Source organism: Sorex araneus, chromosome 6 (assembly GCF_027595985.1).
Source record: "Sorex araneus isolate mSorAra2 chromosome 6, mSorAra2.pri, whole genome shotgun sequence".
NCBI lineage: Eukaryota > Metazoa > Chordata > Mammalia > Eulipotyphla > Soricidae > Sorex > Sorex araneus.
The window spans coordinates 83,930,923-83,991,870 of record NC_073307.1 but is presented as its reverse complement, the minus strand read 5'-3'; the positions used below and the strand labels follow the sequence as shown (position 1 = coordinate 83,991,870).

General features: G+C 42.9%; 2 protein-coding genes across 3 annotated transcripts in view; both read right to left on the bottom strand.

Annotated features, from left to right (window-relative positions):
* Positions 1–620: 620 nt before the first annotated feature.
* On the bottom strand, positions 621–45,049 carry RPAP3 (RNA polymerase II associated protein 3). Of its 2 annotated transcripts, none has more exons than XM_004610437.2 (17): positions 44,956–45,049; positions 41,403–41,583; positions 39,228–39,368; positions 31,801–31,923; positions 30,914–31,041; positions 28,077–28,198; positions 26,491–26,561; positions 24,826–24,948; positions 20,473–20,600; positions 14,784–14,905; positions 12,775–12,845; positions 12,581–12,682; positions 8,450–8,685; positions 5,232–5,418; positions 4,159–4,256; positions 3,129–3,229; positions 621–919 (listed from the first exon to the last, which is right to left on the bottom strand). In XM_004610437.2, exons 2-17 carry the CDS (start codon positions 41,553–41,555, stop codon positions 834–836), a joined length of 1,992 nt encoding a protein of 663 aa, XP_004610494.1. In that variant the 5' UTR covers positions 41,556–41,583; positions 44,956–45,049; the 3' UTR covers positions 621–833. The 2 variants fall into 2 exon arrangements, with proteins under 2 accessions (XP_004610494.1, XP_054999109.1); XM_055143134.1 differs by lacking the exon at positions 44,956–45,049 and adding an exon at positions 43,840–44,917.
* A 12,711-nt stretch (positions 45,050–57,760) lies between these two features.
* The window catches only part of ENDOU (endonuclease, poly(U) specific), a 17,842-nt gene continuing 14,654 nt past the window's right edge, over positions 57,761–60,948 (bottom strand). Inside the window, exons 9-10 of the mRNA XM_055142756.1 lie at positions 60,486–60,628; positions 57,761–58,181 (exon numbers count right to left, since the gene is read on the bottom strand). Coding sequence (XP_054998731.1) covers positions 58,061–58,181; positions 60,486–60,628 — 264 coding nt within the window. The 3' untranslated portion in view covers positions 57,761–58,060. The remainder of the gene's footprint in view (positions 58,182–60,485; positions 60,629–60,948) is intronic.

Sequence of the window (60,948 nt, the reverse complement as noted above, 5' to 3'; positions counted from 1 at the left end):
ACGGAAGTTGAAAGAAGACATCACTAGACTTTTTAAATAGGCTGAAGAGTCAGTCCTCTTTCAACTTAAATACTGAAAGCAAATATCCTGCAGCTAATAGATTTTATGTTAGTAAAGTGGTACAATATTAAAGAGTTTTATAAACAATCTGGTTATCTATTTAATTGCCTCTCTATTCATATGCTAATAAATAGCTCTGTCCCATGGCTATAAAACTCATTAAAATGCAGAAATAATGTGACACTTATGGGATATAAAGAGTGTATCTAAATCTAGACTTAAAAAATTTATTTTTTTACAGTGCTAAGAATCAGATTCAGGCTTTAAATATGCAAGGCAAATGTTCTGCCACTGAGTTACGTCTCCAGTCACAGATTTAGTATTTTATTTATTTATTTACTTATTTATTTTGCTTTTTGGGCCACACCCGGCAATGCACAGGGGTTACTCCTGGCTCTGCACTCAGGAATTATTCCTGACGGTGCTCAGGGGACCATATGGGATGCTGGGAATTGAACCCTGGTCAGGCACATGCAAGGCAAATGCCCTACTTGCTGTGCTATGCTCTAGCCCCCACAGACTTAATATTTTAAAATGATACAAACTACTATCTTTACAAATACATTTTATTACTGAGTTTTATTTTCAGAATAAGACTTAAATATTTCACTCAAGTACACTTCAATTTTCAATTACAACTCACTCTACAGTTAATTATATCCAGTCCTTTTCTGTATGATACCATTTTCTTAAAAAGCCACACACACTATTTTCAGTAGAAAAAAATTTTCTTATTACAATCAAAGGTAACTAACTTCAGTAAAAGTGGAAAGTCAACCACCATATCTTTTCTTGAGTTCTTCAAGAGACGTATTCTTCAATCCTGATTTATCTATGTGATTGAACAATACACGTGCAACTGGAAAAGGAAAAAAAAAATCATGTTAAATCACCATTTTATAAATATAGCTGGAACAAAAATTAAAAAGGATACTCTGAAATGTGAAACAAAAACTTTTTACATTTTAAAGCAATAATCATTAGTATTATAATTCTAATTCAAATACTTTTAAAAGACAACCCAAGAATAAGAAATCGTACAGCACTCCAACGGTATTCTTTTTGCTAGAATATTTCGCTTTCTATCTACATCTTTAATGACAATATAAATTAACTCAATATAGAAAATTTTAAAAGTATGCCTTATCTGAGAAACTGTAGGATAACAGCCTCAGGTTTCTTGGGTTACTCCTACGACAGCGCTCCCATTCCTCTGTGTTTATTTGTAGCTTCTTTCTTAATTTTCTGTTGACTTGTATATATTGTTTTTCTCTTCTCCTTGAGTCCTTTGCATAGTTTATTCAGAGCCATGTCCTTTCGTATGGACACAGGAAGACAGCAAATGCTATGCTTTTGTAACCTGGGAGTCATTTGACTCTACGTGATATTTTCCTCCTGGGCATCTGTTCTCTCGACCTAAGCCTCAGCTGCCCTTACTTCCTAGCACCACCAAAAGCAGGGTCCCGACGAGGGACGAACCCAGGGCAAGCGGTGAGTTGTGTGCTACCCTGGCATCAAGAAGGGCCTGGCCAAAGTGCCTAATGCTTAACTATAAGTTAAGAGCTTGGTCATGGACAAATGCTGTCATGATCCAAACAGTGATAACTAGATTCGGACCCTGCTAGGGTTAGGAGTGATTAATCTGGTCTGAGTGCTGTAGTCTGAGTCTGTGGCAAGATGTTGCCAGGAGAGCTGCCTTGCAAGCCTCAATGTATCTCTTGCTATGTCCATACAAAAATAACTAGTATTAAGATGTTAATAAGTGTTTGGACTAAGGAAAGGATAAAAACACTTTAAGAGTCAGAAAGGGCTTTGGAACGCCCCTAGGTTGTGTTCCCTTTGAACCTGACAGCCCTCAGGAAGGACTTTTGTTGTTGTTGTTAATTTTTTAAATTTTACTGAATCACCGTGAGATAGTTACAAGCTTTCATGTTTGGGTTACAATCTCAGAATGATCAAACACCAATCCCTCCACCAGTGCACATTCCCCACCACCAGTATCCCCACCCCTTTCCCACCCTCCCCCTGCCTCTAAGGCAGACAATATTCCCCATACTCTCTCTCTACTTCGGGGCATTATGGCTTGCAACACAGACACGGAGAGGTCATCATGTTTGTTCCATTATCTACTTTTGGCATGCATCTCCCATCCCAACTGGTTCCTCCAGCCATCATTTTCTTAGTGATCCCCTCTCTATTCCATCTGCCTTTTCCCCTCCGCTCATGAAGCAGGTTTCCAGCTATGGGGCAATTCTCCTGGCCCTTGTATCTACTGTCCTTGGGTGTCAGCCTCATGTGATGCTACCCCACACTCCACAAATGAGTGCAGTTCCTCTATGTCTGTCCTTCTCTTTCTGACTCCTTTCACTTAGCATGATACTCTCCATGTTTATCCATTTATAAGCAAATTTCATGACTTCATCTCTCCTAACAGCTGCATAGTATTCCACTGTGTAGATGTACCAAAGTTTCTTTAACCAGTCATCTGTTTTAGGGCACTCGGGTTGTTTCCATATTTTGGCTATTGTAGCAATATATTTTCAAATAGAGAGACCAGACTATGGAGACAGATGGCTGATGTTTAAATCCAGGCTCCAGAGTCCTAAGTTCCTGGTCAAGTTCCTCTCTGTGCCCTGGTTTCCCACTTTGCAACAGAAGACTCATAATCAATCCTACAAGTCATAATAACATTGTCAACAGGACTAAAACACTTAACTTTGGGGCCAGAGAGATAGTACAGTGGGCAGAGTACTTGCCTTGCAAGCAGCTTCAATCCCTGGCATTCCACATGGTCCCCAGAGTCCGCCAGGGATAATTTCTGAGTGCAGCACAGGGATTAAGTCCTGAGCCCCATCAGGTGTTGGCCCCCCACACCACAAAAAAATTTTTTTAAATAATTAAAAAAGGTCTTAACTCTACTTAAACTATGATTTAATCTGATTATAATTAAATTTAATTGTATGTATCTTGCACGCAGTAAATATTAAATATATACCGTCGTTTGTTCAATAAGGAGACATCAAGATAAACAAATAAAGAAAGATAAAAGATTTCTTCAAAGAACTTACTTTTTTTCTCAGGTTCTGACATAAACATCACAGCCATATCAAATCGTCGTAATTCAGAAAGTCTTTGCAAAATTTCAAAGATGAGCGATGGTTTTTCTTTCCTAAAATACACCAAATATAAAAAGCAATGAGTAACTTAAAGTAATTCTTTTTACTAACACATGAATTCTGTTTACTAACACAATCTTTCTAGAAAATATATATAAAATCTTCCCTTGTAATTTTTCAAAAAAATAACAACTGGAGACTATCTGTATTTTAAATGCCCAAACAGAAAGACTTATCAAGTCAACTGAAGAAATTATCACTGTCACTGTCACTGTCATCCCATTGCTCATCGATTTGCTCGAGCAAGCACCAATAATGTCTCCATTGTGAGTCTTGTTGTTACTGCTTTCGGCATATCAAATACGCCACGGGTAGCTTGCCAAGCTCTGCCGTGCAGGCAAGATACTCCTGGTAGCTTGCCGGGCTCTCCGAGAGGGGCAAAGGAATAAAACCCGGGTTGGCTGTGTGCAAGGCAAACACCCTACTCGCTGTGCTATCGCTCCAGCCCTAGGAGAAATTATAATATTCTTTTTTTTGTTTTGGCCCACCTTGTGAGTGCTCAGGACTTACTCCTGACTCTGCTCGGGGATTATTCCTGACAGGGCATGGGGAACAATATGTGGTGCTGGGGACTGAATCTGGGTTGGCCATGCACAAGGCAGAGAAGTGCCTTACTACCGCTGGTACTATTGCTTAGGCCCAAGAAACAGTATCATTAAATATGAGACTTGACACAGATATTCTGCTAAAACTTGTCACTTCTATCATATTATTAGCCTTCCCACTAAAATAACTTTTAAGATCACTTTTCCCCAAAACTAATAATTTCCCTTTTTATGGCCAAAACACACCATCTCTATACAATTTCTGCAACAGTAAAACTAATTGGAGAGTTAATCTGGCTATATAAGCAGTTCTGTGACAAATCACCAGAAAAAATATACATTACAATAGGAAGTTAACTTTAAAAAATTCAACTTACTCAATGTAAAAGTCATGAAGAATTTTAATGATCTGGTTGAATACATCTGGATCCAGATTTTTCTGAAACAACTTAGGATATAGGGATGGTTCAATTTGCTTGGGAAAAAAATACAAAGATAAAATAAAATTATGGAAACATTCAGGGACCACAAATTGTATAACTGCTTAGGTTACAAGCAAATATAGCAAAGAATAACTACCATAAATACCATAGCAAAAGTACTTAGTGAATAATAATGAGGTTAACACTGAACATAATTATGACAGAATAAAAGTAATTAAAGGTACTTAAATCTCTGTTCAAGTCAGTAAAAAATTTCATAAACAGGGACTAGAGAGATAGCACAGCAAGTAGGGTGCTTGCCATGCATGAGGCTGACCCACACTTAATCCCATAGGGTCCCCAGAGTAATTCCCACCAGAAGTAATTCCTAAATGCAGAGTCAGGAGTAATCCTTGAACACTGCTGAATGTGATCAAAAAAGAAAAAAATTCATAAGCAGAAATATATATATATATACTACCCTAAAAGAGACAAGAAACTTGAAAGTTCAAGAAGCAATAAGAGATTAAAAAATAAAATTACATGATTATAGATTAAAAAGCAATAGCATACTTCATAATTTCAGAATCTAAAAATATTTTCCTTCCAAAAAAATCCATTATTTAGCAATCCACTAATCCATTATTTAGCAAATTTCTTATGATTTCATTATTTTTCTAGAAGCAACCAGAAGCTTGCTTTTAGGCCAAATATTGCAAGTATTGCTTAAAACATAGATAGTACGCAATGTATTTTAGCTTTTTTTCCCCAGTTGGAAGGGTAATAAATTTATGATACCAAAATGTATATTATTTTCATGGAATTTCTAAAGAATCTACTTTCAAAGATTTCCCTGGATGCAAGTATTTACAATGGTCCTGTCAGGATAATTAATATATCCTATTAGGCAAAGGGTAAGAACGGTTTCTCTATAAATATATTACACAAAAAAATCATCCCTACTATTATACAGTAACAAAAAGGTCTCTGAACTTTTACTTACAATGCAACTACTAGCCCCTCCTTACCTTCAAATACTGATACAACATATCTGGAGAAGTTTTCAACTGTCTGAAATCAGACTCAAGTTGGAAAGAGTTTGCAGGAACTGGAGGAAGAACAGCTGTGACGCACGGAGCCAGGCCTCTGTCCGGCTCTGTAGAGATCTTCTCACTGAATGCCTGACACGCATTCGGCCTCAAGCTGACTTGAGGTCTGAAATATTGCAGAAGCACCAGTCAACAGTTAGAAGAGAACCATATAAAAAGTTAAGAGTTTACATAAGGAACAAATCATTTTAATTTTTATGACTACTAGTATTTATATATTGTGTTGTTCTGGGACCAAACCCAGTCATGTTCAGGGGTTACTCCTGGTCCTGTGCTCAGGATCACTCCTGATAGGTTCGGGGAACCATGTAGGATTCCACAAACCGAACCACGGTGGACCACATGCAAGACAAGTACCCTGTACTATTTCTCTGGCCCCAATATTATTTTCTTAAAAATGACTAAATTATTCTAGCTGAAGTATATATATTTTTAGCAAGACAGATTAAGCCTCGGAAAATTCTCGCACGCAGAATAAATGATCTATTCTTGTATGTTCAGTCTTATTAAGCTGGACACCACTTAAGCATGTCATTTTTATACACGTCATTACAATATTCCACATACATAAAACTCAGCCCTTCAGAAACCTGAACTAACAATTTTAAGAAAGACAATCCAAGAGGGAAAGAATGTTTTTCCTTCTTAAAAATAGAATAAAAACTATTTAAATGTTAACCCACAATCTATCAACTCATACATATCACTATAAACCAAAGTACTACTCTGTAGGGCATTTGCCTTGCGTGAGGCTGACCTGGGTTCAATTCCCAGCATCCCATATGACCCACAGAGCCCCACCAGGAGTGATCCATGAGTGCAGAGCCAGGAGTAAGCCCTGAGAACCACCCGATGAGGCTCAAAGCCAAAAAAATAAATAAATAAAAGTAGCATTAAAATTTGAAGTAAAAAAGAAACATCTGGGGGGCTGGAGCAATAGCACAGCGGGGAGGGCGTTTACCTTGCACTCGGCTGACCCGAGTTCAATTCCCAGCATCCCATATGGTCCCCTGAGGACTGCCAGGAATAATTCCTGAGTGCAGAGCCAGGAGGAATCCCTAAGCATCTCCTCCGGTGTGGCCCAAAAAGCCAAAAAAAAAAAAAAAATCTAAGAGAATTACCAAATGTCAATTCAAATCTGTCACTGTCATCCCGTTGCTCATCGATTTGCTCAAGCAAGCACCAGTAACGTCTCCAGTGTGAGACTTGCTGTTACTGTTTTTGGCAAATCGAATATGCCACGGGGAGCTTGCCAGGCTCTGTCGTGCAGGCGGGATACTCTCGGTAGCTTGCCAAGATGAAAATAAAATGACCTGAAACTATAATGATCAGCATGAGCAAGTCAATTCAAATATATATAAAATTTCACTAACTAAATAAACTTAATCTATGTATTTTATATTCTATCATAAAAAATATTAATCTTTTAGAGTAAGAGAAAATTTAAAAGGAAACCCTGGGGTCAGAGATACAGGTCAGTGGGCCGAGCTGGCTGATGGAAGCTCAGGTTCCCTATGCACCCGGGAGAAACCCCCAAGCACAGAGGCAGATGCAGGTCCCTGAGCTCTGCTGGGTGTGACCCCATAACCAAATCTTTTGCTTTTTTTTTTTTTGGTCACACCCGGCAATGCTCAGGGGTTACTCCTGGCTCTGTGCTCAGGAATTACTCCTGGCAGTGCTCGGGGTACCATATGGGATGCTGGGAATCGAACCTGGGTCGGCCGTGAGCAAGGCAAACGCCCTACCCGCTGTACTATCGCTCCAGCCTCCAAATCTTTTTCTTCAATTAGAAAAATATAATAATAAAAAAGTCTAGCAAATAAGGTTAGGCAATCTTTTTAAAAATTACATTGACAGTAGCCAAAGCAATAATACAGGGGGATGGGCATTTGCCTTGCACGCGGTCAAGCCAAGTTCAATCCCCAGCATCCCATATGGTCCCCCTAGCACCGCCAGGAGTAATTCCTGAGTGCAGAGCCAGGAGTGAGTAAGTCCTGTACAACATTGGGTGTGACTCCCCCCCCCCCCCCGACCCAAAAGAAAAGAAAAAAAAAATTACATTGACAATACTGGAGCAATAGTATGGGGCACAGGGCACTTCTGGCTAAATTAGCTAAATCAAATGTGATGACCCTGCACATGGCAGACCCAGGTTTGATCCCCAGAGCCCCATATGACCCCTGAGCTTCTCCAGGAGCGATTCCTGAGCACTGAACCAGGATTAAGCCCTGAGCACTGCAAGGTGTGCCCTCTGCCTCCCTGCCAAAAAAATGTACACTGACAAGGGCTGGAGAGCTAGTACAGCAAGTAGGGCATTTGCTTTGTATTATGTCCAAACCAGGTTTGATCCCTGACACCCCATATGGTCCCCACGTCTGCCAGGAGTCAGAGCCGAACAGAGTCAGCTATGACCCAAACCAACCCCCCCAAAAAAAAAATAAAAATAAAAACGAATTACAATGACAAATACAAATCTGAAGTCTCATCAGGGCAAACAAACAGCCCAGTTCCACAACTGGTCTTGGAGAGATGCCGCAGCTGAGCTGGCCCACACAGGCCCAGTTTCCCACACAGATCTCGGGAGCCTTCTTCAGATGGGGGGACCGAGGCCTCACCCTGTGGAACACCCAAATGCTCCACCCACACCCAACCTCCACCAGCGTCAGAACAGCCCAGCTGAGACGCCACACTGCTCCTGGAAGCACATGGCAGTGCACACCTCCAAATTCCACAATACCACAGGAGCACAGAAACTAGAGGGGAAAACTGCCCACTAAGCTCAGCAAGTGAAATAGTAACACAGAAAACCCAACTAGCACCAACCTGCTCAGTCTTCCTCATTGCCTTTAGTAACACCATCATGAGATATACAACAAGTAATATAAAGTAAGTTATCTTGTGCACGCTCAGGGCAGGCAAGTGGGGGGGACTAGAACCCAGGAAGATCACACTGGTGGTGGGATTTGTGTTGGACCACTGAATACCTGAAGCGACTGTATTATGAACAACTTTGTAAATGATGATGCTAAAATAAAATTTCAAACATTAAATAAAAAAGGAAGTCTCATCAGTAACATCAATTTTCTAGTGGAATTATTACCACATATATGACTCTAAAGAGAGAAATTTCTACTCACTGAATGGCTGACGTCTCACTGATTTCTTCTATTTTTAATACTTTTGCTTTTGGAACATCACTTGTGGGCAAAAGATCCTCTTGGCTTGAATTCTTCTTATTTGTTGTGCCTGTGGTTGCTATGACATTTGCTAGATTAATAGGATTACTCTCTGGAGGAGCCGCAGTACTATCTGGCTCATCAATAGTCTGTATCAAATTACCAGTTTCTTCTATAATAATCTTCCTGAGTGGTTTCTAAAACAATTAAAATAATTTTTAAAATCAACATATAAAGGTTTTCTATTTATGGGTTATAAATGAAAAGGCTCTAGTGTTCTTAAAGCCAGTATTTCAGTTCTAGTTAAATTAAATTTGATGGCTAGACAACTTAGAAATCATACTCTAAGGACACAGAGAGGTAGAGCTAAGTAGCAGAGCACTGGCCTTGCATGTGTGAGGCCCTAAGTTTGATCTCCCAGCACTGAAAGTAAAAACAAAAAACACACCAAGAATAAAGGAATGCACAGCACTACCATATGTATGATGAGAGGAAGGTGTCTATATAAAATACACACACATATATATATACCTTCCTTTAGTAGACTTCCTTTGGTATATATATAAGAGCATATATTTGTAAAGACAAACATATGTTATGGAATAAAAGACAATGTCTTTTACTATACTGTAACTACTACTACAGAAAGGAAAGCACAAACACTAGCAAACATGAAAGGGAATTAGCACTGGCATGAGGTGCGCCTCCACAGAAGTGCACAGGTGGGCAATGTGGAGGGGTCTACAGGGCATGAAAGGTGAGAAGGCCCGTGCAGAGAAATAACAGGCAAAGCCTAAATGCTTCAGAACAGACTGAAAAGGGTCTTATGTGTGAGGTCACATTTGGACTTCTCTAAAGGTAACAAACGCGTATATACCCAACCACTTAAGGGCTGATTGGCAGCATATATCAGACCAAGTAAAACCAGTAGACTGTATTGAATAAAAAAAAATCTTTTTTTTGCTTTTTTGGTCACCCCCAGAGATGCACAGGGGTTACTCCTGGCTCTAGCACTCAGGAATTCCTCCTGGCGGTGCTCGTGGGACCATATGGGATGTTGGTAATCGAACCCGGGCTGGCCGTGTGCAGCCCTACCCCCTGTGCTATTGCTCCAGCCCCTCTACTGTATGAATACTAAAACTGAAGCACAGTCTCTAAATACATAACAGCTAAATAAAAACAAGTCCGATTTTAAAGTTGACAAGACTTAGCCATAGTGCATTTATTTTATTAACTAGCATTCATTATATCAATCATTAGGGGAATAAACATTTTCAATTCTTAATTCTATGTGATACTCTTCTACGTTTAATAAATACTCATTTGGGGCCCACTGAGGCAACACAGGGATTTAAGCCATGTTATTTACTTAAAGCATGGAGCACTTCCAGTAATAATTCCTTAGTGCAGAGCCAGGAGTAATTCCTGAGCCTTGCCAGGATCAAAAACAAAACAATAAATAAACAAAGCATTTCAGAAGCTGGGGTTGACACCTGAGCACTGATGGGTGTGGCCCCCAAACAGAGAAATAGCTAAGTAGCAGAGATCAAGGAAACGTCCACTACCAGGGAACGCTAGGGCCAGCTGCCCAACATCGATGCTCTCCTTCCTTCACTCTCCAGATCTGCCAGATGCACTCTGTGGCTGCCAACCTTCACAGCACACGTCGCCCAGGCCTAGCCCCTCACGAGAGTCAAGTTCTCATACAGGTCTCCACCCGCCGGCCCCGAGGCTCTTTCCTTACCACTTTTCCCAGTAACAAGATGGCTTCAAAAATACGTGACAGAAGCAGAAATTAACACTCACTTCACCTCAACTGCCTTAACATTAGCACACACAATTTCCTCCCATCTCAACTAATTAATGAATCACTCTCGACTAATGTAGAAAAAGTAATTTGGAATTAGGCAACTAATTCAGGATTTCAAAGTTTATAAAATGTAGCTCAAATTAAATCTCTAACTGCATCTCCTGTTTTTTTAAAATAAGGTCCAGATTTTTGCTCTAGAGAACTGTTACAGGAGAGACAGTACAAGGGTTACAGTGCTCACTTCCACACCGCCAGCCCCAGCTCAACCCCTGAGCACCACCAGGAGTGATCCCTGAGTCAAGTGTGGCTCAAAATCAAAATAAGTAAATAAATAAAAACAAATTTTCTTCCTTCTCAATGATTGTCTGTACTGGATAACTTGTAGAATGGTTTACCACACAGTTCTCATTTCATAGAAATGTTGTATTTTGATAACCTGCCATAAGGATTTAAGTTTGTTATTTTCACAATGAACATAAATTGGCTTTTACAGTAGAGGACAGAGAACCAGATTTGTAACAGTTGCTTATGGTACACTGGTAACAGAGTATTACATGCATAGGTATTTGCCAAATGGCAATATCTTTGGACAGAAAAATCTAACATAGTTAGATTTCACAAAACAAAATTTTGTAAAGAAACACTTCAAAAATGTAAGTTTAAATCAGACTTAATATAATCATCTTTAATTTCTAAAAAACACAGCAAATGAGTATACATACATGGAAATGAATATAACTTATGATAACAAAACAAATATTATCATTTTAAAAAATCCAAGAATTGGGAGCCAGAAAGATAGTACAGTGGATACGGTGCTTGCCTTGAACACAGCCAACCCAGGTTCAATCCCTGGCATCCCATATGGCCCCCAAGCCTGCAGAGCCATAAGCACTGCTTGGGTGTAGACCGAAAAACAAACAAAAATCCAAGAGTAAACAACAAGAAGACTGAGAAGTGGCTGGAGTGATAGTACAGAGGGAAGGTGTTTGCCCTGCATGCAGCTGACCTCGAGCACCAGCAGGAGTGACTCCTGAGTGCAGAGTCAGGAATTAGCCTGAGCACCACGGGGTGTCCCTCCCTCACCCCCAGGCCCATAACAAGGGGCACTAAAAGGTACCAAATTAAGGAAACTTCTGCTATCAAATCTACAATTATACTTCGTAAAAACACTTTCTTCCGTTGTAAAACTCTGATGAGTACATCTGCTCTGACTTCTGTATAAAATTGTAATTCATCAATCACCATCAATGCATAAAACCTCTCAGTCCCCTCTGGGGCAGGACGGGGCCGTGAGTTGTGAGGGGCACACAGATCAGGCACGGTCATGAGCTGTGAAGGACACACAGGTCTTGACAGCTAATGCCATCAAGTTTGGCCTGAATCAGTGATTTTTTTAAGTAATGGCTTCATAATTACTTAATCTGTCTTGTTGTTTTTCCTATGTGCTTTATAGTTCAAAACTTACATATAATACATAAAAGTTAGGAGTTAACAGTCACATACATATATAAGTGCTTCAAATTAATACAAATTCAGGGGGCTGGAGCAATAGCACAGCGGGTAGGGCATTTGCCTTGCACGCGGCCGACCCGGGTTCAATTCCCAGCATCCCATAGGGTCCCCTGAGCACCGCCAGGGGTGATCCCTGAGTGCAGAGCCAGGAGTAACCTCTGTGCATTGCCGGGTGTGACCCAAAAAGCAAAAAAATAAATAAAAATTTAAAAATAATACAACTTTAAAGTTCTGCACAAAACAAACCACTAAATTCATGCCAGCTCCTCTATGCAGTTAAACACTGAAAAAAAACCCCACAAATAAATAAACATACCTGCCTCTATTGGACTTAGTGTGTCAAAAAAAGGGAACTCTATTATAAACTTAATTTTCTTCAATTATTCTAAAATAATAATTCTAAAAATTTTGAAGATCCTAAGAATAGTCCTAGAGCTTTCAACATTACTTTTAAGAATGAATAAATATGAATAAACTCTTAAAAGTAATGCTGAAAGCTCTAGGATTATTTTTAGCTATACACTATATAGGAGCAATAAAGCATAGTAGGTAGGGCATTCGCCGACCTGGGTTCAATCCCCAGCATCCCACATGGTCCCCTGAGCACCACCAGGAGTGCAGAGCCAGGAGTAACTCCTGTGCATCGCCAGGTGTGACCCAAAAAGAGCCAAAAAAAAAAAAGTTTATTCATTCAGCAGTTTCCAATTTTATTAATACCAATATTGAAACAAAAGCAAAATGAAACGAAAAAAAAGTTCTTTACTTACAGCTGATCCAAGATGAGATGGATTATCAATTGGTTTTATCACATTTTGCCTTTGTGTTGAATCAAGAAAGACATTGTCCCAGTGTCCTTTCTCAATTAATTCCTTAGAGACAAATTTGCAGTCATGATTACCCATAATATGTATCAAGTAAGTGTGTTTCATAAAATAAAACCAATCTGAGGGGAAAACCTTACCTTTTTAATTTTGGAAAGTTCAGTTAGAGCTTGCTTATTTCCAGGTTCCAAAAGTAAAACAGTTTCAAAATCTAAAGTAAATTTTTGAATATAATAATTAGAGAAAATATTTTCTGGAGAACATCCCTTAAACTCCATGTTTACAGTTGCATGTAACTTAACTAGAAGGCTGCTCTGAGAAATGCCTCATGCGGTGACTCTGGTATTGTGTGGTTACATATACTATCACTGTACAATCATTTGTGTAATCAACATAATTACACAAACTAAATAATATAGTTTAAGATTATGTGACACAGCTTAGGAGCCACCATCCACTCATCACGAAGATGCTACTAGGCAATACATGACACTATTTAATTAGTAATGCCATGTTTATCTCGTAAAATATTCAAAATGCTCGGTAATAAAAACTAACATTTACTGAATGCTAGTCTAGCTGCTTTTTTTTTTTTTTCTTTTTGGGTCACACCCGGCGATGCACAGGGGTCACTCCCGGCTCATGCACTCAGAAATCACCCCTGGCGGTGCTCAGGGGACCATATGGGATGCTGGGATTCGAACCCGGGTCGGCCGCATGCAAGGCAAACAAACGCCCTACCCGCTGTGCTATCGTAGTCTAGCTGCTTTATATGGATTATTATGTAATCCTAATTATAATTACACTTTAGAGGTTAGCTAATTGAGGCATAGAGGTTATGACTTTTTAAAACTCCCACGAATTACAAAGTAACTCATCAAATGTAAGATAGAATCTATGAAAATTCTATATAATAGAATATTACTCAGTCTTAAAAAAAATTAAATTCTGATCTATGGTTATATGGATGAAAACTGAAGACACTATGCTTAGTAAAGAAGTCAGGCAGGCACAAATGAACAAATGTATAATTTTCTCTCTCTTTCTCTCTTTTTCTCTCTCTCTCTCCCTCCATATACATATGATACCAAGAACAGTCAAATTCCTACAGACAGAAAAACAGTAATTTTCAGGGCTAAGAGGAGAAAAGAGAGAATTACTGCTTAGATTGGGTTTTGGTTTTTTTCTTTTTCCACTTTTTCCACTTGTAAACCCTGTCCATCTGAGAAGTTTTTACATGACCACAGGTATATAAATCAAACATTTACTGATAATAAATCACAAAGAAATTTGCTTTAAAATTTCATTTTAAAAACTGCCTGCAACTCCTACAAGAGGTCACAACCAACAGTTTAAGAAACGAGGGCTTAGATATGGGAAGAGTCTTCAAATGGTATGATGAAAGCGTTCAGGGTGGGGAGAGTTGTTACAGCTGCTCAATAATCACTAATCTTAAAAATTTGCTCAATAGCGCAAATGTATCTAATACCACTGAACTGTATACTTAGAAATGGCCAAAATGGTCAATTCTGTGTTATGTAATTTAATCACAAAAAAAATATGGATTCCAAGTGAATCCAGGCTTAGAGAGGACATGCCACATTTACTGGCATATATCAGAAAAAAAGGGCTAAAATTCACATATTTAGGCATTTATGTCAAGAACTTAGAAAGACAGCAAGTTAAACCTAAAGACAGATGAAAAAAAGAAGCAGAAATAAGAAAATATAAACAACAAAAGCAAGCTGAATCTGACAGATATGGACAATCTAATTTCTAAAAGTGGATCCTTACTATCTCTAAGAATAAAAAAGAAACATTATTACTGACTTCACATTATTTTCTATCTCTCACTACTATTTCCATTCTTTTCAGTCCTACCATTTCCTTGCTTTCTCACCTAAAATCAGATTTTTTCACTAATTTTAATTTATTTTAGTCAGACACAACTGCATACTATTAGTTTCTATGAAAGCTGTATTCCTTTAAATCTATAAACATATGCATGTCCTAAACTGAAAGAAAGGGTACTTTTCTAGGTTCAAGTTCTTTATCTTTGAACTGTGGGAAAGTTCTGCAAATGCCTTTTTCTTAACTTGGGGGTTCCAAGTTAAGAAACTTGGATATAAAATTGTTATAAAAGTCATACCTTCCTTGGCTTCAATTAACTTGCCCAAAAATGTTCTTGCAGTTCCTCTTCTGGCAAAAGCTTTAGAATATGAGCCATCTAAAAAAATAGCTTGTGTGCAGTCTTTTTCAGCTTCTTCATACCTATTAAAAATCACCAGCAGGGGAAACAGTGCTCATTAAATAAACATGTAAACTGAAGCAAAGCAATATAAAACATTTTAATGTAAAAATAAATGCATACAGTTTCAATTACCAAATTCCAAATCTGTGAGTGAAGGAAAGACTACCTTTTAATCTTTTTTTTTTTTTTTTGGTGGGAGGGTCTTTGGGAGGGTGGGGAGCTGGACCACACCTAGTTTGACTCCAAGCCAACTGATGATGCTGCTCAAGGGAACATGTGTGGTGCCTGGGATCAAACTGCGGGGGGAGTAAGCAGCACCTTAACCCCTGCATTATCTTCTCCAGCCCGTGCTTTTCAAATTTTTCAGTCTCATCAAATCTTAAAATAATATGGCCAGGGAGGAGGATAATGATGAAACAAGAAGGACAGAAGACTACCAAAGCCAGCAGTCTACTTAATGGCTCCCAATACTCAATACAATGTTTACATATTACATCAACCATGGTTAATTGGCACCTATTTTTTAATAAAACAATTATTTACTTATAGAATGCATTACTTAAGGAAAAGCAGTCTGTAAAACTTTTGAATTTTGGGTTAGAGATATTGTACAGTGGGTAAGGTGCTTGCCTTGCACCCAGCCAACCCAGGTTCTATCCCTAGGACCCACATGGTCCTGAGCACCACTGGGAGAATTCCCAAATGCAGAGCCAGGACTGAGCTTCACCGGGTGTGACCCCTCACCCCCCTCCAAAAAAACCCACCCAGCAGTGTTCAGGGACTCCCAGTTCAGTGCTCAAGGGGTACTCCTGGTAGGGAAACTTATGCCGCCAGAGAGGTAGAACATGTTTCGCCCTCTGACCCACCTCCCAGCCTCTGCATTCTTTCTTCCCTTTTTTTTCTTTCTTTTGGTTTTCAGGCCACACTCAGCAATGCTTAGGGATTACCCCTGGCTCTGCACTCAGGAATTACTCCTGGCAGTGCTGGGAGGACTCTATGCGGACCAAACCCAGGTAACCCACATCCAAGGCAAGTGTCCTCCCCGTTGTACTCTGGCCCCTGAACTCTTTATTCCTTACCCTTTCCTGAAACCTATACTTGACTATCCCTGTTTAGATGGGACCCAGATTCATTCTTTAGCAAAAGACTAGCGTCCTGTGCTAAGGTCCTCCACCTGTGGGATATTAGACATCTTCATACTTCACATATTTTGAAGACAATCATCTACAAACGTACAACTTGCCAGCTCAAAGATTCTGTAACTAAAACTTCAGAACTGCTTGCTGATACCCTTGGTGCCAACTATGACTGCAGATTATCACCTCCAGAAACTATGCTCCATGTGTTTGACCTGACCAGGTGCATTTCTTGCTCCTACTCCCACTAGTACCTGACTCACTGGGAGGAGACTGCACTGCTGATCTTATGGGTCCTATTACTATCTGATGCTCACAGCTCTCATCAAAACACATTTATAGTTATTAAATCTACATACTGGCTACATAAACTTACTCAAGTGTGAGAGCTGCTCCTCTTTCTCTCATCTTGTCTATATTTGACAATAGTCCCCATGTAACAGAGCACTCCTACTATTTAATATGACCCTTTCAAAAGGCACACTAGAAAAAGATACAGAAACGGTCATATAGGTATTTTCACTTAAAATACATTCTACCTTGTATAAGACTAATAAAATTATCAATAAAAGGAACTAAAACTACTAAATTTGAGAACTCATAAATGAAAACAATTTTTTTTTAACTTTTTGGGTCACACCCAGCGATGCTCAGGGGTTACTCCTGGCTTTGCACTGAAGAATTACTCCTGGAGGTCCTTGGGGGACCATATGGGATGCAGGGGATAGAACTGGGTTAGCCGTGTGCAAGGCAAACGCCCGACCCACTGTGCTATCACTCCGGCCCCTGAGAACAATTTCTTATTTAAGATATTATTCTTAGGATCAGTCAAAACTAAGATCTGGAATTTTTAAATCAATGCACAATTCTTCACTGTCACTGCCACTGTCATCCTGTTGCTAATCGATTTGTTAGAGCAGGCACCAGTAACGTCTCTCATTGTGAGACTTATTGTTACTGTTTTTGGCATATCCAATATGCCATGGGTAGCTTGGCAGGCTCTGCCGTGCAGGTGGGATACTCTCGGTAGCTTGCCAGGTTCTCCGAAAGGGACGGAGGAATTGAACACAGGTCGGCCACGTGAAAGGTGAATGCCCTACCGCTGTGCTATCGCTCCAGCTTAGTATTTTCAGGAACTAAGATAGGAAGACATGCAATGATCTCTACCCTGATCAAAATAATGTCTATGGTTAAATATACAACCAAATTTACTTTTATGACAGGTTAAAGATTCCCAACCTGACTGAGGTAATTTGAGAGATCTGAAAACGTGAGTGGGAAAAACTACAGCCTTAATTTTCACTAACTTTTACACAAACTTTGTTTCTTTCAATTGCAAATACAGACAACACCATAGTAGTAAATGACTGTCCCTAATTAAGAAATATTTTTAAGACTACAATTGTGAAAGGTGACAAAATGTAATTTATGCACTACAACACCAGAGAATGCTCTCGACCCCAGACCGACTGATAACACCGCGTGCCCCAGATGGAGCTGGTGCAGTCTCCCCGCCTTCGCCAGATGGAATCCCGGCAACCATGAGCTTCTACAAACACGGCTCTGGTACGTCGGGACCAGGACTATTTCTCCAAACCGCATGGGGGCACCGGAACTGGGCGGTTCCATCCCAGCTTCTAGCCCGCCCCTGGCCCCAGAAGTCACGCCCTCAATCCGCCTGGCGCCATCTTGCCACACTCAGCAGTGAAGAATCCTGGCCAGTGGGCACCACAACACCAGAGAATGCTTCAGACCCCAAACCAAGCCGATTGACACCGGGTGCCCCAGATGGAGCAGATGCAGTCTCCCCGCCTTCTCCAGATGGACTCCTGGCAACCACGAGCTTCTAAAAACATGGGGCTCTGATATGTGGGAACCCGCACTGTTTCTCCAAACCACGTGGCCATGTGACCTTTCCTGATATACAAGCTCAGAAATGGCTCCTCCCCCCCTGAATGGCCATGATCCCAGAGGCACACAAACCAATTTCAGAACGCAGCAGCTGCTGGCAGAAATGTTCCTGGACTGTGAACTAAGCTACGGACCCGTGCCACCTGGGAGGGGAAGGGTTTTTGTCCCTTGGCCTTTTCCCCTTTGCGGCTGCATGGTGACCGCCACCTTTCAGAGCCAATTGGACAGAGAGGTAGGAGTTTACAGTGATGGGACGCACGGGGAATCTCGAGATGGGGAGGGCGGAACTGGTCCTGCTCCCCGCCCAGACAAGACCCCGAGCGGCCACCCACGAAGGGCCCCTCTGCTCCTTAATGACCATGATCCAGGAAGCACACAAACCAATCTCGGAACACAGCAGCTGCTGGTAGAAGTACCTCTAGACTTAATTATTAAAATACCAGAATTCCTAAACCGCGTAGCCGCTCTCGCAGCCGTGCAACATCATGTGCTCTTCAGAATCAGCAACAGAAAACAAACAATCTAATGATGCCTTTTCGGCAGGTCTGATTGTTGGGGGAAAATTCCAAATAATAATAGTGGGTTTTCTGTCGAAAATTGAATGTAATCAAAGTAAAGAGAGAGTAAAGTGAAAATCTGCCACACAGGCAGGGTGGGGTGGAGGTGTGTGGGGTTCTTGGTGGTGGAACATGTGCACTGGTGAAGGGATGGGTGTTTGATCATTGTATGACTGAGACTTAAACCTGAAAGCTTTGTAACTGTTCTCATGGTGATTCAATAAATAAATATATATATTAATGTACATCACCATTTCAGAATTCCTGACGCTGCTGTTGTATCTGACCGCAGAGTCCCTGGCTAGAGACACTCGGCTCACAGAGCCGAACAACTCAGAGGAGCTCTGACCTGAGCAGACTCAGGTCCAAGAATGAGGTCTGATCTTGTCACTGTTTATGCAATCATCTACCTAAGTTGCTTTTGAGCATTTCCTGTCGCCTCCATTAGTTGGTCAATGAACTAGAGAACATATACTAACAATCACCCCAAAATTTACTGTCCTGGTTTTTAAGAGATTTTTAGCTTTAGCCTACTTAAATAGTTTCTCATTTCATAAGATGGGGGAAAAAAACATAGTATATATCACTATACCAGAATCTTAATATTCTTAAAACTCTACTTCAGTGTAACTTGATTTCTTTTGTAATCCTAGATATACTGTTACAAATTATGTATTATATATAATTTTATATGATAAACAAAAATATTTTCTGAGAAAGGTATGCCATGCAACCAAGGGATAATAGCACAAAAAATAGTTTAGAGTTCCTATTTATAATATATGGGAGCAGGGGGCTAGAGAGATAGCACAGCAGGTAGGGCGTTTGCCTTGCACACAGCTGACCCAGATTCGATCCCTAGCATCCCATATGGTCCCCTGAGCACCTCTAGGAATAATTCCTGAGTCAGAATCAGTACTTATCCCTGAGCACCACCAGGTTAATTTTTTTTTATTTCCTCCATTGCATTCCCCCAAAAAACCCCACATTTTTTCTAATACTGGAAATTGAACCAAGGGCTTCATATATGCAAGGGAAGTGCTCTACCAGTGAGCTACATCCCTTGTCCTTTAGGTTGTTGTTGTTGTTTTTAATTTAAACACCTGGCTTATGGCCCTTTAGTTTTTAAAAAACATTTGTCACTTGTATGTAAAGTATTATTACAAGATATATATACAAAGACCTGTGAGGCAGTTTCTGTGGAGACAGCCCAAAGGCTGGAGTACCAACATATGACAGTTTCAGGTTCAATCCCAGGCACTACACATCCCCAAGTACCAAGAGGAGCAAGCCCTGGGCACCAAGCAAAGAGAAGTTCCTGTGGAACACAGGATTTGGCCCCCAAGCCAGAAGCCAAAAACAAAACAGTTATTATGCTACTGTCTAGCCTGAAATTCCTGAGTAGATGCACAAGTTGGCTGAAGACAATGAGCTGAGCTTTCAATGCGCACGTGACCAAGTGGCAGTGTCAGGACAGGGATGCCTCCAGCCAGACGAGTATGACAGTGACACTTCTCCACTGACTATTTGCCCAAAGTTTCTGCTGTTAAAAACTACTTTTAAAATCACCAATGTACAATACATACAAAACTACTGAAATTATTAAAATGGGGGTGGGGGTACAAAGTTATAGTACAGCAGGCAGGTGTTTGGTTTATAGGTGGTCAACTGGGTTTCAATCTCCGGCATCCCATCTGGTCCCTGGAGCCTGCCAGCAGCGACTTCTGAGCACAGAACAGGAGTGTGCCCTAAGTACTGCTGGGTGTGGCCCAAATACAAAACAAAATTAAAATGTATAATACCAGACTACTAAAAGGGGGAACATGTCATAGAGAGTTACCCTTCACTATGTACTAAGTTCTTAGTACAGACACACACTTATCTTTCTCTCTCTCAACTTCAACAGTAGTCAATTCCTAACTTTTTGGTTAGATAAAACTTTGTTTTCAGTCTGAAAAGCAGTTAAGTGGAACTAATACTTACTTTTGAATCTTCAGATAGGCCATCGCTCTATTAGCAGGAAGAAGAGCATTGGTGCCATCTGCTGCTATCCCCTGAGTATAGCACTCAATTGCTCTTTCATATTTTCCCTCTTTGAAAAATATATTTCCCTGCAATTGTGGAGGAAAGAATAAAGGAAAAAAACTTTTAAAATATGCAACAGAGAGTATAGTCAAATCCAAATCTTAAAAAAACACAAGGATACTCATTGTTAAATCAGTAACTAAGCTCCACTGTGATTCCTAATAATTCAGTTCCTAATTAAAACTTTTTTAAAAAGACTACTATATTAATTTACAACATTAACCATAATATTGTTAGGGGGGGATTAGAGGAGGGCTTTTTTAGGTCACACCTGGCAATGCTCAAGGGTTACTCCTGGCCCTGTACTCAGAAATTATTCCTGGCAGTGCTTGGGGAACATACGGGATGTCAGAATCAAACCCTGGTTGGCGACATGTAAGGCAAACGCCTTCCCCGCTGTACTATCCCCCTGGCCCCTCAGAGGACACTCTTGGTAGTGACTGGGAGACCAATATTAGGTGAGCAATGCCATACCACGGATTAAACCAGAGTCAGCCACATACAAGGCAAGTGCCTCACCCTCCATACTATCCAGCACCAGTAATTATTTTTATTGTCTGTGACTTTTTTAGTTTGGGGCTATACCTTGGCAGTGTCTCAGGGCCGACTCTTGGCTCTCTGCTCAGGGATCCCTCCTGGTGAAGATCAGGGGATCAAATGTGGTGCTAGGGACTCTGTGAATCACGAAACACCTTATCCCCTGCCCTATTTCTCCCGTCCCCCAGGCATTATTCTATTGGTGCAAATAACATTGTTTAAGACATTGTTAAAATTAAATAAGAAGCTATCACAGTACTTCACAGCTTCAGTAATCCATGTGAAAGTTCCAGAACTGCACAGCCCACTCTTTGGCAGCATATGCTCAACTACTGGACTGTACATCCCAATCTGACTGTAACATTTTGGGACGGCGGGGTACCCTCCCTGTGATGCTTAACAAACTGGGCTGGGGGCTCAACGTGAAGGCCTAAGACTGCTGCTGCTTGGGCCCTATGGTGCTGAGGACCACCCAGACCACCCACATAATGCTGGAGGTCCCCAGGGCTACACCCAACAAGGCTTGAACCAGGCTATCTCCAGAGACAGAACCAGGGTTGAAGACACACAAGGCACATGCCTCCGTCTTGTACTATCTCAGTGGCCCCTGTAACAGATACATCACAACCAACAATCATTCCATACTGTATTAGGAATCCTCTGTGATCCCTGAAAAGCTATAAACACACTAAATTAAATCTCAATTCAGTTTTTCTAGATAGTTCAGTAGTGAAAAAAAAATATGGGCTAGAGAGAATACAGAGATTAAGGTTTACTTATTTTGCACGTCGATAACCCTGGTTTGAGCCCCAGCACCCCTGAGCACCCCTGAGCACCCCTGAGCACCTCTAGGAGTAAGACCTGAGCACCACAGAGTATGGCCCAACGCCCCACCCCAAAACTGTCCCTGTCACTGTCATCCCGTTGCTCATCAATTTGCTCAAGCGGGCACCAGTAACATCCCCACTGTGAAACTTGTTGTTACTGTTTTTGGCATATCGAATACGCCACGGGGAGCTTGCCAGGCTCTGCCATGCGGGCGAGATATTCTCGGTAGCTTGCCAGGCTCTCCGAGAGGGGCGGAGGAATCAAACCTGGGTCAGCCGCGTGCAAGGCAAATGCCCTACCCACTGCGCTATCACTGCAGCCCACCCCGAAATTATGAATCGTAATGTAAGAATTGTGACTTACACAAGGCTTAAATTTCCTAAGACACCCAGAGGGCTGGGGCACCTGGAGCAGTGATGAAGGCATGAAGGGGCAGCAGGGAAGTCCCGCAGCGGCCATGCCCACCTTCCTCGCAACAGGTCACAGAGGAGGTGATGCCCTCACATCCTGGCTGGCCAAGGTACTAAAGCTCAGTTTACAATGAGTGGTGAACCCAAATGCAACTTTCTCCAGCATACAAACAGCCCAGCTCCGGGACTAATCTTAGAGAGATATGGCTCAGTCATAGGCTCAGAGATAGGCTATCTCCGGGCTGGGATCTCTGGAGCCTTTTGGGGATGGGGCGGACCGACTCCCCACCTTCAACCAACTCCTTTTGGCAAATAAATGGTCCAGCTCCACAGCAAATCTAAAAGAGACAGCAAGTTGCTGAATCATCCCAGTTTCACAGCTCCTGGAGTCTCCGAATTTCACAGCATTTACAGCACAGTAGGAGCAGAGCAGATTAAATGGGAAAGTTGCAAAGAAACCCACTAAATTCAATGAGTAAAAACATTAACACAGGGACTGGAGCGATAACACAGCGGGGAGAGTGTTTGCCTTGCACACAGCTGACCCGAGTTCAATTCCCAGCATCCCATATGGTCCTCCGAACACCGCCAGGAGTAATTCCTGAGTGCATGAGCCAGGAGTAAACTCTGTGCATCGCTGGGTGTGACCCAAAAAGCAAAAAAAAACAAATAAACAAACCAAAAAAAAAACCCAAAACATTAACACAGAAGGCTCAACTGGCACTAATAGTTGAGTAAACCTCAGAAATGATGTTAGGAACACCACTGAGACATCGGTTGTAACAAGCAAAATAATTTTGTGCTTGCTGAGGAAACAGATTTGGGGGGTGGATGGAACATTGGTGAAGGGAAGGTCACACAGTGTGGGATTGGTGTTGGAACACTGAATACCTAAAGCAGACCCCGCACCAGGCTGAGTCTCATTCGGGGCACCCTGGAGGAGGAGCAGGTGAGCCCACCACCTTCCCAAACAGAACCCCGGCAGCAAAAGAACTCCAAGACCCAATTGTCCCCATGCTCATGACTGGACCCCACAGGCTAAGGACAAGCCAGGAATGAATCTGTCGAAAAACTCAGGTATGCGGGTTTTGTGAATAAAATCTCCAGGCTCTCATGGATTCCAGAATGAGCAACCTCCCCCATCTCCCTGTTCTTCCAGATCCCTGGCAGTCACGCCCAGGAACTATCTTTGGCGCCATATAAGCTCATTAACAGACCATGATCCAAAGACATAAATAAATCTTGGAAGAGATCAACAAACTGCAGAGATTCTTCTGGACCCCAAAGTCATCATCCAGTTAAAAATTTAACTCCAGCTATATCAACCCATTCAAAATTTTAGAATTCCTGAGTAGCACACCACACTGGATCGGATGTAAAATAGAAGGCAGCCAATCTTGATTAAGAAAATATTAGCACACAAGGCTCAACCTGTAACGAGCAAGTAATCTCTTACACAAGGACTTAATGACTCCAGGCTGAGATACAATAATCTTCACATGCTTTCTTCTAAAAAAATTTTTTTGATCAGTGCTGGAGTGATAACTCAGCGGGTAGGGCGTTTGCCTTGCACGCCGCCGACCCGGGTTCGATTCCCAGCATCCCATATGGTTCCCTGAGTACCGCCAGGGTAAATTCTTGAGTGCAGAGCCAGGAGTGACCCCTGTGCAACACCAGGTGTGACCAAAAAAGCAAAAATAAATAAATAAATGAAAATTTTTTGATCATTTTTAGCGAATTATTCATAATAATCAATACAAAATAAATTATTTAGGGCCTGCTATTGGGGCAGGCTTGGGTTGGTTGTTGGGAAAATTGAAAATAATGGTGGTTGGAAAGTGTAATGGTGGTGGGTACGGTGGTGGAATAGTGAATGTAACAAATCATAAAAAACTTCATGAAAGCAAAATTAAATTTAAAAAATGAATACCTAAAGCAATTGTATTATGAACAACTGTCAATCACAACTTTGTTAAGTTTAAATAAAGTTTCAAACATTAAAAGAATTGCAAATCATTTTCACATTGAATTTATATATAGTTCAAATACAATACTCAAAAATAATTTCTTCCCTAAACTTAAATGCCTTTAAATATGTACGGTCATTTACTTAATTTTTCAATTACTCAAAATTTGAATTCGTAGACTCCAGAAGTATGAAAGTGTTAATTTACAATTCTTATTGAAGAATTGTAAAATAGTACTCGAAAAGACAGAAACTTGGTGAGGCTGGAGCGATAGTACAGTGGGTAGGGTACTTGCCTGGCATGCAGGCAGCCCGGGTTGGAGCCCCAGCACCACCTATGGTCCCCAACCCCGCCCCCAGGAGTGATCCCTAAATGCAGAGCCAGGAGTAAGCCCTGCATACAGCAGGGTGGGGCCCCAAAACAAAAAACAGACCAGAAACTTAACATGCAAGACACTAAGAGTAAACATTCAGCCAAATAAGTTATATGCTGGAATCCCTATGCATTACCAGGTCTTTCTGTGACAGAGCCTGCTGCTTATTCTGTTTCTCTTCTACTTTTTTCTCTTCTTCAGTTGACTTAATGACGGGATCAACTTCCTTTGGATAAGAATTTTCTTTGGATGTTAACGCCTAGGAAATACAGCATTGACTCAAATAAAACAATACCTAACTGCCTTTAAGAATATTTAGTTGACTCAAATATATTAGAATTTCTATCACATTTCAAATAAGTTAAGTCAAGTCATATTTACCTCTGATTGAAATCTTTCTGCTACTGTGACCGGGGATGCAGCTCAGTGGTAGAGGGCATGCCAAGCAAGTAATGGGGCCCTGGACTTGATGCCTGGCAACCCCTCATAAAGTCTTTCTACTTACTGAGAAAGAAAAATATGGATAATAAATTTAATATGCATCTTCCAATTAAAAGAAATATACCTGTAGTGAATACTGTTTTTATTTCGCCATGCCAAGGACTGAACCCATGCAAAGCTTGCACTTTTACCACTGAGCCAGTTCCTAGATGCTTATTTTTCAACAAATATTTATACTGAATTTTTTTATTTATTGAATGAGCCAACTACCATTCTTGGAATGATTTTCAAAGCCAAAATAGGTCATTAAAACACCACAAAATTCTCCAATTTAGTTATTACTGACCTAAAACAAAACACAAAATACACAACATTGTTTACAATCATAATCAGATTAAATGTTTTCTAAAGATTTTATGTGCAATAAGTAATGGCAATATTACTTATTGGGGAAAAGATTTTCCCCAATCATTGTTGTTTTCTTCTCAAAGTTTTAACAGATGGCATATAATTTCAATTTAATGGCAAAATGAAATATGGAACTGATTCATCTGACAAACAAATGTTACAATTAGTGACTATTTTCTTATTGTTAAGAAATTAGTATTGTTCTTGCTGAGATATAACAAAGATGAGGCAACTTAAAAATTACAGAATCAAAGATACATGTATAAGTTTAGTATAGAAACCCATTGATAAAGCATAAAAAAAATTAGTGGAATAACCCAAAATAATTCTATAGCAATAGATCTAAATAGCAATAGATCTAAAGATCTCAGATTAAGGGGGCTGGAGTGATAGCACAGCGGGTAGGGCGTTTGCCTTGCACTCGGCCGACCCAGGTTCAATTCCCAGCATCCCATATGGTCCCCCGAGCACCGGCAGGAGTGATTCCTGAATGCAGAGCCAGGAGTAACTCCTGAGCATCACCAGGTGTGACCCAAAAAAGAAAAAAAAAAGAAAAAAAAAACTATCAGATCAAGTCTTTAAGATGACGAAATATGGGCTGGAGCGGGTAGGGCATTTGCCTTGCACGCAGCCGACCCGGGTTCAATTCCCAGTATCCCATATGGTCCCCCAAGCAACGCCAGGAGTAATTCCTTAGTGGAAAGCCAGGAGTAACCCATGTGCATGGCCTGGTCTGACATGCCCCCCCTCCAAAAAAAATGATGAAAGATATTTAAAACCATTCAACTACCATTTTTTAGGATGATTAAAAGTATCATTACCCTATCACTAATTCTAAAACTCTCTATAAAATGTATTAACACTAGAGGGAAAGTCTTTCTGTAAAAAACTTTCATCCAATAAAGGTAATAAGAAATCCACTTAAGTTATATAACTAGTTTTTTTAAATTACCTGATTAATTTTCCTCAGTTCATTTGTTGCTTCAAAGTTATTTGGTTCCAGCTCTAAAACTTTTTCATAATCTAAGTAAAAAGAAGATAAACAATTTGTGAAAGACATACGATATTAAAAAATGTATATCACTTGCTACATGTGACAAGCAGCCAAATGACCCATGACAAAATCAAAAGAAACTAGGGAACATTAACAGACCTATTGAACTCTCTACGTTTTCCCCCCCAGGACAGACCAAATCTACCTACTTCCACCAGCCCTAGAAAGGATAGTGGCTTTTAAAAGTTGTACTTTATTGGGGATGAGAGTTGGTACAGTGACCTATCAGGCACTTCCTTTGCACGTAGCTGATCTGGGTTTAATTCCCAGCATCCCATATGGCCCTCTGAGCATTGCCAGAAGGACTCCTGAGTACAAAGACAGAAGTAATCACTGAACTTCACCACGTATGTCCCCCAAACAAAAAAAAGATATATATATATATATATATATATATATATAAGCTATATTTTATAAAGCCAAGAAGCAGCCGAATCCTAGTGGATAACAGCTTTACTTGGATTCTGTAATATACACTAACACAACCCTATTTAATTACCTCTTAAAGGTTTCTGTCGCACTGTCGTCCCACTGTTCATTGATTTGCTCGAGTGGGCACCAGTAACGTCTCCATTGTGAGACTTGTTACTGTTTTTGGCATAATGAATACGCCACGGGTAGCTTGCCAGGCTCTGCCGTGAGGGCAGGATACCGTTGGTAGCTTGCTGGGCTCTCTGAGAGGGATGGAGGAATTAAACTTGGGTCTGCCACATGTAAGGCAAATGCCCTACCTGCTGTGCTATCGCTCCAGTTTAGAATTTACAAATAAAAACGTGTTAAGACCTTTTTAAGTGGGGATGGAGAGATGTTTTAATACCTATTTTCATACGAGAAACTGAAAATCAGAGAAGATATGTAACCTTCCCCTGGTCATACATCTCACACAGGGTAGAATTTCTATTTGAAACAAATTCTGATTGGTGTCAAACAATGTGTTCTGTTCCCAAACATCAAAATTCCTTTCAAATTACAAAATCGGGCTGGAGCAATAGGACAGTAGGTAGGATGCCTGCCTTGCATGCAGCTACCCCAGGTCTGATCCCTGGCACCCCACGTTGTCCCCCAAGCATCACCAAAAGTGAACCCTGGGCACAGAGTCAGGAGCAAGCCCTGAGCACTGCGGAGTGTAGCCCAAAAACAAATAAACAACATAAACTGCAAAGCAAGCATTTTTAAAACACTAAGAGCATTTTAGATAGAAACTATTGGGGCCAAAGGGATAGTACAGCAGAAAAGGTGCTTGCTTTGCACGTAGCCAAACCAGTTTCAATCTTCAACATCCCAAATGGTTTCCCAATCCCTACCAGTAGTGACCCCAAAGCACAGAACTAGGAGTAGCCCCTGAGCACTGCTGGGGGTGGCCCCAAAACAAAAACAAATACAGTGATTATAGTTATCTAGTATTGTTTAATACAGCATCTGTTAAATCAACCTATTTAATTGAAAATACAAAACGTTAGACAATGACCTGTAAAATATAATACCTTTTTTGGCATCCTCTAATTTTTGCAAAGCAAAGCGAGCGGCACCTCGTCTGGCATAAGCCTTTGTATAATCTCTATTCAAGGCAATTGCTAAATTACAATCAGACTCGGCAACAGCGTATCTGAAATTTAAAAAAAAAATGAAGTTTAATTTAAAAATATCATTAAACCAAGATTTCAAAATTTGCTTCTGAAATTCCTGTAAAAGGAATTAACTTCCCGAATGAATGTTCCACTGAAGGTTTGTTTCCTACCTCCTTTTAGTTAGTCCATTTTGATGGTGAAATTTAAGTAGAATTCTCTCTAAGCGAGGAATAAGAATGTTCATTAACATTGCTCTTAAGATTCTAGAGGAGGTAAGGTGTTTGCCTTGCACACAGTCAAACAGGTTCAATTCTGGATCCACATATGGTCCCAAACATGGTCAGGAGTAATTCCCAAGTATAGAGACAGAATAAATCCTAAGCACCACTGAGAATGGCCCACAAACCCCCAAATGAGGATGGAAAAAGAATACAGGGGTTAAGGTGTTTGCTTGCATGCCTGGTTCAATCCTGGCACCTGCATATGCTCCCCTGATTACCCCAGCAGTGACCCCTGAGCACTACCATGTATGATCAAATACCAAAAAAAGAAATTGGACGTAACTCTGAAAATGAAAGACCTACCACTATATCTGAAACATAGCTATGTCTTAGAAATAACACTCAAATAGGCAAGTCACGGAAGATGACATTCGTGATTTTTGGCAATACCCACAGCACTCCGGCTATGCAATGCAAGAAGATGACGGAACCACCGCTTGCATGAAGGACGTGCTCAGGCTGCTGAGCTCTGCATGAAAGCGCAAAAGTAAACAACATAATACAACACATTACTTACTGAAACATACTTTTTCTTTAGATCAAAGAATGATAAATATACAAATTAGTGGTTACCCAAGAGAGGGCTGCAAGGATCAGAATATAAAAATACTGAGGTTAACTTCAAAAATAATAATGTTCAGGGGATGGGGGGGAGAGAGAGAGAGGGGCAGGCAGTAGGGCACCTACCTGCCTTCTACACAGCCCTGAGCAACGCAGGAGTGATCCTAGAGCACAGAGCCAGGAGGGATCCCTGAGCACAGAGCCAGGAGTGAGCCGTGAGTACCATCTGATGTGGCCCCAAAACAAAATGAAAATAGTAATAATGCTCACCAGAGAGCTGCTGTGGGGTTAAAGTGCTTGTCTTGCATGCAGCCAACTCCAGTTCCATCCCTGACATGGCCTGATCCCTGAGCACAGCTCAACAGAGCTCCCTACACCAATGGGTACGGTCCAAATTGTTCCAACTCCTAAACTGGGTGATGGGTTCATGTGCGTTTACTTAAAATTATTCCTTGTAACTTTCTGCTATGTCACAGCTGTCAAATTTTTTCTTAAAAAAAATTTTGACAGTAAAAATATCATAGATTTCAAAGACCTAGAAAAACATGATCAAACCAGTAACATTCTGATACCAATATGGTTCATGTTTCCAGGTAAGACATAAAATAGAGGGACTAGAGATGAGAAATAATACAGGAGGCAAGGTATTTGCCTTGCATGAGATGACTCCAGTTCAATCCCCATAACCACATACAGTCCTAAGCTCTGCCAGCAGCAACTGCTGAGCACAGAGCCAGAAGAACCCAGCAGCTGAGCACCATTAGGTGTGGACCAATAACAATAACAAAAAGCAGAGGGGCCAGAGAGACAACTCAAAAGACTGAGCACATATTTTGCATGTAGGAGACCCCGGGTAGATCCAAGAACTAGTGAGTATGCCCCCAAAAAAACAAAATAAAAATAAGTAAGACTATCTTTTGTTGCTCCTCTTTTTTCTTGTTTTGTTCCCTAGCAATGCTCAGGGACTATTTCTAGCTCTCTGCTCACCAACAACTGCCAGCAGCATTCCAAGGTACCATTTTCCGCCAAGGACTGAAACCAGGTAGGCCATCCCCACGCAAAGCACGCACTCAGCCTATTCAGCTGTCTCTCTCGGTCGAAGAAGGCCTTTCTTGATAGCATTTGTCTTTTTTTTAAATGCCATTACAGTATTCCAATTGCAATATCATGTTTTCCAACTTAACTTAAAAGTTTTTAATTCTTTAAAGTTGGAATATAAGGGCTGGAGCAATAGCACAGTGGGTAGGGCGTTTGCCCTGCACGCGGCCAACCCAGGTTTGATTCCCAGCATCCCATATGGTCCCCTGAGTACCGCCAGGAATAATTCCTGAGTGCAGAGCCAGGAGTAACCTCTGAGCATTGCCGGGTGTGACCCAAAAAGCAAAAAAAAAAAAAAAAAAAAAAGCTGGAATATATTTTACTGTAATGAAAATTAAAGAGTAAATGTAGGTTAAATTTTGAAATGACTTTTCAAAATGGAAGGAAATAAATTTCTGAAAACTTTTATCCACTAGCATTTCAGTGTGTGAATTATTCAACATAATGACTCAATTTTCAAAGGAAAACCTCAGAAAAGTGAGTCAGAGGAGAACGGTTCTTGAGCACATAAATGTTCAAAATGGCTTTTGTAGAATTTATAGTTAAAAAAAGTAATTTTCGGTCTCTCCCATAAACATCATACAAAATTCTCTTTGAAAATATACATACAAACACCGAAGACAGAGTGATAGTTTAGCAGGCAGGTGGCTTGCCTTGCATATGACCGACCAAGGTTCGATCCCCAGCATGCCATATGGTCTCCTGAGCCCACAGGACTGATTCTCGTGTGCAGAGCCAGGAATAAGCCCTACCATAAGGTATGGCAAAATATATACAAAAATACATTCACACACAGTGTGGAAATCTCCTTACTTTTTCAATCTAAAGTATGCTGACGCTCTGTTCGTTGGTAACACAGGATTATAAGGATCAGCATCCATGCCTTTGGTGTAGCATTCAATTGCATCATCATATTTTCCTTGTTTGAAGTATTTATTGCCCTATAAAAAGCACAAGTCAGTTATACAGTGGCACAAAATTCCAGAGTTATTTTCTTCAATATTATGCATCTCTAACTCACTGGCTGTCTGATCAAGGCTAAGAAAGAAAGAAAACTAAGCAAAATAATCATTTTATAAGAGTTTAAACTCATTATATAATTTCTTGGGCACAACTCAAAGGAGCCCCTGGTTAAAAATGAAATATTCAGCTTGATATACTCACCGACAGTAACAGCTTACTGATTATTCAAAAAAAAGTTATAAAAGAAAGTTTAATCTAAAAAGATTTCCACCATTTTAAAAACCAAAATAACTAGTTTAATAAAAAAAATCAGACAACCTTCAGGGAGACTCTTCCAAAATCTAACCAAAGATGATCTATAAAATAGGGGATTGGAACATAATATTCATGCCAAAACTCAAACACTAATTTTAAGTTAACTTCAGTCTACTACTAATAATCCTGAATAATTTTATAAGTCCTAAACACTTTATGTACTAATATTCACTTATGTATTACTTAATATTCACTTTATGGTCATAATCCACTGAGATTTAATAATAAAATTAAGCTTATTTTACAACTGGAGAAAAAAAAAGGCACAAGTGATCTAAAAGCCTTTTCCCATACCAGGACACAGCTCCCAGTCACTATGCCACACGGTTGCCTACCACACCCTGAAAGGTTTTGAAGAAATCTTGGGATCCACATGTTTTACAGAGCTTTCACCCCTGAAGGAAAACAAAGCTAGAGAATACCTTTTCTTTTAAAGCAAGAGCCTTTTGTGAGTCTATGTGAATTCCGTCTTCTTCTGACTCTGATTCTGGAGACACAGAATCATGAGTACTTTCTTCTTTGTCAAGCTCATCAAGGATACTGTCCTGCAATCATAAGAATAATGCCCATTGAAAACGGAAATCTTATTCACTCTTGGTGGAAATTTAAACTGGTTCAGATTCTGTGAAAAATAGCATGGAGATTTTTCAAAATGTTAAAAATAAAAATGTAAACTGGAAATTCCACTCCTAGGTTTCTATTCCAGGAAGACATAAACACCCTGAGAGAAAGATTCATATACACCTATGTTCATTACAGTCTATCTACAATAGCCATGATCTGGAAGCAATCCAAATGCCAACAACAGATGAACAGGTGAAAAGAAGTTGCGGTTTCAGTATATATTCACAATAAAATACTATGAAATTCCAAGAAGAGATAAAATCCTTCTTTTTCAACATCATAAATGAGACTACAAGTTGTCAAACTAAGTAAAATAAATCCAAAGGAGAAAGACAAATAATAGATGATCTCACTCATTTGTGCTATGTAAAGAAACAATGGAGAGTATAGACAACATGCGGTGAAAACAAACCCACAGGACTCCAACCATAGAAAGGAAAGGAGAGGTATGATCTGTTGAAACTCAGTGGAGTGTGGTGGACAGATACTGGTACTTTGGTGGTGAGATTAGTATGATAATATTATATTCTTGCAAACCAATGTTGCCAAAAAAATTACAAAAATAAAGAGAAAATTTATCAAAGAAAAAAACTTAAAATATATGTATCACCCTCTCAAAAAAAAAAAAAAAAAAGAATAATGCCCATCGTCAGACGATTTAAAAAATAAAGACAAACTCCAACAAAAAAGGAGAGATGGCCCTGGAATGTGTTCATTCAACAGAACACTAATGAAAGAAAACACACCAAAAACTGGGGTCCAAAGGCTGCTTCTGCGTGACTGAGTGCCAGTCTGGCAACCCCAGACTGTGTGTGCGTGCTGTGGTGCTCTCTTGGCGGCTCTGCCATTTGGCTCCCACAGCCGCGTGCAATTTGCGTGCACAAACTGAAGCCTGTAAAGCACCCACAGCCTGGAGTGGGCCCCGAGGAAGCCTGTCCGTGCGCACCCTCAAGAACGTGCACAAGCACAACTGAGGGGTCTGACACCCAACAAACACCTCAGCCAAGCGTGTGAGGGCCACGGGCAGCCGTGCTGGCCACACAAACTCCTCAGCCAAGGGTGTGCATGCTCGGGCAGCTGTGCAGGCCACACAAACACCTCAGCCAAGTGTGTGAGAGCTGTGGGAGCTGTACAGTGCTCACCGCACCACAAACAGGACAAGCATCACATTCAAACATGCAATTCCTGGTCATCATCATAACCAGAGAAGAAAAATGAAAACTGACTGCTGTCAGTACGGAATGTTAACTTCTTCCCCACATCCGCAGGGGCTTCTTTGGGCATTCTGGCTTCTGTCCATCCCCTACAGATACACGGTGGTTCCGCAGGAGCATAGTGTCAGAGCACCCAGCAACACCCACATTTGGTTCAGGGGTGCTTTCCGCCTTGTGCCTGAGCTGCTGGGATAGGTGCTAGTTTCCTGACCTTGAAACTATAATTAGGGGGCTGGATATGAATGATTACAAGAAACTGCTTAATACTAAAGGTATGCCAAAAAACAGTAACAACAAGTCTCACAAGGGAGACGTTACTGGTGCCCACTCGGGGAAATCGATGAACAACGGGACGACAGTGCTACAGTGATTTAGTAATCAGCTCTGATACTGTGATTGATAAGAAAAAATGGTTTGGTCTTCAATTCCATTCTAGTAGAGCTCCTAAAACCCTTAGAAATTCCTGATGGGAGCAAAAGGTGTCTTTTGTTATATGAGACAAAATGACCGAGACAATACCTAAGACAGACAGCTAGTTGTCAAAACTGGAAATCTAAGTCCCATCTCTCTGCTCATCAGAATCAAATGCTAAGAGTCGGTGATTTAATCAACCATGCCTATGTAAAGAGCCTTCCTGAATTCTGAGCTCAGCGATATTTATTTATTTATTTATTTATTTGCTTTTTGGGTCACACCCGGCGATGCACAGGGGCTACTCCTGGCTCTGTACTCAGGAATCACCCCTGGTGGTGCTCAGGGGACCATATGGGATGCTGGGAATCGAACCCAGGTCGGCCGCGTCCAAGGCAAATGCCCTACCCACCGTGCTATTGCTCCAGCCCCTATTTTTTTATTTTTATTTCTTTTGGTTTTGAGGTCACACCCAGCTGTACTCAGGACTAATCCTGGCTCTGTGCTCAGTGATCAATCCTGGCAGGCTTGGGGGACCATCTGTGATGCTGCAGATCAAACCTAGGTCACTCGTGTGGAAGGCAAGCACCCTCCCCACTTAACTATCACTCCAGCCCCAGGCCTCCATAAATTCTAAAAAGGGTAAGATTCAGGAAGCTTCCAGGTTGGCTCAGGAAAAGGGGAGACTGGAACACTTAGACAGCATGGAAATCCCTTGACCTTCTCCCATGCCCTGTGGCACTCCTCTAGCTGGCTTCTTATGAGTTATCCTTTACCAAAAAAAAACCTCTTAATTTAGGCACTGTGATTTACCAAACTGTGACAACAGAGATCTAACCCAAACCCATCACCTGTGCCAGTGTCCCTCCACCAACATCCCAAGCTCCCTCCCTCTCCCCGCCCACCTCGAGTGATGCTCTTTTGAATAAACACAGAACTCAGTCTGAGAGCTGCTCTAGCAAATAAACTCAACTGAGCAGCAGTCCTAACACTGACAGGTGCAGGTGCGATCAGCGGATGCCCTGGGCAGGGCGCCCCAATCTGCAGGTGCAATTAACATGGCACACGGAGGGCAATCTTTGGGCAGAGGCTTCAAACTCTGGAACCTGAGTCACCTAAGGGTAGACAGGATCAGGACTGAGTTGAACTAGAGAACACCAAGTTTGACAGTGTGGGGAGGAAACTCCCACACTTAGAATTTGGAGGAGAATCAAAACCTACCCCAAGAAATTAGCATCAGCAAACTCCTACATATGGGTCCCTGTCTCATTATGCCCTGCTCCCCAAAGTCTAGAGCTGAGGACAGTGTCCCTCATTTCATCCTTACTTTGCTCAGGTCTATAGATGTGATGAGGTGTAGTGTGCCTCAGGAAACCAGCCTGCGAGAAATTCATTGTTCTGGAGCCCACCCATCTGCACCTACCCTTTCTTTCTCCTTGCTCTTTTGCTATTAAAAATCCCTCTTGTGGGGTCAAAGAGATAGTACAGCAGGCAAGGCTTGCATGTTCCAAACCAGGTTTGATCCCCACATACGGTTGCCCAAGTCTCTTCAGGAGCTATCCCTCAGTGCAGAGCCAGGGGTAAGCCCTGACCACTGTCGGTGTGGCCCAAAAACTTAAAATAAATAAATATATATATACACATACATATATATTAAAATACTACTTGGGACCATGCAGACAAGATGGCTGCCCTGAGGACGAGTCAACCTCCTTCCAATATGCTCATATGCTGTCAATAAACTCTTTCTTGGTCTGTTACCAAGTCTCTGATTTGATTGGTCCTCAAGCAACAGTGCAAACAAAACCTTTAGTTAAGAACCAGGGACTGGAGCGATAGCACAGCAGGCAGGGCGTTTGCCTTGCATGTAGCCGACCCGGGTTTAATTACCAGCATCCCATATGGTCCTCTGAGCACAGCCAGGAGTAATTCCTGAGTGCAGAGCCAGGAATAACCCCTGTGCATCGCCGGGTGTGACCCAAAAAGCGAAAAAAAAGAACCAGCAGTGATCTAGTCCTCCTTGGAATCCTGGCAGTACAAGCCCTCAAGCAGTTCTCTCCAAATAGTTCAAAATACGCTGATTCGACCAAACATAATAAATAGCATGCTAGCCTAGAATTCCCAATCACATATTCCTCTCACAGTAATAAATAATCTCATGGACCACGAAAGACATTTTGAAATCATGTTTTTATAAACGTGAAAATAAAAAAGATTTAGTTTCTGGGACACACCCAGAACTGCTTAGGGCTTATGGTGCTCCGGGATCATTCTTGGTCACACTTGGTTACTATATGCAATGCTAGGGCTCGAACCCAGGTCTGCCACATGCAAGGCAAGCACCAGACCCACTGTGCTATGTCTCTAGCCCCAAACATTATCCTTTATCTTCCATCTTCTTGAAGAACACTGCTCCTTATCTAAACAAATGTTTTGCATTTAATAACATCATTTTAATTACTTATGTAAGGAAAAAAGAAAACAATAAAATCTGCTTACACTCACTGAATGAACATTAAAAGATGGACTGAGGGGCCGGCAGGCACTGCAAGCCAGAGAATGCTCCGGACCCCAGACCGGGCCAACAACACCAGGGTGCCAGACGGAGAAGGCACAGTCACCCCGCCTTCTCCAGATGGAGTCCCGGAGACACTGAGCTGCTACTAACATGGCTCCGGTACATGGGACTGGGACTATTTCTCCAGACCTTTCCTGATATGCAAAAAGCCTCTCAGGAACGGCCCCTGAGTGGCCATGATCCCAGAGGCGCAGAAACCAATCTCGGAAGGCAGCAGCTGCTGGCAGATATACTCCTGGACTGTGAACTAAGCTACGCCCTGTGCAGCCCCGGGAGGGGAAGCATTTTTGTCCCTCAGCCTTTTCCCCTTTGCAGCAACATGGCAACCACCACCTTTCAGAGCCAACTGGACAGACAGGGAGGAGCTTGCAGTGATGGGACACATGGGGAAACTCATGATGGGGGGGCAGAACCAGCCCTGCTCCCCGCCCAAATGAGACCCCGAGCAGCCGCCCTTGAACAGCTCTGAGTTTAAGGGTCACTGGCAGTGGTGCCTGGGTATCAGGCAGTGCCAGGGATTGAACTGAAAGAACATCACCAGCATGAAGGCAAGCACCTTACCCCCTAAGCTCTTCTCTCCAGCCCCGTAACACTTTAAAAAGACTAAAAAGAAATGTCCATTCTAAATCAACTATTAATGTAGATCAAATTGACATTTAAATGTCAATTAATGTAGATCAATTGACAGATAAAATTGACCAAAGCTTCCCTTTTCACAGGCAGACTGGTTAGTGGCTGTGTGGAGCACTGAGGGAAGGGTGCTTGCAATAATTCATTCTCCACTTCTAAGAGATGGAAGGCATGTACCACGTTTGCTATCTGTGATCTAGAAGCCCACCTTCCGAGGATCAAGAAACAACTACTTCTACTGTCATACGGCCATAGCCCAAAGATGAAACAGAAACTTACTCTTTTCTCCAACAAACTGTTCAGTTTATAAAAAGCTACTGGCAGTCTTTTTCTTTTTGGAGGGGTGCAAGGGGATACACCCAGTGGTTTTAAGGAGCTACTCCTGGCTTTGTGCTTAGGAGTAGTTCCTTGTGGTGCTCAGTGACCATATATGGTGCTGAGGATTCAAACCACAGTTGTCGGGATGCAAGGAAAGAGCATTAATCTGTGTACTATTCTCTGGACCAATTCTTTCCCGGGAATATTACACTCTGAAAATACCTAGCTATTAGTGGGTGGGAATAAGTGGATTCAAAAACTAAAGGGTAGCACAAAGCAGAGATTTTTGTGGTGTATTATTTCTGTATCTTAATTGCAATGGATACCCAAATCTACCCATGATAAAATGGTATAGAAATCTTGTATCAATGCCAGGTTCCTCGTTTTGGTACTGTACTGCGCGAAGATAAAATAAACTATTGGAGGGGCTGGAGCAATAGCACAACGGGTAGGGCGTTTGCCTTGCACGCGGGCCGACCCGGGTTCGATTCCCAGCATCCCATAGGGTCCCCTGAGCACCGCCAGGAGTGATTCCTGAGTGCAGAGCCAGGAGTAACCCCTGAGCATCACCGGTTGTGACCCAAAAAGCAAAAAAAAAAAAAAAAACAGAAAAATGGCAAAGGACATATGAAAAAATGTTCCACATCACTAATCATCAGAGAAACATAAATCAAAACAATGACATATCACCTCACACCAGACTCTCCAGAAAGAACAAGAACAACCAGTGCTGCCGCAGATGCAGGGAAAAAGGGATCCTCGTTCATCTTTGGTGGGAATGCTGATTAGTCCAACCTTCTTGAACAGCAATATGGACCTTTCTCAAAAAACTAGGAATTAAGCTTTCATATACCCCAGTAATATCATTCCTGGGAATATACCCCAGGGCACACCCCACCTCCCCAAAATTGCAGAAAAGTCACCTGCACTCCTATATTCACTGCAGCACTATTCACAATAGCCAGAATCCAGAAACAACCCAAGAACAGACAACTAGATAATGAAACTATGGTACACCTACACAGCGGAATATTACACAATTGTCAGAAGACAAAGTCATGAAATTTACTTATACATGGATGGACATGGAGAGTATCATGCTGAGTGAAGTAAGTCAGAGGGAGAAGGACAGACATAGAATGATCGTACTCATTTATAGAATGCAACATAGTATGAGAATAATGCCCTAAGACAACAGAAATGGCCAGGAGGACTGGTCCATGAGACGCTTTCCACAAGTTGGGAAGTTTGGGGGAAGTGCAGTTATGACAGAAGAGACAGAGTGGACATTCTCTGACAATGGTAATTGGAAGTGATCACTCTTAACAAGAAGTCAATGCTGAAAGAAGACAAAGTGATACACATGATACCCTTTCAATAACAGTATTTAATGCAAACCACGGTGCCTAAAAGGAAAAAAGGGGAAAGGGGTGGAGGGAGAGATATGGGGAGACTGTCTGTCATACAGGTGGGAGGAAAACTGGGGACACTGGTAGTGGGAAATGTACATTGATGGAGGGATGGATACTGGAACACTGTTTGACTGAAACTCAATCATGAAAAGCTTTTTAAGTGTGTATCTATGGTCACTTGATTTTTAAAAACTGAAAAAAATATAGTCTGGGCTGGAGAAAGGGCTTAACAGGCTGAACTCATAATTTGGGGAGGTATAGATTGGCTCCTGGGTACCACAGGATCCCCTGAGTACTGCTACATATAACTCAAACTTTTTTTTTAATTAAAATAATCTAACGAGGTCATTAGAAGCGCTGTTTCATTCATGACCTAAGCTCAAAAACCATCTTGCTCAGATATTAAGAAGCACTTATGAGGTTGGGGAGACAGCTCACGAGTGGAAAACATGCCTCCATGCACACACGAGCCCCCAAGTTTGATCCCTAGCACTAAATGTTTTCCCCTAGCACTGCCATTTGTGGCCATAAAGAACCTCAACTCCCAGCACAGAACCACTAGGAAAGTATCACTGGAAGTGGCCCCCTGGCGCCCCCAGGAGTGCTGGGGAAGCTCTACCCCGCAACACCTCTCTCCGAAAGTAACAGCTAGATTAACTTACCACATCAAGTTTTGCCCAAGCCTCATAATCATAGGACTTTATTCTGTTTTTTGCATTTTCATCTTTGGTTGTTTTAGAAGATTGTTTAGCTTTGCCTTTCTTCTTTTTCCTAAAATTCCCATTTCGAATAGGTGGTAATTTCTAAAGAGAAAAAATATATATTTATTCATCACTTTTTGTATTTTTGCTCATTATTTTTTATATAACTGTTACAAATCACACTAAATTATATAATATTCAAGAAAATTAGATTTTTAGATGCTTACAAGTACCAATTTGTAATCTTCATTAATAATTTACAGTTGAGAAATTTAACATTCCCTTTGATGAATGCTTAACAATATTCAGACAAAAAAAGTAATTTTAAACATATATTTAATTTGTAATCCTAAACACAGTCTTCTAAAAAAAACCTTCTCAGAACCAGATGGTACAGCAGGTAGGGTACTTGCTTTGCATGGAGCCAAACTGGGTTCAATCCCTGGCATCCCATCTGGTCCCCCAAGCCCTGCCAGGAATTTTCCCTGAACAGAGTCAGAAGATCTGAGCACTGCAGGATGTGGTCCTAAACTGCACCTCTCCCCATCCCCCCAAGAAAACCCCCATGAATTATCAGCATTACTACAGAAATTTGCTCATATCTTTAAGTACAGTAAGAAAAATAGTCATTTAAATGCACTTTTTAAGAATCATTTCTATTTTATATATAGGTATATATATAAAATCCATGATTTATAATGATGAAGTCTTCTCATAAACATAATTCAACATTACACTCATCCCAGTGTACCACCTCCCTCCCCTCAGGCCCTCCCTTCCAACCCCCCACCCCATCACCCAACTGTGTAGGTCAGCTCTCCCTTGGCGCTGCCTTCAGTCCCTTGTTGCTACCTTGCTTCCCCCCCCCCGCCCCATTTTGAGCCAGACCAGCAGTGCTGAGGTTTTACTCCTGGCTCTGCACTCAGGGATCACTCACAGCGGGTTCTGGGTACCATACCCCAGACCAGTCGTGTGGTCCGCCCCCTTGCTATGTATCTTTAAGTTCACCTATGAGAGAGGTCATTCAGTATCTATATCTTTTTTTTTCTTTCTTATTTTTCATTTTTCTTCTTTGTTTTTTGGGCGATACTCTATGGTGCTCAGGATCGCCTGCGGCAAGCTGGAGGGACCATATGTGGAGCCAGGGACTGAACCCCTGCAAGGCACGCTCCTTATCTACTATACTATCTTTCTGTCCCCTCCCTCTTTCCTTCTGACTTCACGCAGCATCATATCTTCTAGTTCTACCCAGGTGCTGCAAATTGCATGATTTTGTTCTTAGAGTTAAATGCCCATCAGAGTAACAGTAGGACCTATCTAACATTTTTACACAATACTGTACATTAATGGCATTCAATGTATGTAATTATTTGATACATAATATATATACAACCCATATTATATGCTATTTGCCTGTAAGAATTATCAGCCTATTAGCAATTTATCACTCTTAAAAAGTCTTAGTATATTTAAACATTTGACACATTCCTTTAAATTGAATCACCATGAAATAGTTACAAAGTTGTTCATGACTGGGTTTCAGTCATACAATGTCCCAATCAATACCTGACCCTTCACCAGTGTACAATTCCTGCCACTAATGGGCCCCAGTTTCCCTCCCGAGTTTGTGCACTTGCATGAGCTCGCTCTCTCACTCTCCCTGCCCCACAGGTGAGAGAGAAGTGTGTGTGTATGTGTGTGTGTATGTGTGTCTGTCTGTCTGTCTCTCCTCTTTTAGGCACTGTGGTTTGCAATGCTGTTACTCAAAGGTTATGATATAGAAACACTTTTCCTCCTTTCGGCATTCAGTTCTGGTCCAGAGTGATCATTGGAAATCACTGTCACTGTGGTCCCTTCTCTACCCTAACTGCATTTCCCCACAACTTATGGCAAACTTCCTACCAAGGACCGGTCTTCCTGGCCCTCATTCCTATGTCTTTGGATATTATTCTCATACTACTTTTTTTTTAATATTCCACAAATAAATATTTAAAACTTTTAAAATAAAAACTTTTGAAATGTTGACAAGGAAGCAAGACACTTCATTTTTACTATTTTTAAAAAAACATTTTAAAAACCATGCTTTATTTAAAAATGAGCAACTTTGCTGGATGCTAACATAGGAAAGTAATTTACCTCTTCAGGACCCCCATTCTGTCTTCTGAGTTCCATATCCTTTTGTTTAATATCTTTTTCCCAATGTTCTAAATCTCTCATAAAATCTTGTAATTCTTCTGCATTTTGTTTCACTTGAAGTTGTAATTCAACTGCTTTACTTGTTGAAGTCATTATGGCCGTAGAGCTTTGACCAAGAAACCTATGATAAAAATGGAATAGAGTGCAAAGAGAGAGTACAGCAGGTAAAAAGCTGGTCTTACACATGTCTGACTATGTTTGTTCCCTGGCACCCCGTAATGGTCTCCCAAGCCAGCCAGGAGCCAGGAGTGACTCCTAGTAAAGAGTTGGTAATGATCCCTGAGTATTGCTGGATTGACCCCAAAAACAAAATGAGAGAGAGGAAGAGAGAGGGAGAAGAAATAGAATTTGCTTTCTTTTTCTAAACCTAGCTAATAATTTCTTTACTGGGTCATAAATGGCCAAGACAGATAAAAGAGGACCTAAAATAATGCTGAAAACAACTTAAGCTATTAAAAAATGGGCTCAGACCTTTACCTAACACCATGTACAAAAGTCAGATCAAAGTGGATTAAAGACCTCAACATCAGAATCCATACGGTACATTGAAGAAAAGGTTGGCAAAACCCTCTACAACATTGAAGCGAAAGGTATCTTTAAGGATGAAACAGAGATAAACAAATGGGACTATCTTAAACAAAGATGCTTCTGCACCTCAAGAGAAACAGTGACCAAAATACAAAAACAGTCTATAGAATGGGTAAGGATACTCACACAATACCCCTCAAGTAGGGGTTAATATTAAGGATATACAAGGCACTGGTTGAACTCTACGAGAGGAAAACATCCAACCCCATCAGAAAATGGGGCGATGAAATGAACAGAAACTTTCCCAAAAAAGAAATCTGAATGGCCAAAAGGCACATGAAAAAATGCTCTCTATCACTAATCATCAGAGATGCAGATAAAAAACAATGAGATACCATCTCACACCAGAGATTGGCACACATCTAAAATAACAAAAGCGACCAGTGTTGACATGGATGTGGGGAGAAGAGGACTCTCCTTCACTGCTGGTGGGAATGCTGACTGGCTCAGCCCTTTTAGAAAACAATATGGATGTTTCACAAAAAACTAGAAATTGGGGCTGAAGCGATCGCACAGTGGGTAGGGCATTTGCCTTGCATGCGGCCAACCCAGGTTTAATTCTCAGCATCCCACATGGTCCCCCGGAGGAACACCAGGAATAATTCCTGAGTGCATGAGCCAGGAGTAAACCCTGTGCAACGACTGAGTGTGATCCAATAAGCAAAAAAATAAAAATAAAAACTGGAAATTGAGCTTTCACTTGACCCACTAATACCACTCCTGGGAATATATCCCAAAGATGCAAAAAATTACAGTAGAAATGACATCTGCACTTGTATGTTTATTGCAGCACTATTTACAATAGCCAGAATGTGAAAAAAAAAAAAAGTGTCCGAGAACAGATGCCTGGTTAAACTTTGGTATATCTACACACAATGGAACACTATGCAGTTGTTAGAAAAGATGAAACCATAAAATCTGCATATAAGTGGATCAACATGGAGAGTATCATGCTAAGCGAAATGAGTCAGGAAAAGCGAGACGGACACAGAATGACTACATCCATTTGTGGGATATAAAGTAACATAACAGAAGAATAACACCTAAGGATAGTAGAGATTAAGGCCAGAAGGGTGGCCCCATGGCTTGGAAGCCGATCTCATGTGCTGGGGGAAAAGCAGGTGGAATGGAGAAGAGACCACTAACAAATGACGGCTGGAGGGATCACTCGGGAGGGTAGACTGGTGCTGAAAGTAGGCTATGGACCAAACATGATGGCTGCTTAGTGCCTATGTTGCAAACAGTAACAACCAGAAGGAGAGAGTAAGACTGAATGTGTCTGTCAGAGGCAGGGGGTGGGAAGGGGTGGGGGTGGCGGGAGAGACACTGGGAACATTGGTGGTGGCGAATGGGCACTGGGAGGGATGGGTACTCAAATATTGCTTGACTATAAGTTAATCACGAAAATGTATAAGTCTCACGATGATTCATTAAAATGAATAAACTGGCCACATTAAAAAAAAATAAAGTCCAAGATAAAAGAAAAAATAAAAATAAAATACAATGGGATTTCAAAACCGGAGAACAAATATAACACAGATTATTTCAACTGACGGTACGCTGGCCTCAAATACTTCTCTTTTGAGGCTATAGGCAGCAGATTGCTTTAGGTTTGAGAGACACATTTAGGCGCACGCGCTTACTGGAAACTACAATCACAGTATTTGGAGTGAGAGCAGGTGTTGTTTTGGCATTTTTAGGTTAAGGGATCACGCCTGGCAGGGCTTGGGGGACCATACAAAGGTCAGCCACGTGCAAGGCACATGCCCTACCCACTCCAGTCCCATACCGAAAGTTTTCTAGGTATTTGGTAACTGCAGCCCAATACAAACAGCGAGTCTACTGGTGGTGAGAAGTTTGTTGAGCGCACACAGGAAGAGATGGCGGCATGGAAAAAGCTGTTTCCCCAAGCAGCACAGCACGAACGGCCCAGCACCTCGCCATCCGGGCCCCGGCTGCCAACCAGCCGCGCTGGGAGGACCCCCGCCCCACCGCCAACCGATACACGGCAGGAATCAGCAGCGCTGTCAGCCACACCTGTCATACAGGGAAGGAGAAAGTGCATCATATTGAGTCGCACAAGAACTGAACAAAGAATTTTCATAAGCTCAATCACTGTATCACTGTCATCCCGTTGCTCATCGATTTGCTCCAGCGGGCACCAGTAATGTCTCCAGTGTGAGGCTTGTTGTGACTGTTTTTGGCATACCGAACACGCCACGGGGAGCTTGCCAGGCCCGGCGGTGCGGGCGGGATCCTCCAAAATGACCTGACGCTATGGTTATCAGCATGAGTGGACGATGGCTAATGATGGAAGCCTGCTGCCTAGGAGCAGGCGGCCAAAGACCACGGGAGAGGATGTAAAGCTGGGCGGGGGGGGAGGAGGGGGTCCAAGGACGGGAGAGAAGGACCTGGGAGGGGCGGGGGGCTCCTCGGCCAGACCCTGCGGCGCCCCGAGACTAGTCCTGGCTCTGTGCTCGGGAGTCACTCCGGACTGCTTTTGGAGACTGCAAGAGGCGCCGGGCCCCAGCGAGGACGGGGCTGCAGGGCCGCGCCGTAGGCAGCGCCGCCCCCAGCAGAGAGACCGCGGCGAGGAGGCCCGTGCGGGCGCGAGCACCAGCGGCAACCGCGGAGGGCTTCGGGGCCGGCCGCACGCCTCGACACGCGAGCACCCGACCGCGCCGAGACGCGGAGCGAGACGGGAGCGCGGCGGGGACTCGGCCTCGAGCCGCCCACGGAGCAGTCCCGAGGCCGGCCTCGCCCCGGGGCCTCGCCTCCGCCGCTCCCAAGGAAACGGACGCGGGCCGGGCACGCCGACAAGACGCCCGCGCGGGCGGGGCAGCACGGCCGAGACGCGGAACCCCGCCGCGCCGCCGCCGCCTCCCGCCCCGGGACCCCGGCTCACCTGCCGCTAGCGCCAAGAACGCCCGCACGCAAGGCCGCGGCGCCCGGGCCTTCCCACACGCCCCCGCGCGCTCCCGCCCCGCCCCCGGAGCCTTCCCACAAGCCCCCGCGCGCTCCCGCCCCGCCCCCGGAGCCTTCCCACACGCCCCGGCGCTCTCCCGTCCCGCCCCGCCCCCAGAGCCTTCCCACAAGCCCCCGCGGGCTGCCTCCCCGCCCCCAGGGCCTTCCCACAAGACCCCGCGGGCTGCCTCCCCGCCCCGCCTCCGGAGTCTTCCCTCACGCCCCCCCGCGCTCCCGCCCCGCCCCGGGAGCCTTCCCACAAGCCCCCGCGCACTCCCGCCCCGCCCCCGGTTCTTGCGCTTGCGCGTGCGCAGTCAGCCAGAGCCAGGCTCCTTCCTGTTCCGGGGCGCAGCGGGCAGATCTCGGCGGGCAGCTTCCGGTGGGCCAGCGTTTCCCCGGAGGCGGCCGGCACGCTCCGGGTTGTCGGGTATTCAGAGCGCCGGCTAATCAGCAATTGAGCTCCCTTCAAACCGGCGCCCTCCCCCCAGCCCTCAGTAGTACGCCTTGTGGCGTCCAAAGCCCCCTGGGCTTGAGACGGGAGGCGGTCTCTGGAAACCGGCCCTCTGCCCGGCGCGGGGGTTTGGCCCACCAGGGCGAATTTCAAGTAAACACTTGAATTCTCTTCCTTTTCTAAGTATGTCTAGTTCACACTTTCTCTGACCGCTGGGTGAGTCAAGTCAGCTGACGGGAGTGCCCAGCCTTAAAAGGAAGAAAGAAGAAGCCATTTAACACTTTGTGCCTTTTTTTTTTTTTTTTTTTTTTTTTTTTTTTTTTTTTTTTTTTTTCATAATTTATTTATTTTTAATTAGGGAATCACCGTGAGGGTACAGTTACAGATTTATACACTTCTGTGCTCACACTTCCCTCATACAAAGCTTGGGAACCCATCCCTTCACCAGTGCCCATTCTCCACCACCCGTAAACCCAGTGTCCCTCCCACCCTCCCCAATCCCATCTCCCCCCCCACCCCACCCTGCCACTGTGGCAAGGCATTCCCTTCTGCTTTCTCTCTCTAATTAGCTGTTGTGGTTTGCAACAAAGGTGTTGAGTGGCCGCTGTGCTCAGTCTCTAGCCCTCATTCAGCCCGCAACTCCCTTCCCCCACATGGCCTTCGACTGCAATGTAGTTGGTGATCGCTTCTCTGAGTTGACCTTTCCCCGGAACGTGAGGCCAGCCTCGAAGCCATGGAGTCAACCTCCTGGTACTTATTTCTACAGTTCTTGGGTGTTAGTCTCCCACTCTGTTATTCTATATACCATAGATGAGTGCAATCTTTCTATGTCTGTCTCTCTCTTTCTGACTCATTTCACTCAGCATGAAACTTTTCATGCCCATCCACTTAACTACAAAATTCTTGACCTCCTTTTTTCTAACAGCTGCATAGTATTCCATTGTATAGATGTACCAAAGTTTCCTCAACCAGTCATCCATTCTGGGGCATTCGGGTTTTTTCCAGATTCTGGCTATTGTAAGCAGTGCTGCGATGAACATACATGTGCAGATGTTGTTTCGATTGTACTTTTTTGATTCTCTGGGATATATTCCCAGCAGTGGTATTGCTGGGTCAAATGGGAATTCAATATCTAATTTTTTGAGAGTCGTCCAAATTGTTTTCCAGAAGGGCTGAACCAGTCGGCATTCCCACCAGCAGTGAAGAAGGGTCCCTTTCTCCCCACATCCTCTCCAACAGCGGTTGCTTTTGTTCTTTTGGATGTGTGCTAGTCTCTGTGGTGTGAGGTGGTATCTCAAAGTTGTTTTGATCTGCATCTCTCTGATGATTAGTGATGCAGAGCACTTTTTCATGTGCCTTTTGGCCATTCGTATTTCTTCCTTGGTAAAGTTTCTGTTCATTTCTTGGCCCCATTTTTTGATGGGGTTGGATGTTTTCTTCTTGTAGAGTTCAACCAGTGCTTTATATACCATTGATATCAAACCCTTATCTGATGGGTATTGTGTAAATATCCTTTCCCATTCTGTGGATAGTCTTTGGATTCTGGTCACTGTATCTCTTGCGGTGCAGAAGCTTTTTAGTTTAATGTAGTCCCATTTGTTGATCTCTGTTTTTACTAGATTGCTTAGTTCCGTGTCACCTTTGAAGATACCTTTATCTTCAATATCGTGGAGGGTTTCGCCGACCTTGTCTTCAGTGTATTCACATCCAAAATACAGTAACATATATACATACCTTCTCGGAGAGCCCAGCAAGCTACCAAGAGTATCCCGCCCACAGGGCAAAGCCTGGCAAGCTACCTGTGGTGTATTCGATATGCCAAAAACAGTAACAATAGGTCTCATTCCCCTGGCCCTGTAAAAGCCTCCAATCGCTAAGAAAGACGAGTAAGGAGAGGCTGCTAAAATCTCAGGACTGAGTATAATAGAGACGTTACTTGGTGCCCGCTCAAGTAAATCGATGAACAATGGGATGACAGTAATACAGTGATATTTTTAAGTCAACGGTCAAATCATTAAATGTGACATTAAAACATTTGAATTGGGGTGTCAGAGTGATAGTATAGCAGGTAGGGCATTTTCCTTGCACGAATGCAGCTCAGGTTCAAATCCCAGCAAACCTGAACCCTCCATGAGTGATTCCTGAGCAAAGCCAACAGTAATCCCTGAGCACCAATGGGTATGGCCTCCAAACAAACAAAACATTTACAAATTAATTGTTCTTGGGTCTTTGTTTTCTGGAAATAGATACTTAGGAGTTTTTTGTTTGTTTTAAGATTAATCATAAGTCCTTTAAAAAATAGGTACACATGTTCTGAACAAAAGCAATCCTATTTTCTTTTAAATGTAGCATAGTAGATTGAGATGAAAGAGAACCAGCTGGCTGCTTTATACTTGGGTGAAATCTCCCTCTCCCATTGTCCTCTCTTCTTTCTGCTCTCCTATTTTATTATAAACTCCAATTTTATTATAAAACACTATGCCAGGGCCAGAGAGAGAATATAATAGGTTAGATGCTGCCTTGCTCCCAGCTAACCTAGATTCAATCCCAGGCAGGGGTGAGGGGGCTGCGTTCTATCCTGTGCACCTAGCATGACAGAGTATGGCACAAAAGCAGAAAGGAAAAAAAAACACTGTGCCTGGGGCATGTATGAGGTCCTGGTTTGGAGTCTAGATCTGTCAACTGTAAATATAGAAACAACTGTGCCCGTGATGGAGACTTGTTTTCTATAAGCTCAGACTTGCTGGCCACCTTGGGTTCTTTTTCAGAATTTTCCTCTAAAGACCTCCCCACTCCTGTTGACAGCCATTTTCAAACATTTTTAAGCAAGAATGATAAAGTCTGACTTTCCTTGATGCCGTTTCATTTCCAATGGGAGTGAAGTCCAGCCATCTCAGATACTGTTAATGTTTGGGTCGTCATTTTTTTTCTTTTTGGCTTTTTGGTTTTTGGGGTCACACCAAGTAATGCTCAGGGGTTACTCCTGGTTCTGTACTCATGATTTACTCCTTGGCTGTGCTTGGGAGATTAGGGACTGAAACCTGGTCGGCTGCATGTATGCAAAGCAAATGTCCTACCTGCCATACTATCGCTCCGGCCCCCATTCCAAGAGACAGTCTGTATGTGTCCTATACATTGAAATCATCAGTAGAAAAAGGGATGACTTTTTTATTGCAAGATTAAAGTGCTACAGTTAATGATTGTGATTGGTGTTGATTTTATGTACAAAACAGTTATTGAGCTGCTTCAAAAGTTAAATAAGATAAAAAATTTTAAACATCGGGACCAGGGAAATAAATAGCTTAAACAACTGGATGGAGAGATAGTACAACAGGTAAGGTACTTGTCTTGCATGTAGCTAGTCTAGGTTTGATCCCTGGCACCATGTATGGTGCAATGTGTACTGCCAGGAGTGATCCCAGAGCCAGGAGTAAGGCCCTAAGCATAGCTGGATAATGCCCCAAAAGCAGAACAAAAAAAGAACTGGAGCCCATGCTTTGCATGAGAAGGCCCTGAGTTCAGATCCCTGCATGAAATGGCCACTGAGCACTGCCAGGGGCGGCTCCAGTGACCACCAGGTACTAGCATTGCTGGGTCCAATTAAGTCCCACATCACCAGGCCCGAGCATCGAACCATCCAGCCAGTAGAGCCAGGCCCCACATTACTGCTTGAAAGTGCATGTAAGAAAATGGGGCGAAGAAATGAACAGAAACTTTCCCAAGGAAGAGATACGAATGGCCAAAAGGCACGTGAAAAAATGCTCTTCATCACTAATCATCAGGGATATGCAGATCAAAACAACTATGAGATACCACCTCACACCACAGAGACTGGCACACATCCAAAAGAACATCCAAAAGAAAGGGACCCTTCTACACTGCTGGTGGGAATGCCGACTGGCTCAGCCCCTTTGGAAAACAATATGGACGCTTCTCAAAAAATTAGAAATTGAGCTTCCATTTGATCCAGCAATACCACTTCTGGGAACATATCCCAGAGAAATAAAAAAGTATAGTCAAAATGACATCTGCACTTATATATTCATCGCAGCACTGCTTACAATAGCAAGAATCTGAAAAAAACCTGAGTGCCCGAGAACAGAAGACTGGTTAAAGAAACTTTGGTACATCTATACAATGGAATATCATGCAGCTGTTAGAGAAGATGAAGTCATGAACTTCACATATAAGTGGATAAACATGGAAAGTATCATGCTAAGTGAAATGAGTGAGAAAGAGAGGGACAGACATAGAAAGATTGGACTCATCTGTGGAATATAAAATAACAGAGTAGGAGACTAACACCCAAGAATAGCAGTATATAATATCAGAAGGTTGGCTCCATGGCTTGGAAGCTGGCCTCACATGCTGGGGGAAAGGCAGCCCGGATAGAGAAGATTACACCAAGTAAAATGTGGTTGGAGATCCCGTGCAGAATACCCCTATTGAAAATCACAACACCCAAAAGGAGAGAGAGAACAAAATAGAATACCCTGCCACAGAGGTGGGGGGGTGGGGGGGGACGGGATTGGAAGGTGGGAGGGATACTGGGTTCATTGGCGGTGGAGAATGGACACTGGTGAAGGGATGGGTTCTCGAACATTGTATGAGGGAAACACAAGCACTAAAATGGGTAAATTTGTAACTGTACCCTCACGGTGACTCACTAATTTTAAAAAAATAATTAAAAAAAGAAGAATAGGTACAAAGTTGAGTACTCTGAATTTATTGTACCGTTGATCACTCTAAAATTAAAATATGTAATTTGAATGTTATAATAAAAATGTGCATGTAAGTTAATGAGTAAATAAATAAATAAGGGCGTGTTAAATAGCTTTAACAACAACATTTCTGAGCCTTGTGGCTACCTATTACAGAGAAACGATTATACTTAGTTGCCTGTGAAAGAAAACCCAAAATAACTGTGGGCTTTAATATCTGGACATCATTTCTCATAAGGGGGAAAAAAAAGATGAGGTACTGGAGAGTACAGTGGGAAGGATGCTTTTCTTGCACACAGCCAATTCAGGTTTGATTCCCATTCTTCCATATAGTCACCTCAGCACTGCCAAGAGCAATTCCTGAGCATGCCAGGGGTGGCTCAAAAACCAAAACAAAAAGAGATTGAATAGAAGTCTAGGCTTGGTACGATAACTCTAGAGTCAGCTCCAGTCTGCCTTGCTGCTTTTAATCTTTACATCTTCTTTTTGGAGAGTACAAGTGTCCATTTTCTTGTCTTGCATATGGCCGATCCAGGTTGGATCTCTGACACTGCATATGGCCATCTGAGCACCACTGGGGTCACTTCTAAGCACAGTCAAGAATAGCTCCTGAGCACTGCAGGGTACAGCCAAACAAACCAAGAGGCAGAGGGAGGCTTCTCAGGGCTCAGAGTGACTGCCACAGCTCCAGGGAGCAGGACAGGACAAGAGTCTTGGGCTCAGAACACTCTTCTTTCTACCAGTGCACTGAGGGCCCCATGCATAGACCAAGTGCCACTCCTGGTTGTAAGGATGTTGAGCTGTTGTTTTACTCTTGGCAGTCAATCACTTTAAAACAAGTAACTCAGGGTCCAGAGAGATGAAACAGTGGGGAGGGCACTTGCCTGGCACACAGCCGACTCAGAGACCCAGATGTAATCCCCACACCACACACCCCCTGAGCACTGTGAGGAGTGACCCCGAAGCACAGAACTCGAAATAATCCCTGAGCACAGCAGGGGGGGATTCAGTCCAAGAAAAGGAGGGGAGGGGGAGGGACGGGGACTCAGGGCAAGAGGTGGAGCCATACTCAGGTATGAAGAGAACAAAGTAGAGGAAGGTGTGTGCACATGGGTGAAGAAGGACCTGGGTGTTTGTCTCCTGAACTCTGACGATCCACTGCAGAAAGGAAAGCCCCCTCTCTGTGTCTGGAAGAAAGCAACCGCAAAGCTTTGAAATACTTGTTTTGTATAATATGAAGAAACAATGTCGGGCACTAGATCAAGATTCAAAGGAAGAAAGGGATATGGGACTGTTTACACTGAAAGATAAAATCAACAAAGCATTTTCTCTGGTTATTAAAATAGGGAAGCCAGAATAAGAAAGGGATGCTACATCAGTTGGATCTATTTTTCCACTGCAAGGAACAGTGGAGGAGAAAATAGCTGAGCTCTATTTCTGAAAGAAAAATTAATACAGGACTGGGAGCATAATAAATATGTCTTGAGAACCATTCTAAAGCAAAAAAAAAAAAAAGGCGGGGGACTCAATGATAAGGGAGAAAAGGGAGCACACACAATGAAGGGCAACCAGGACTTCTGTGACAGGCCTTAATATTTTTGAAAGAATAATGATTGATGAAATCACCCTGCTAGAAATCCAAATTTAATCTGGACAAACTTTCGTAATTCTGCTTCTGCTACTTACGATGAGGCTCAATCTAAGCCTCAGTAGGCTAGGTAAAGTTAAAATGATGAAGATAAAAATAGCTACTGGAGTTGAGATGTTTGGGTAGAAAAGGACACTTGGGACATGGCGAAAGCTTATAGGATGTTAGTTCCTGTCCCTCTCTCCTGTGGTCCAGTATTATCTAGCTGTGCTCAGAGTTTATATCTCTGTCTTTGTCTTCCACAATACATCTGGAAGACGTTTAGGAGCATAAAATTGTGGGCACTAGTGGATGAAGGTTAAGGTTGTTTGTTGTTTTGTTTTTGGGGTTTTCTTTTTTGAGTGGGGGTTTTTGGGGTCACACCCGGAGATGCACAAGGGTTACTCCTGGCTCATGGACTCAGGAATTACTCCTGGTGGTGCTCAGGGGACCACATGGGACGCTGGGAATCAAACCCGGGTCGGCCACGTGTAAGGCAAACGCCCTACCTGCTGTGCTATCACTCCAGCCCCTGAAGGTTAAGTTGATAGGTAGGAAGGCGAACATCCTCTTCTACTGCAAAATCAGATCTGCAAAATAAATGACACAAGTAAAAACTATTCCCTAAGCAACAAAGGCTTTATTTTACACTTCATGTAATAATACATTTGTGCTCATTTTACCAATGAGGAAACTGGTACGAAATCAGAAATTTGTCACAACTAGCAGCAAGTGACCTAAGCAGTGTGACTTCAGAGTCAGCCCCTGTGGTCCCAGTGTTCCACTTGACTCTGTCTTACTCATCTTATTATGCACCACTGATGAGGTTCTGTTTCATCACCCTCACTCTGATTTATCTGTGGCCTCAATAATCTGTTGACAAGTTAGAAATCTCGAAGTATTTCTTTAGCTCCTCCTTCTCCCTCAGTTGATCAATCTCTCCCATACCAGCTATAGCCAGAGGCAGCCATATGTCCTTTGTCATAGGGAGCTAGATTTCAACTCGCCCACTTAGTGAACCCCCATAATCTATGTGCACTGTTCCTTTCATCCTTTTCATGCAGACTTTTTTGGTATTTTAAGTTTACAATAAAATTGTTAGAAAGGCGTAGAAACTTCCTTATCTACCTCTTGCCACTACCCATGAATACCTCATAAGCAACACTCAGCCAGAATGGCACATTTCCTTTACCAAGGGTGATCATTGTCACATCGTCACCCTGGATTCATAGTTTTACTAAGACCGGGCTGGAGTGATAGCACAGCAGGTAGGGCGTTTGCCTTGCATGCGGCCATCCCGAGTTCGATTCCCAGCATCCCATATGGTCCCCCGAGCACTGCCAGGAGTAATTCCTGAGTGCATGAGCCAGGAGTAACCCCTGTGCATCGCCGGGTGTGACCCAAAAACAAACAAAAAAAAACCATAGTTTTACTAAGACCTCACTTTGAGTGTGGTACAGCAGATCTAGACTTAAAGTATATAACCACAGTACCCAGTACCCATCATCCATAAGACCACACCTCTGTGCTCGCCTAGTTATCTCTTCCCCTTGCCCACCCCTGGAAACCACTAATATTTTATTTGGTGGGGGTAGGGAGGCACACCCAGCAGTACTCAGGGCTTATTCCTGGCTCTGCGCTCAGGGATCACTCCCGGTAGGGCTCAGGGAACCAAATATGGTACTGGGGACCAAATTAAACCGAATGGGCCTCATGAAAGGCAACCCCCCCTACCCTCTATACTGTATATTGCTCTAATCTCCACCAATCTTTTTTTGGGGTTTTTTTGTGAGTTTTTTTTTTGGGGGGGGGCATACATGTCGATGCTCATAGGTCACTTCTGGCTCTGCATTCAGGACTCGTTCCTGTCAGGGTTCAGGGCTCATATGGGATGTCTGGATCTAAAATAGGTGAGCCACGTGCAAAGCAAATGCCCTACCCACAATATTATGGCTCCACACCCCACTCCAATAATTTTAATTTCATCATTATGATTTAATCCATAGTTTTACTTTATCCAGAACGTCATGTCCTTCAAATGATAAGACGTAGGCTTCTCCATTTGGCATCTTTCGCTTCTTTCACAGTCACTTGAATATAAACACAAGGTTCTTCTTTCATGGCTTAGTGACTCTCTTGGAGATTACTATCCCCTGGTCTACATGTGCAACATTTACTAGTTGACAGATAACTTGGTTGCTTCACAGCTTTGGTAATTAAGAATGAAGCTGCTCATGATCCAATATCCGGAAGAAATCTCCCTGGACTTAGTGTTAAAGTACAGAAATTCAAAACCATGCGGCCGCAGTAGCGGCCACGCGACCTTATTTGTCTTCACAGTAGGTCTGAATCTAGTGGAGTACTCCTAACAACAATAGTGAGGTTTGTGTTGAAACATTGAATGTAACCAAAGTAAACAGAATGTAAAATGAAACTTATCAGTTACAAGGTAGGGGGTGGGGTGGCGTGATGGGAGGTGTACTGTGTGGGTTTTTTTTTTTTGTGGTGGTGGTATATGGGCACTGGTGAAGGGATGGTTGTTTCAGCATTGTATAACTGAGACCTAAGCCTGAAAGCATTGTTATCTTCCACACGGTGATTTAATAAAATAAAATTTTTATTTAAAAAAAAAAAGAATGAAGCTGCTCTCAAGTCTCTGGTTTCTTTGTGTGTGGATGTTTCCAACTCCTTGGAGGAATGTCATGGGGCTTACTTACTGGATCACATGGTCTGTTATGTTTAATTTTGTTATGAAACTGCCAAACTTCTTCAAAGTACCACATCACTTTGCATTCCTACCAGCAATGAGTGAGCGCAATGAATGTTGCTCCACATTTTCACCAGCATTTGATGCTATCAAGGTACTAGACTTTGGATCTGTAGCAATGTCTTATTTTAATTTGCTTTCCCTGATGAAATATGATGTTAATTTTTTTGTTATGCTAACTTCCTATCTGTATATCTTTAGTAACATGGCATTTTTAATTTATTTAAGTTTGGGGGTGGCACCTGGTGTTGCTCAGAGTTTACTCCTGGCTCTGTGCATAGAGGTCACTTCTAAGGATGGTCAGGGGACCATGTAGTGCTGGGGTTTGTACCTGGTCCTGCAAGGCAAAAGCCTTAATGCCTATACTAGTTCTCCAGCCCTCTCCTTCACTACATTTGTAAAAGGTATTGTCTCAGGTAAAATAATTCTGAGTTATTGGGGGTTTTTTTCTCTCTTAGCACTTGGGGGGGTGAGATGTAAAGAGTATCTGAGCCACACCCACAGTGCTTAGGGATTGTCACTGTCACTGCCCACTGTCACTGTCCTCCCATTGTTCATCAATTTGCTCAAGCGGGCACCAGTAACGTCTTCATTGTGAGACTTGTTCTTACTGGTTTGGGCATATCCAATACACTATCGAGCTTGCCAGGCTCTGTCATGCGGGCGGGATACTCTCGGTAGCTTGCTGGGCTCTCCGAGAGGGATGGAGGAATCGAACCTGGGTTGGCTGTGTGCAAGGCAAACGCCCTACCCACTGTGCTATCGCTCCAGCTCGCTTAGGGATTACTCCTTACTTTATGCTCAGAGGTCATTCCAGGAGGTGTTCGAGAGAGACCATATACAGGGCTGGGAATCTACCACATCCCTTAGCCCTTGTACTCTCTCTCCTCTCTCCCTCTCTCTCTCTCTTTTCTCTGGCCCATGTAATTTTTTCTTTATATATATACATATATATATATAGTCTTCCGTTTTTATTAATTTGGGCATCTTGGGGTCTATTCCTGGTGGTGCTCAGGGATCAATCCTGATGGCTATCAGGGGACCATATCCATGTGGGGGATCAAATCTGGGCAGCCACGTGCAAAGCAAGTGCCCGACCACTCACAAGTACAAGCTCTCCAGTGATACACATACAAGTTTTTTCTTTGATGTTTTTGTAATTTGAAAATAATATACAAAAGCACAGTTGCTATTGGGTGATTTTTGTTTGTTTCTGTGTTTGTTTGGCATTTATTCTGTCCTGTGTTTTCTGAGTTTGCTGGATCTGTAGCTTGATGTTTGACAGTGATTTGGAGAAATGCTCAGTCACATTTCGTTTCAAATATTTCTCAGGTTCTTTTTCTTGGTCTTCTCAGGGTATTCCCTTAACACATTTTTATCCCTTCTGTCCTTAGTTGTCCTTAGCTATTGTTGGGCTTTTTTCCCTTTCATTCTTTGTTTTCTGAGTTGTTTTTTGTTTTTGAGAATTCTATTGAGAAACCCACAGCCATCCACTGTACTAATAAGTCTTCAATGTCGTGCTTCATTTCTGTCACAGGCTTTTTATCTCTAGTATATTTTTTTGGTTCTTTGGATCTATATCTCTCTACTTATACTAGCCATCTGTTCTTGCATGCAGTTTACTTTCTCCATTACAGTCCCCATATGTGTATGTGCGTATATATGTGCATACGACACACAGGCCAGCCCTGAGGCCTGCCCTTTGCCTGTGCCCTTCAAAGAGAAGTTATTAATTGCTCAGCCTATTCAGAGGTGACTGCCAGCTCCTTACATGCCAAACTAGAAACCTGAAATCTGCTTCTTCTCCATTCTATGACTCCCAGGGAGAATTCTCTCCCATCTTGATGAATGTTGACAGACTTCACTGAGATGCCACATTCCTCAAGTCATCCTGAAATGACACTAAAACCAGATGTGTCACTCATAGCCCAACCCGTGGGCAGGACTAGATACAACAAAGAGACACATTTCACGTTTTCTTAAACGACTTTAATTAGAAATTCCATCCCTCTCTACAGTGTTTTCCAACCAGGGCTCACCAGGGTCCGTATGGCTCTGGCGGACCTCCAGGATATTCCAAGGGGGAACTCCGGGTGAAAATTGTGTAAATGGGCACTACTGCATAAGACCAGTGGACCAACTAAGAGGACCACAGGAAGAGAACAAAGTCAGAAGGGGCTCGTGGTTGGAAAGTTTGAAAAATGCTCCTCTAACCATGGTCCTGACTCGGGAATAGCATACAATTCCCAATGGACCCAGGGGAGAAGTGCATAACTGAAACTGAGAAAGGGGGCCCTGGTCTCTGAATTTTCCATTCTAGCATATGCAACTCATGGTTGTTGGATAGGCCATGGGATAATTATGAACTTGACACTAAACTAGAGGTCCCTTTCTTCTTCTGTGCAAAACCTCCCACCTACTTGAAGGGGACCTCTTCAAAAACTATTTGGAGATGTGTATATTCCATATAGAAAAGGGCTATTGCAGGCGGTGCCTGGGCATGCAGCACCAGGAATCAGACTCAGGACCTTCACATGCTAATACTCTACCACTTGAGATGTGAACGATATTCCAACATTCTTTATTCTTCTCTTTCTTTTTGTGGGAGAGTCATGGTGGGCTGCTGGGTATTTGATACAGGTACAACACGTGCAAGGCATGCTCCCTACTACTGAGCCTCATCCCCAGTCTCGTCACAGACAACTGGAGGTGCAGCTCTGTATCTACACAAACAGCTCCAAGTAGAAGGCTTTCTGATGCAGTTACTGAGTTGCTTTTTGATGCAGTTACTTTTTGATGCTGGCTATAGACCACGCAGGTACAGAGAATTCCTTTCCTGCAGCCAACTCACTGTGCCAGTTGCTGCCCTTCACTATCTAGAGCTGAAGTTCATTAGCCCCATTCTAGGAGGACTTTACCCTAGATAAAACCAAACTCCCACCGACAGAAGGCCGTAGCCTCTTTCCGTTGAGGCCCTAACTCAGGGCTTACTAGCAGTTTGCAAAGCTGTATACAACAACAGCCATTGTAGTCATCTCGATTTCTATTAGCCGTTCTTCCTAAGAACAATTGAGAACACCTTCACAGTAATCATTTTAGGCAAATTTGCCTTTTCACCACCCCACCCCACCCAACCCATCTGCCCTCCCCCAAAAAAAATAAAGAGGAAAGGGAGCAAATCCCATCTTTGACATTAAAAGGAAACATGAGCCCTAGAGAATCCAAGAACCTGGTCCTGGTCCCACATCACATCTGGGCAAGGAGTTTTGGAGGCTCCCACCTCTGGACTCCGTTTCCTGGTTGACAGTGGCACAATGCCAGAGGACAAAGATTTGACTGTTCCCCTCAGTTTCCCCGTGAGATCTCTTCTCACTGTCTCCTGGGGAATTCCTCAATGCCTCCCAGTCTCCTCCAACCCTCCCCGGCCCAGAGCACTAGCACCACAGAGCCCTGCCCTCCTGTTCCTTTCTGGATGGAAGCTTATTGGGTCGAAGACACCACATAGGCTGTGGCAATGTACTTCTTGCCGTTTCCATAGGTGGTCTTGTCCCACGTGTAGGTCTGGATGGCCAAGGGGTATCCACCCAGGCTCAGCTGGCACCTGTAGAGAAAGATGGTCAAATCATGGGAGCCGCTTCACTCCAGCTGTGTCCTCTGGATGCAAGGGTCCAGCCCAGGCCGTGCATAATAGCTCCACAGAACCACGGCCACTGCCTCCAGCTCCGTGTGTGCAGGAGCCCTTTAAAGACACTGTCCAGGGCTGGAGTGATAGCACAGCAGGTAGGGCGTTTGCCTTGCACGTGGCCGACCCGGGTTTGATTCCCAGCATCCCATAGGGTCCCCCGAGCACCGCCAGGAGTAATTCCTGAGTGTAGAGCCAGGAGTAAGCCCTGAGCATTGCCGGGTGTGACCCAAAAAGCAAAATTTAATAAATAAATAAATAATTAATTAAATAAACTGTCATTTGGAGGGGGCGTGGAGGGGCAGGGGTCCAGATCCTGCTCAGGGCTTACTCTTGGTTCTGCATGCAGGGATCACTTCTGGTGGCGTTCCAGGGACCGTATGTGATGCTGGGGATCAAACCCAGGTCAGCCACATGCAAGGCAAGCGCCATAGCTAGCGTTCTGACTCTCTGACCCCCCCAAACAATCCTTTATCTTCTGTCCTCTTTTTTTTTCTTTTTGGGTCACACCCGGCAATGCACAAGGCGTTACTCCTGGCTCATGCACTCAGGAATTTCTCTTGGTGGTGCTCGGGAAACCATATGGGATGCTGGGAATTGAACCCGGGACAGATGCGTGCAAGGCAAATGCTCTACCTGCTGTGCTATCATTCCTGCCCTATCTTCTGTCTTCTTAAGGAACACTGCTCCTCATCTTTTTCAGGGTACTATTCTAAAATCCCAGACTCGGGGCCAAAGAGAGAGTACAGCGGGTGGGCACTTCTGGTGCACGTGGCCAATCCAGGTTTGATCCCTGGCACTCCATATGGTCCTCTGGGCACTACCAGGAGAGATTCCTGAGCACAGAGGGAGGAGTAATCCCTGAGCACTGCCGGTGTGGCCCCCAAGCCAAAACAAATCAAATCCCAGATTCTAGAAGAGTTGTGGGCACTCTGGTGACAGCAGGATATATTAACTTTGTACATCGGTGTCACATAGTTTAACACTGCTGTAGTCATCTTAGCAAAACTAAACTAAAGCCAAATAGTAAATTAATAAATAACTAAAAATAAAAATGAGGCCAGAGAGATAACACAAGCGTTAAGGTGCTTGTCTTGCATGTGGCCAACCACAGTTCAATCCCCAGTACCACATGGGGTTCCCAGAGCACCACCAGGAATAATCCCTGAGTAAAGAGCCAGGAGTAAGCTTCAAGCATACCCAGGTGTGGTCCAAAATTCAAAACATAAATTACAAAAAATAAAATTACAAAAAAACAAGAAAACAAAATAACAAAATTACAAAAAAAAAACAAAATTTAAAAAATAAATTAAAAAGCCACAAAAAAGACTAAAATCTCCATATTGCAATTTTAGACATGTTCACAAGTAGTTATGAGAATATTTCTAACTTCACTTGCTGCCAAAGATGGGTAAAAATAAAAGGTTTTAGAGAACTTTTGTACTCAAAATAATTGATTTAGGGGCTATGTTAAAAAAATATTAGTTAGGGGCTGAAGTGATAGCACAGCAGGTAGGGCGTTTGCCTTGCACTCGGCCAACCTGGGTTCGATTCCCACCATCCCATAGGGTCCCCCGAGCACCGCCAGGAGTAATTCCTGAATGCAGAGCCAGGAATAAGCCCTGAGCATTGCCGGGTGTGACCCAAAAAGCAAAAAAAAATTAGTTATACAAGTTCATTTATATATATACATGTATTATATAGTTACATGTATTATAGACTTACATGTGTTAGATACATATACATTATATGTGCATATTTATATTAAATTCCTATAAAGAGTCAGATGACTTTAAAAAGATCCTCATTTAAAACAATTTTAAATGCAAAACAATGAAATCCCAGGTTTAAAAAAAATTAGATCCCAGATTCTAGGTCCCCCCGTCATGGACTATCTGCTCAGGGTTTCAGAAGTACCAGGACCTAGAGTTTTCAAATATTAGGAACGTGAGGCCCCGAGCACCTCTTCTAACTCACACATACCACGGTTCTGTCTAACAGCACTTGGGAGAGAGGGGAGGCGGCTCCGTGCTAAAATGAAGACTGACTCCCGCAAGTTAATCTCACTTCATTTCTCCAAATGAGAACACTCGGAGCCAGAAGGTCGATTTCCCCAAGCCCCCTGGTGTCCCCCCAATGCCAGACGCAGAATGGGGGTCTCCTGGCTGCTGTGTCTGGGCTAGCCCAGCCTGCTCCCTGGGCCCTGGCTGGCCCACTACTTACATTCTGCCTGGTCTGGCAATGAAGCATAGGGAGTAGAGGGCAAACTCGAACTCAGGGCTGCTGCCGATGAAAGCTGAGCCCACCTCCTTATAGTAGCCGTCCCAGTTGAACTGCATGGCTAGCACGTCGGGGTAAGAGTCCCACTGCAGAGAGAAGAGTGGCAAAGAGGGCGGCAGCTAGTCAGAATTTGTTGAGGGACCAAGAGGGACTTGTGTGAGCTTTGCTGGGAACTTGGGTTTCTGGGAACGGGGGGTGGGGTTGGGGGAAGGGTGTTTCTTTGTTGTTTCCTATGCTGAGCAGTCACTGGAGCGATAGCACAGTGGGTAGGGCGTTTGCCTTGCACGCGGCTGACCCCAGTTCGATTCCTCCGTCCCTCTCGGAGAGCCCGGCAAGCTACACGGCAGAGCCTGGCAAGCTCCCCGTGTAGTATTCGATATGCCAAAAACAGTCACAACAAGTCTCA

Coding starts and splice junctions, on each gene's coding strand:
- RPAP3 (XM_004610437.2), bottom strand. CDS start 41,555: ATGACTTCAACAAGTAAAGCAGTTGAATTACAACTTCAAGTGAAACAA. Junction 3,230..4,158: donor CTTCATGACTTTTACATTGA/GTAAGTTGAATT, acceptor GGTGTATTTTAG/GAAAGAAAAACCATCGCTCA. Junction 920..3,128: donor GTCAGAACCTGAGAAAAAAA/GTAAGTTCTTTG, acceptor TTCCTTTTCCAG/TTGCACGTGTATTGTTCAAT.